The sequence below is a fragment of the Scyliorhinus torazame genome, chromosome 18, assembly GCF_047496885.1.
Source record: "Scyliorhinus torazame isolate Kashiwa2021f chromosome 18, sScyTor2.1, whole genome shotgun sequence".
Taxonomy (NCBI): Eukaryota; Metazoa; Chordata; class Chondrichthyes; order Carcharhiniformes; family Scyliorhinidae; genus Scyliorhinus; species Scyliorhinus torazame.
In genome coordinates this window covers 30,670,721-30,742,809 of record NC_092724.1, presented here as the reverse complement: position 1 = coordinate 30,742,809, position 72,089 = coordinate 30,670,721, and positions in this window count along the sequence as shown.

The window sequence follows — 72,089 nt, the reverse complement described above, 5'->3', positions numbered from 1 at the left end:
GCGAACGCGTACCACCTGACATCAACCCCCCCCCCCAGCCGTTAATGATTCACTTCCCCACAGTACCCAGAGCCCAGTCACAAGCGACACCACACCATCTTGGTGTGACAGGTTTATAACCTGGATCTCCCTGTCCTACTTGATAGAATCCTTCTTGGTTTGGCGATACTTTGCTGCATCGTGCAGACTATTTGTCTGAGAAAATGGAGAAGGAGAGCCTACCGCGCTCGCACCCCGGTATATAGAATAAGATCCCCTATTTTCGGATATGACAAGACCCCCGACCCCCGCAATCTATAATAAAGAGCATTCGTTTGCGATTTGTTGTAAATAAAGAAATGTTCAAGAGCAATTGTACAATCCTGAGCTTGACTGCCAAATCAGAAAATGTGTATAAAACTGCTATGATTTTGTTTGTATGGTTTAGGAAGTTAGTGTGATAAAATGTTTAAGTGAGTGTAGTTTATTAAGGATAGTTAGAGGTTCGGATTTTCTTGTTTTGTAATACATGTCCCTGTTTGACATAGCGCCCCTTAGAATTGTCAGTTAAAACTTTTTGCATAGTTATGGTCAGTGTAGAGGCCATAGAAGAGTGCTCGCTGGGTCAGGGAATGAAAAACAATGCAGTTATGTGATCCTTCACGCTTCGCGTTAGGATCACAAGGAGGGTGTGTAGCCACCTAAGTTGGCCAACTCCCGATTTAAAATGGAGAACAGCAAAGGCTGAAGGGAAATTCAGCCAACACAGGCAGAAACCAGCAGGTGCAGGTTTACTGTGTATTTAACTCTGCAAAAACCCAGACATCATCGATACCAGCGACCATCAGCATAATAATGTAGCAGCCATCAACATACTAATGAGCAATCCCCGGGAACAATCGCAACATTTAGGACAAACAAAGCTAAGCCAGACTCCCCGGCGCCAGCAGGAGCGAACACAAAAGAGGTTAACGGACACCTCAAGACCGCCCATCGATCAGGGAACCGCTCCAGTATTGGAGAAATCGAACCAAGCGATTGGAACAAAGTCCAATCACCTAGAGCCAGGCACAGGGTCCGCCCCGAAAGGCGGGAAGCCCCTGGGGACTATAAAAGTTAAGCCCCAAGTTCAAATTGTTCTCCTTGACTGGGTCACTCAGCAATGCGAAGCAACCCCTGAGTGTGAACGGTCCAAGCTGCCGCATCCCTGAAGTAAGTCTCAAGTCAACGCTCGCTACGAGATAGACGCTCCTAGCTACCAGTCCATACCGGCTTTGAATCCCACAGTTTCAGATTCCGAACGAAAGGCCATTTGTTCCCCTGACCTGGTGGGCCAGTCCGAAGCTAAGTACAGGCCTGTTAGTTGTAGAAGTAGCTTAGACGTAGAATTTGTGCATGAGTAACGATTACTGTGTATAATAAATGTGCTTTGATTTGAACCTTACTCATTGGTGTGTTGAGTTATTGATCATTACTTGAACTTGAACCTCGTGGCGGTATAACGTGCATGCCCTCTGGGCAGGGTCGTACCCTGGGCACCTTGGCAGTGCCAGCCTGGCCCCTGTCAGTACCACCTGGGTGCCAGCCTCGTGCTGACAGGAGCACTGCTAGGGTGCCAGGCTGGTATTACCAAGCCGGCATTTTTTGCATAGTGGTTGTAGATATTCAGATATCAATATACATGATCTCCTGCAATTGGCGGGGTGGCCCGTACCGGCGTCAAGAGCGGCCTGAACAACTCCGGCGTCGGGCTGCCCGGAAGTTGCGGAATCCTCCGCACTTTCGGGGGCTAGGCTGGCGCTGGAGGGGTTGGTGCCGCACCAAGCGATTGGAACAAAGTCCAATCACCTAGAACCAGGTACAGGGTCCACACAGGCAAATGGGGCATCAGTTTAACATTGTGTCTGAAGGATAAGCACCCCGATGGCACTGCTCTGGGGTGCCAACCTTGACTTTGTGCTCAATGCCCTTGAGTGGGACCTGAACCCAGAACTTTCTGACTCAAAGGCCAGAGTGTTGCCAACATAGACCCAGCTGACATACTAAATCAAACAGCATAAAAGGACATACAAGAGAAAGGTAGTGAGAGACAGAGAAGGCAAGTATTTACATTTAATATTCTATGGGTGCGATTGGATGGTGTCGTTGTGTCCGATATGGGATGCAACAAGGCCGTTAAATCTTGCCAGATGCCTCTCGCCTTGTGAAATCTAACGAGATCTTGTGAGAAGTCGCAATCTGGATCTCGCCTTCATTGGGCAGGATCCCAGGTCATCGGAGGCCTTCCAGGTGGTCAGGCTCTGCGCAGGGTGATACCCTGGCACGCCTACCATCTGGCATCTTGATACTCCTGCCCGGGCAGTCTGGCAGTGCCACCATGGCACCCTGGGAGGGGCACCCTGGAAGTCCCACCCGAGCACTGCCAGGATGCCTGGGTGACACTGCCAGGGTGCCAGGCTAGCAGTGCCAAGGTGCTTGGGTGGCAAGTTGACCATGCTGGGGATCAGGCCCGGAGGAGCCCTGCCCTTATGAGGTGGGGTGAGGGGGGGGGGCTCATGGAAAAGGAACAAAGCCCCGTTTGATAGCGGGGTCATCAGTGCCGCGAAGCGCCCCACTAAATGCGCCCAAAATGATACTCAGTTTTTTCCCCGTTAAATCGCACCCATACAGGTTTGATTCCCGACTTGGGTCACTGTCTGTGCGGAGTCTGCACGTTCTCCCCGTGTCTGCACGGGTTTCCTCTGGGTGCTCAGGTTTTCTCCCACAAGTCCTGAAAGATGTGCTGTTAGGTAATTTGGACATTCTAAATTCTCCCTCTGTGTACCCAAACAGGTGTCGGAATGTGGCAACTAGGGGCTTTTCAGTCACTTCAATGCAGTGTTAAGGTGAGCCTACGTGTGACAATGAAGATTATTATAAATTATATAGCTACATTTTAGTCATAAAGTGTTTAAAGAAAAAACTAGTCCTGGATATTTGAGCTGTTTTATTGCTGAAAACCTTAAGACAAAGAAGACCAACCCAGAGGCCTATTAAATTGCTGGACCCACTATCTCTGGTCTTGGCTACAGCTGAGAAATGAAAGGTACGTGACTGTAATAATCATCAAAATAATAAGCATTTACTGAGAGATAGGAGCTCTAATTTTGGAGCTGTTCATTTTGTGTAATGTTATGTATTGTACTTCATTGGCCTGTATTACTCTGCAATTGTCATTGCTGAAGCTCCTTGATGACTTACAATTCATGCTTTGTTGTGGTTCTTCATCTCTGAGTGCTTGAGATTATTAAATATACGTGTAGGGGACTTCCGGTGGCGGCTATGAGGGAGTACGTCGCGCATTTGGTGGCACCCCTCTGGCCGGACTTTTAGACCTTTCCCCCGACTTCTTTGCGTTTTTGAGCGCTGGCTTTGAAGTCAATCTGGCACTGGTTCCACACATTGGTGTATGGAACGAAGAACCCCAAGGGATCGAAAAGGGAGAATGAAGAAGACAAGCAAGGGCTGGGTGGAGGTTGCGGCAGAAGACAATATGGCTGATGTTCGGACCCCTGCTGTCACGGCCCAACCATCAACGGAGGAGTTGATGCGGGTCATTCAAGAGGGCTTCGCTAGGCAGAAACGGGACTGTCTCGATCCGATAAAGGAATTGATCGATCGGCTGGAGCGCAGGCTGGATGGCCAGGATCGGACGATTCAGACGCTGGAGAAAGCGCTGGCGGATCAGGAGGAGCACCAAACGGTGGTTGAGCTGGAGGTGCGGATACTGAAGGATCAGCAAAAAAGGCTGCTGGAGAAGGTGGAAGACCTGGAGAATAGAGCTCACCGGCAGAACTTAAGAATTGTCAGTCTCCTGGAGGGGGCTGATACTGGCGCATTTGTGGCGAGGAAGCCGCAGCCGGGGGACCCCCCAAGGTTGATGGTGGTTGGGTTCCACAGGTTCCTGGACAAGGAGTATGTTCTCCAGTGGGCCAAGCGTACGCGGAGCTGCAAATGGGACAACAGCATTTTGCGTGCTTACCAGGATCTGAGCGCGGAGGTGGCCAGAAGGAGGGCAGGGTTTGACCAAGTTAAGGTGATCCTGTTCAAGAGTGGGTGAAATTTGGACTGTTAAACCCGGCGCGTCTTTGAGTTACGCACGAGGACCAGCACCATTATTTTGAGTCGCCCGAAGACGCGATGGACTTTGCCAAGAGGAAAGGGCTGGTGCTGGACTGAGAACTTTTTGTTTTAAGTTGCAACTTTTTGAGTGATGTTTATATGTTTCTATTGTCGTTTCTCTTCTGTATTTGAGTTTGGTTGAAGAAGGGGATAGTAAAAGTTATTCCGTTTCTGCAGGTTTTCGGTGTTTTGGTGGGGGTGGCTGGTGGGGCTTTTTACTTTGTATTACTTTGATTTACACTATTGGGGGGGGCGGGGGGGTTCTGTGTGTTTTTCTTTTTGGGTTGTCTCTTATGTTAATTGGGCGATTGTTTGTGGTCGGTTTGATGAGGGAAGTGGTTTCGATGGGTGGGGGGGGAGGGGAGTGAGGGAACAATGGGTGGGAGACTTCTTGGCACCGGAGGCGAGGGGCACCAGGCTAGCTGGGTGAGCTGGTCTACGGAAGCAAAGTGGGGGATGTGCATATGATTAATTTATGGCAGGGGTTAGGTTACAAAGCGTTGTTGCTGGGGGGGGGGGGGAGGGGGGAGTTACTCTGCTGACGAGGGAGGAACTTAGGTTTTGGGACAGAGAGGAGGTCGGTGGTGGGGGCTGCCAGGAGGCGGGCCGATGGAGACGCGGCGCATGGGCTGGTGGTGGGCCCAGGAAAGGGGATAGTTGATCGGCGAAGGGGAGGGGGTGCATGGTGCCCCCCCAACTAGGCTGATCACCTGGAATGTTAGAGGGTTGAACGGGCCGGTCAAGAGGGCACGTGTGTTCGCGCATCTGAGGGCTCTGAAGGCGGACTTGGTAATGTTGAAGGAGACACACCTGAAAGTGGCGGATCAAGTCAGGCTAAGGAAGGGTTGGGTCAGTCAGGTCTTCCATTCGGGGCTGGACACCAAGACTAGAGGGGTTGCGATTTTGATCAACAAGCGGGTGCAATTTCAGGTGGGCAGTATAGTCTTGGACGGGGGGGCCGTTATGTCATGGTTAGCGGTAAGCTGGAGGGGAGGAAGGTAGTCTTGGTTAATGTGTACGCGCCAAATTGGGTTGACGTGGAATTTATAAAGAGGTTGCTGGGGAAGATACCTGACCCAGACTCGCACAAGCTGGTTATGGGAGGGGATTTTAATACAGTCATCGACCCCGACCTGGACTGGTCGTGTTCAAAAATGGGGAGGTGTGCCAGCAATGGCAAAGGAACTGATAGGGTTCATGGAGCAGATTGGGGGGGGGGGTCGACCCATGGAGGTTTAGGCAGCCGACGGGGAAGGAGTTTTCTTCTTATTCGCATGTTCACAAGGTTTATTCCCGGATAGACTTTTTCATTTTGAGCAAGGATTTACTGGCGGGGTGGTGGACACTGGGTATTCAGCCATCACTATTTCGGATCATGTCCCACACTGGCTGGAACTGCAGGTTAGTGAGGAGGGCCTCCAGCGCCCGCAATGGAGGTTAGAGGTGGGGTTGTTGGCGGACGAGGCGGTGTGCGAGAGGGTGAGGAAGTCTATGCAGAACTATCTGCAGGTTAATGACATGGGGGAAGTCTCAGCAGCGGTCGTCTGGAAGGCGCTGAAGGCAGTTGTGAGAGGGGAGCTGATTTTGATCCGAGCTCATAGTGAGAGGATGGAGAGGACAGAAACGGTCCGACTGGTTAAGGAGATCTTACAGATAGACAGGAGGTATGTGGTGACCCTGGGGGTGGAGCTCTTAAGGGAACGGTGGAGGCTGCAGGCTGAGTTCGGGGTGTTGTCCACAGATAAAGCAGTCGAGCAGCTTAGAAAGGCGAGGGGTGCGTTTTACGAACATGGGGAGAAGGCCAGCAGAATGCTTGCGCAGCAGCATAGGAAGAGGGAGGTGGCCAGGGAAATAGAGAGGGTGGTTGATGGGGATGGGAACTTGGTGGGGGAATCGGCAGGGCTAAACCGGGCGTTCAGCTACTTTTACAGTAGGCTCTATTGCTCGGAACCCCCTATGGGGCCGGAGGTGATGAGACGCTTTTTGGACAGACTGACCTTCCCAAGGGTGGGTAGGGAGCTGGTAGGTGGGTTGGGGCCCCGATTAGGGCCGAAGGAATAGTCGAGGGCTTGAAGGCAATGCAGTTGGGTAAAGCCCTGGGGCTGGACGGGTACCCGGTGGAGTTCTCTAAAAAGTTCTCGGGAATTTTAGGGCTGTTGCTGGTCAAGGTTTTCAATGAGGCAAGGGACAGAGGGGCGCTGCCCCCGACGATGTCGCAGGCCACTATTTTGTTGATATTGAAGCGGGGCAAGAACCCGGAGCTATGCGGGTCATATAGGCCGATCTCCCTGCTTAATGTGGATCCCAAGTTGCTGGCCAAAACTTTGGCCTCCAGGATTAAGGATTGTGTGCCGGATATGATTATGGAGGATCAAACCGGGTTTGTCAAGGGCAGGCAGTTGGTGGCCAATATAAGAAGGCTGCTTAATGTGATCATGGTGCCCCAGAGAGTAGGGAGGTTGAGGTAGTTGTGGCAATGGATGCGGTAAAGGCGTTCGACTGGGTGGAGTGGGACTATCTGTGGGAGGTGCTGGGACGATTTGGATTCGGTAAGGGCTTTATCGACTGGGTCAGGCTGTTGTACCAGACCCCGGAGGCTCGTGTAAAGACAAATAGGACGACCTCGGACTATTTTAGACTGTACCGGGGGACAAGACGGGTGCCCCCTCTCCCCACTGTTGTTTGCGTTAGCTATAGAGCCGCTGGCGATTGCTCTGAGAGCTTCAAGGGGCTGGTTGGGAGGGGGTGGGTCTCGCTGTATGCAGACGACCTGCTCTTATACGTATCGGATCCAAGGGCAGGGATGGGCGAAATTATGGCGATTTTGGGGGCGTTTTGCCGGTTTTCGGGATATAAACTGAATATGACAAATGTTTGTAGTCCAGGCGAGGGGTTAGGAGGGTCGGCTGAGGGAGCTGCCGTTTAGGTTAGATGGGGACAGTTTCAGGTACTTAGGGATACAAGCGGCGCGCGACTGGGGCCGGTTGCAAAAGTTGAACTTGTCCCTGTTGGTTGAACAGATGAGGGGCGAGTTCCGGAGATGGGATGCGCTCCCACTGTCGTTAGCTGGGAGAGTGCAGACGGTCGAAATGACGGTCCTACCGAGATTTCTGTTCGTATTTCAGTGTCTCCCAATTTTCATCCCGCGGTCCTTTTTTAAGAGGGTTAATAAAATCATCCTGGGCTTCGTGTGGGCGAGTAAGTCCCCGCGAGTGAAGAAGTTGATGCTCGAGCGGAATCAGGGGGGGAGGGGTGGCTTGCGCTGCCGAATTTTAGCAATTATTACTGGGTGGCTAACATAGCCATGATAAGGAAGTGGGTGGTAAGGCGGGGTCGGTTTGGGAGCAGATGGAGGCAGCTTCGTGTAGGGGCACCAGTCTGTGGGCGTTGATAACGGCACCTCTGCCGTTCCCGCCGGTGAGGTACTCCACCAGCCCAGTAGTGGTGGCAGCCCTGAGAATCTGGGGTCAGTGGAAGAGGTACGTTGGAGCAGTGGGAGCATCGGTCTGGTCCCCAATATGTGACCATCACCAGTTTGCCCCGGGGAGCTTGGATGGGGGGATCCGAGTATGGCAAGGGCGGGAATTGAGAGAATGGGGGACTTGTTTTTAGAGGGGAGCTTCCCGAGCTTGAGGGCGCTGGAGGAGAAGTTTGGGTTGGCAAGGGGGAACGCATTTAGATATTTGCAGGTACGGGACTTTCTGCGCAGGCAGGTATCATCCTTCCCACTCCTGCCACTAAGGGGGATCCAGGATAGGGTAGTGTCTGGGGGATGGGTGGGAGAGGGGTGCGTCTCGGACATCTACAAAGAACTCATGGGGGCGGAGCAGATGCAGACCGAGGAGCGAAAGCGTAAGTGGGAAGAGAAGCTTGGTGGTGAGATGGAGGATGGCTTATGGGCGGACGCGTTGAGCAGAGTCAACGCGACCGCGACATGCGCCAAGGCTCAGCTTGATCACATGACAGTGGCCCAGATGAGTAGATTCTTTGGGGTGGAGGACAGGTGTGTAAAGTGTGCGGGGGGACCAGCGAACCATGTTCACATGTTCTGGGCGTTTCCAAAACTTAGGGGATATTGGCAGGGGTTTGCGGACGTCATGTCTAGAGTATTGAAAACAAGGGTGGCAATGAGTCCAGAGGTGGCGATTTTTGGGGTGTCGGAAGACCCGGGAATCCAGGAGGAGAAAGAGGCAGATATTCTGACCTTTGCTTCCCTGGTAGCCCGGAGACTGATACTGCTAGCTTGGAGGGACTCAAAGCCCCCGAAGTCCGAGACCTGGCTATCGGACATGGCGAGCTTTCTCGGCCGAGAGAAGATTAAGATCGTCATGAGAGGGTCACTGTTAGGATTCGCCCAGAGGTGGCAACCATTCATCGACTTCTTCGCGGAGAATTAATCGTCAGCGGGGGTGGGGGGGGGGGGGGGAGTTAGGGTAGCGCAGAATAGGGAGTTAATTAGGCAGGGCTTGGCGGGATGGGAGTCGATTGCACTATGTCTATTGTTCTTTGTACATTGTTTTTATACTGTTGCTGTTTGTAATGCCAAAAATACCTCATTAAAATTGTTTATTGAAAAAAAAATATACGTGTCGGGCTCATTTAAAATAAAATTATTACACCTCCTCTGCTAGGAGAGATGTGAGCATTATTGTCACACCCATAGATGGTTATTCTTCAGCTGCTACGTATACACTCAGTTTTCATTTCCACAGACCGATTAAGAGGAAGTCAGGCAAGGTGTATTATCTGGTCTCCAGGATTATTTTTAAATCTGTGACTCACTTTAAAATTGTAATTCCATTCAACTGAATATTCAGGCCAAATCTTCCAGCCTCTGGATTGTTGGAGTCTGGATGTGCAACTGAAGATGTGTGCCGGGACCCAGAGGGAGTCCTATTGTGTGGATTTATGTGGGAAATGCCCAGGAAGTTAAAACTTCTGACGGGCAATTCCATTGCTTCCCGGAAACCTCCACAAATGTCTCCTAATCTGAGTTAAAATTTATTCTAACACTTGGGTAACTCCACAATTGACTGCCCCCCAAACCCCCCTGACATCCCCAGTTCCAACTAACCTCCCTTGACCAGCCTAACTATCCCCTGACCTGACTTGACTACTCTTCCGACCCAACTGTGCCCCCAGTAACCAGACTATCCCCTTAACCACTCGACCACCATCCCGATATGACAAGACTACTCCACAATCACCAGACTACCCACTCACCCACCTTCCCACCTCACCCACTCTACCCATCTACACATCTACTCATTCACCCCTCACCCACCTATCTACCTCATAAACCTACCCAGATGCACCTACTCACTCATCCACCTACCTACTCATTCACCCACTCTTCCATCTACTCATATTCAAAGATTGGACCTTTAAACTTATGACACCGAGTGCCTTTAAAGGGGTGCATGTCCTATCTTCCCCTGTCTTGGTTCCACTCTGACGGATTTCCTGAGGGACACTAGGCTCAGCACTTCTTTGAGAGTTGAAATTAGAAGATTCTGGAAGAATGCACAGCAACATCAATCCGGGGGCGAATCTTGGAGTGCAGTAGCAATCTGCTCATCACTTACACTGCTCAGAAGATCCGGACCAACATTTCAAAACCCATTGCATTGCATGTCCACCTTGAGGTAATTGTTTTAACAACTCAGTCGCTTCTCTGGCTACTATGGCGGGCTTTGCAAATCAACCACATTACACACGCAGGTGTGACATGAGTAGGAGCAGCAACTTCCCTTTCGAGAACTCATCGGCGTTTCGAACAATTAGATGTATGTTATTTTTCTAGACTCCCTGGGTTCATTCAATTCAGTTTCATAATATACAAGAGAGGAATTTGATCTCAGTATTTCTGATTTGCAATTCCAGCACCATAATGGTGTGATATGCTGGTAGGCATGAGTTATACTGGCAGCTGCATATCAAACTCTGCTCAGGAACAATGGAGCTCTGTTTCCCAAATGTCGGACGTCTATTGTGAAAAGAGAATTGATGGCAGTGAAAGTCCTCTAAGAGCATTTAAGACACTGAGATGTGAGTTTTACAAAGTACCTAAGGGATAACAGAACATTTTTCAGAATGTGACTTTGCAGTAGGCTTCAGTTATATCGCAGCAAATGGGAACTTGAGGAGGTAGGAGACTAGGGAATTCTCATTTCACTAGTAAGAGGAGTCAAATCACCAACCTGACTGCCAAGTTGTGCCACTTTGTCAATGTGCAATATTACAATGCAAAATATTGGCGCCGATTCTCTGGCCGTGCTGTGCCCTGCGCATGTCCCGCTATGTTGGGAGAATTGAGGGAGAGCCCGGAATTGTGCTGGGCGCAGAAGCTTTTCCGATTCTCCCGGCTCACTCCAACTGGCATGATTAGGGGCGGGATTCAGTGGCCTCGTCGCATCCAACTTGGTGTTGGGACGAGGCCAGTAAATCTCGTGTGAGACATCGCACTCACCCTCACTGGGCATGGTCCAGATCAGGCTCATTTAAATACCCGGACGCCGCCCAGGACTCAACAGCCAGGCCTGGTAAACCTTGCATGGGCGCCGGTTAGTACTGGTCCATACAAACGTGGACCAATCAAAATGGAACCTGGGTGGATTTCCCAGGCCACTGGAGATCCCCGTATGGGGGCAGGGCAGGGCGGCACCCTGGCTCTCCCTCTGGTACCTGACACCTTGGCATTGCCAGACTGGCACCATGGCATTGCCACCCATGCACCCTGGCAGTGCCAAGGTGCCTGGGTAACACTGCCAGACTGACAGAGGCAATACCAGGGTGCCAGGCTGGCAGTACCAGGGTGCCCAGGTGCCAGGTTGGCACTGACAGGGATCGGACCCAGTTAGGGGTGTCTTACTCTTCCTCTTTTGAGCAGTTGTGCTGTCTAACTAATTTTTTCAAAAGTGGACTTTTTTTCTACTCTGAAGTGCTCCTAGAAAGACTTTGGGTGTGATTCAGCAGAAAAAAGTTAAAGTCCGCTTTTGGGCGTGCTTGGTGAGGTGTTTCCCAGCAGTCTTGAGACTTTTGGAACCCTCCCTCACTCCCCCACTAATGGCCAATGCCCACCCAGGCTGGCAGTGCCAAGATGCCAGGAGAACAGTGCCAGGATGCCTATGTGCCAATGGCAGTGTCAGGGTACTACCCTGCTCTGTCCCCGACCACCCAAGTTCTCTAATAGCCTGCAAGGTCCCCCGAGGTGCTGTCACCCCGGTCCACGTTTATGGAAACCATGCTAAACGAGGTCTCGCAGGCATGGCCATTGACTTCCAGGCTCCGGAATGGGGGATTGCATGTCACACCGATTTTCCTGCCTGAAATTACACTTAGTAATCTTTTGGGAGAGTTCTGCCCATTGTTTGCATTAAGAAGAGGGGCAGGATTCAACATCAGCAGCTCGAATTGCGATCGGGCGGAGAATACCGGGTTATGCAAAAACCGCGATTTGCGCCTGGCGCCGATTGCGATGCCATGCTTCGGTCCCCCACTGGCGGCATGAGTGAGGTTTGCGCCCTGTGCCAGTAGGCCCATGAAAAACCATCATTTGCATGGATTTGAATGTCTTTAGTGGGTTGGACTTGGCATGCTCCACCCCTCAACGCTGCTCAACCCATTCAGGCGGGAGTCACGCCGGCGCAAAATGATGGAAGTATTTGCAATGAAAGTATTTACAAGTGGGGCCTGGGTACCACTGCTGTTGAGGGGAAGCGAGAAGGTAAGAAAACCCTCAAAACATGTCTGGCTTGCTGGGGGTGGCTGCTTGGGCTGCAATGAGAAGTGGGGAATGACTTGGTGCTAAGTCCCTACACTCGGGGCATCTCCCTTGGGATCGGGGTGGCTTGGCTCAGACTGCCATTGCTGCAACTTACAGGCCCATAGCTGTTCACACCTGACTGCTCACTGTGTCCTTAAATACTCTGAGAGCCTCTGGACATGCGGAAACCCACCCAGCCCACCTCTCTGGGTACCATCAGACCCTCAGCAGTATCATCAACGGGATGGCCATGGCCATGTTCAGTCGCTGGCCCGCTAGGTGTTGGCACTCCTCAAAACCGCAGTCCCACTGCAGAGGAAGCAGGGAATTAGCAGAACTCATCCCAACCCAAGGACACCCACACCCACAGAGTAGAGGCCTCATCAGTGACACTATCATTAGCTCAACCCTCAGAATCCTAAACTGTCTCCTCCTGGTGAGGCTGGCAGCGCACACTGCCTCTGCCACCTCTTCCCGGGCACTGTTCAGGAGGGGAGGGCTTGAGCCTGCGGCCCACCCTGGGGAACAGGGTGACCTCCAATCCTCAATGGCTTCGAGCAGTGGGTCCACTTCAGACTCCCGAAATCTGAGGGAAAAGGTCTTCTCTGAGCCATCCCCTTGGTTGGAGTGTGTGGTCAGTGGGGTGCTTATAAGCAGCTCCAGCTTGTTAGGTTCTTTAATGTGAATTCCGGCCCCAGCCAATCTGCCGCCAGCGGAGATGGAAATTGCTTCCAATTCACGTTGGCAGAGCGCTAGCCTATTTGCATGTCCTGAATCTCAGATCAACAGCAACGCAAATTACATGTGATTGAGTTATAGGGCGGGAGTCTCCATTGCTCGACGCCGATATAGTAATTGGCGATTGGGCGGAGAAACCCTTTTGACGCCGAAATCGGGGGCGGCGCCTGTTTTCAGATGCTCCACCCCCTCCAAAACAGTATCATCAGGGAGTACAAAGCACACAATTAGGACAGTCTCAGGACGTCACCTGAAGGCCCTTCCCGATGCTCCTACCAGATGGGCCGACTTCCCGATGGCGCAGGACACGTGTGCTCTGAGTTTTCGTCAACCTCACGTGGCGGCTGCAGACTGTGCCCAGCGCTGCCACAGTCGGGGGAGGGTGGAGCCGTTATGCTGGCTGGGGGGGGATTCGCCAGGGTCTGGGGGGTGCTGGTGGAGGGTGGTCCGGGGATGGCGAGGATGGTTACGGGGGGAATTATCTGGCAGGCCGGGTCCGCACGCGGCTAGTGCCATGTTGTACAGCGTGTCCGCTGCAGGTCGTCGCCGTGCGCATGCGCTTGCGCAGCCACGGATCCGGCCATTCTCTGGCCCTTTATATCGGGAAGCCGGGAGTTTTACATGGCGTGGCTGCTAGCCCACCACCGGGCAGAGCATCAGTGTGGGAGCGGTGCCGACGTGTTCATCGTAAAACTAGACACTTTCTTTGGACATACCCTCAAAATCGGAGAATCCCGCCCATAGCCTCCCAAATGGAGAATTCAGCCGAAGATCAGCACCTTCCATATACCCTACAATATCAGTTCTATAATATACAATCTAATTATTTGGTAGTACAGTAGTTGAGTTTTGCTGAAAAAATACATCTTGTTGAAGTTTTTTGTCTTGCGCTCATCAGGACAATCGGAAGAATATCAATGTCAGGGAAACAATAACTTTATACTGCATGAGAAAAGCTTGTTGATTCGTTGGCAAGTGGACTCTGAGTGGTAGAGATGTTGCCATGGTGAATGTACCTATTAATGGTGAGTGATTGTTAAATGCCAAACATTGTTTGAAAATGTAAACCAGGCAACTTGACTCTTATTTTTTGAGTCATTACCCTGAGGAATGAACCAGCGAATGGCTGTCACTTACTTTGTTTAGCTGAAACAGGCGCAATGCTCGCACATGTACTTTCTGTCTGTAAGAACAGTGCCCTGGGTATATGTGCTTTGACAAAATGTCTTTCTTCAGCAGTACTCGATATACAATCTTCTCTGCCAGATGCAACAACCAGTTGTTACTTTACAGACCAACAACTCAAAGGAGGTGGGCTGGTATCCTTTGTGTGGGACCCACTGGAAGCAGTTTCATCGAGTTCCTTCACGGAAGTGGCTTCAGCTGTAATTCCATGGACAGTTTTCCGACACCAATGCACCGTCCCGAAAAACAATGCTGCTTCTCGGGAAGATTTCCTCCGTGTGTATTTGTATTTGTAACAAATCCACAGGTTTGTTAATCGATGTTCCTTCGCTCGATATGCACGGAGAATCCCCTCCCCCGACGAAGCAAATAATTTTAATGCCATTTTGCTTGTTGGCTCTGCGTCCAACACAATGTGGAAAGAATCTTTTAAACGCGGTGTTGTACCTGCTGTCCAGCAGCAGCTTCCGAAATAGCTGCCTGTTTCAAACAAATGCCACGACTCAGAACAGCCAGATCATTTTAAAGAAATCAAAGCATGCTGGTTTTTACTGCAGGGCCTTGCGGTCTGCAGTGCAAACAGAAGCCATTATATTCCAGTTAACACTGGCACCATTCATGCTGCGCAGACCTTCCTCAGAAATAAATATTTTATTTTGTAAATGTTTACCTAATGATGAATAGCTCAATATGACATAAATGAAGGCAGCAAATGCATACAGAATGGCCCCCTTTTAAAAAAAATGTTCTTTGATGTAAAAAGAAAAGTAATCTTGTTTTATTTTTGGACGTGATGCTTCAGTCTTTTGCAGTCCACAGCGGGTTAAAGTTGAACTTGAAACCAGAAACGACATCAGAAGCACAGCTGATGTCTGCGATGTGTGAGTTCACTGTGTAAAAATGTCTGATGCACGCAGTATTTTCCAATCGATGGCTGTACAGTCGGGCAGATCTCCAGAGGAAAGGGAGTGAAGTTTCTTTTCATTTCTTTCTTCAGGGTGCCGATGTTGAGCAGGTCGCCCAGATATTAAGCTCTAATCAATCTGCCCAAATTGAATCTACTCCAAGACTTGATTTATTTCTGAAAACCTTTTGCCCGGGAGGATAACCGAAGGGCTTCTCTCTTTTGCCCTTTTCTTTTGAACATCTGAATGAGGTGCAATCTGATGGCTTTCCGTAATAAGTCCGGATGCTTTCCAGCTTTATCAACACATTTAACAGCCATTAAAAATCCTCACACGCAAAGAAATTAAGTAGTTGCTGGCGTTACTTCTAAGGTTTTGAGTCTGCAGATGTCTGGCAGTAATATATATATGATTTAAGGAAAGCAAATTGTACACCTGCACATAGACAAAGGGCAGAATGGCAATTAGTTCATTAAATTATTTCTTTGATTCAGGTTCTGTAACTATGCTCGGATACATCAGGCACGGTATTGAAGCAGCAAAGGGCTGGACCGACAGGAGGTAAGGTAAGTAATTAGATATAGCCTGCAAAGGGCCATAGGCATCCCACTCCATTGGAGAGAGAGACAATTGGTTATGTATAGCTTGAGGGACACCACTTCACATGTGTGCAACAAGGCGAGGAGGCAGGCAACCATGAACTACCGCAGCCGATACAGAGATCGAATCCATGCCGTTTATGTTATCCTGCATCACGTTCGTAGCCATCTAGCCAACTGAGTTAAACAGCCCGCAGAAGGAGGTGGTCCCATGGGAGGTGGTTCTTGCTAATCAAACAAGTCCCATTCGTTAGTGATAGAAGATATTTGATACCAACTGCGTTATTAACACAGTGTGAATAGTGTGAATGACCAATATGTTTCGGCCAACATTTCCCTCTCTGGCATGTGACAGGTATCTTGTATGGGAGCCGGTTTAGCTCAGTTGGCTGGGCAGCTGGTTTGTGATGCAGAACAAGGCCAACAGCATGGGTTCAATTCCCGTACCTGCCGAGGTTTTCATGAAGGCCCCGCCTTCTCAATTTTGCCCCTCGCTTGAGGTGTGGTGATCCTCAGGTTAAATCATCACCAATCATTTCTTCCCCTCAAAGGGGAAAGCAGCCGATGGTCATCTGGGACTATGGCGACTTTACTTTATAATAGAAATCCAGGAGCTTGAAAATGTAAAGGACTTATACAACCATTACAAACAGAGTAAATATGGTGGGTTAAGCTGAATACAGCTCCAGGCAGTTGAACATATTTTCTGCAGGCAATGTTCCATTACACCTTGCTTTCTGGGTCTAAAAGTGCAAATTTGCTCTTTTTCTTTTTCCTCTCCTTCTCAAAGATACAACAGTATTGTAGCAGGTAGGAACATCACTGGACTATGTTAATGAGGCCCTGTTACTTGGATTTTGGAAGCCATTTGAATTGAACCGCTTCAGGTCAGGTTTCCTACAACTTGGAAAACCTGGCAGCTTAAGGAAGATTGTGGCTTCCTGCTAGAACAGGCAAGTACATTTTCCAGCATTGTTTGTGGCCAGGAGAAGCAGGCATGCTTTCCCAAGCCCTCGTGATCTACCGTGACCTGCCAATCTTTCCGTAGTCTGCCGACTTCATCGTGATCTGCCTCCCTTTTGTAATCGTCCCCGCTGCCCTGCCCCCTGCGATTCGTGCCTCTCTCCATGATTAGCTTCCTCGTGTGATCAACTCCTTCTCACGATCAGCTGTGGGCAGCACAGTGGTTAGCACAGTTGCTTCCCAGCTCCCAGGTCCCAGGTTCGATTCCTGGCTTGGGTCACTGTCTGTGTGGAGTCTGCACGTTCTCTCCGTGGGTTTCCTCCGGGTGCTCCGGTTTCCTCCCACAGATGTGCAGGTTAGGTGGTTTGGCCATGATAAATTGCCCTCAGTGTCCAAAAAGGTTAGGTGGGGTTACTGGATTACGGGATAGGGTGGAGGCATGGGCTTAAGTAGGGTGTGATATACCCCGGTGATTTGCCGCTCTCCATCGCCATGTTGCTCCTTCCCTCCACCGTTGCTGCAGCAAACTGCAACAGGCACTCGCTGTTCAGGCTGGAAGATGAGAGCAGCCACTTGGCTTCGATGTCAAAGTGCAACTTCGATGTCAAAGTGCAGCTTGTAAAGGGCACAATGGCCTCATCCCACAATGACTCTCAATCCATGGTAAAATTTCAATGAAACATTACTGGGGCTGTTCACAGTCTTAAACAATTCTAAAGCTTGGGGCTCTCACCTCACATAATCCGGTTTCTCCTCCAGAAAAAGGAATTGGCACATCCTGCATTTGGCTGGTGAGGGGCACGTTGCAGGTGAGCTCCTGGCAGCTTCCATCTCCAGGTTAGAATGACTCTTCAGTAATCTTGTGTCGTCAGGCATTTTCCTTACAAAATCCATGTTTGTAACTATGGTAATGTGATGAATTACTTGCTGATGGCTGATGTCACCATGGTGATTTGTAGCTGGTCCAAAACTGCTCCCTCCGGGGAAGTTGAGGAATGGATGATGTCATCAGGATGAAATCATTACAAACAACCGACTTCATTTCAGACTTGGAAAACAAGGTTCTTTTTTTAAAGAAACGTCAACAAACATAAAAACAGATTATGCCGTTCAATGCAGTTCTTTACCTTTGTGTGCGATTTTCTTTCCCAAAGGGAGGAAATGGGTAATTTGTGAGGGGGAAAAAATAAGGGATTTTTCATTTTGTAAAAAGATATTCGTCCCACAGAGAAACATAGATGCATGTGAGTGTTGTAATGTTCCCTCCTATTTCACATAATTGGGGGTTCAATTAGATATCCCTAAAAACAGTCACGGGATCACAATGAGTGATTAACCTGTGCCATTCAATGAACTCAGGCAGCATGCAACCCCCTTGCAGCCAGTGCTAGCCATGCTGTTCATTGGCTGCAAGTATCAGCGGGGGATCCAAAATCGTAACTTCCTGTCACTACTTAACCTGTATTGTTTACACCTTTTAAAGAGGAGGTGCATTGTGACAAGAGCAGATGCTGGCAGCTATGCAGGAAGCAAATTCAGCTGGAGAAACAGTAAAGAATAGCACAACATGGGACACACAGTGTATCAGACACTGAAGACCTTGGTGAAAGTAAGAGGGGTACCTGGACCTTTAGGAGGCCAAGTGTCTCTCCAGGTACACACTTAAAAGGCAGCAGGAGAAGATAACCATGTAAATCATTGCCTGGATCAAATCCCAAGGAACTGGTTGCGGTATCACAAGAAGTTCAAAGACCCTACACGTGTGTCATAGAATTATCATGGAATTTACAGAGCAGAAGGAGGCCATTTGGCCCATCGATACTGCACCTGCCCTTGGAAAGAGCACCCTACTAAAGCCCACACCTCCACCTCATCCCAGTAACCCCACCTAACCTTTGAACACCAAGGGACAATTTAGCATGTGCAATCCACCTAACCTGCACATCTTTGGACTGTGGGAGGCAACCGGAGCACCACGCAGACACAGGGAGAAAGTGCAAACTCCACCAGACAGTCACCCGAGGTCGGAATTGAACCTGGGACCCTGGAGCTGTGGAGCAGCAGTGCTAACCACTGTGCCACCATCCCACCCCATGTCAATGGTCAATGAATGCATCTTCAGGTGCCATGTGCTACCAATTCTATCACTCACCTCAGACACTGCTCAAACCACCATAGCCCCATCAATCACCTGTCAGCAATCACAATCAATCACAATTTATATCTAACATTCATGTACTTCATCTCACACAGTTGCTGCAAGAATCCCACCCACATTACAGCTTGCATACATTGCCAGCTATTCAACCATGGCATTCACATCAGCCAAACAGATTGCAAGATAGACACTGATAATCCTTCCCTTCCCCCTTGCAAGACATAACCAGAGGCAGCAGGAACTATCTGGAGAGGACAGGCTTGCCTGCGTGAAGGAGATGGTGCTGGGAATAGTGGGTCATCCATTCCTAAGGCCTTGGCCATTGATGGGGCTGAAACCATTGAAAATGATGGGTGCCTCAATATCTAATCCCCCTTGTCACATCCCACTTGCACCTCTCCCAAGAAGACAGCATTTGTCTTCTCACCACTGCCATTCTGCTAGTGCCCTTGCTGTTGCCTGTTAGGCAGCCAGCCCAGACTGGCGCTGCCCATGCCACGATGGTGCAGTCAGAATCCAGGCCTTCTAGGCCCAGAGTTGTTCAATGTTCTCCTCCATTGATAGTCAGCAACTTACCACCAAGGCACCTCCGATGCTCCGGTACCTCCGGAGTGGCATCGAGGTTCGCGGCCCACACAAGTGGGAGGATGCGAATGGGTCATTTGAACCAATTTGCATCCTATTAATGGGCTGGACACCAAATTCTCCATTTCTCTGTGATGCTCCAGCACTCTCAGCCAGGATTCACGTGTTGTATTGGTGCAAGTATTTGCTAGCATGGCCCTGATGTGGTGGACCTTGCAGTATGCCAAAGGGGTAAGTATTTAAGGTAAGTGCCCAAAAAGTACATTGGCGGGCCCCCTCCCCCCACGGATATCCTGCCCACCCCACCACCCAGCCCCTCCATCAGAACTCCCCCCCCCCCCACCAGACCCCCCCATCAGAGACCCTTCCATCAGATGCCCCATCAGTTACCCCACCAGAGCCCCAACCACACCCCCATTTGAGACCCCCATCTGAGAACCACCCATATTAAAGGTCCCCTTATCAGAGAATCCCCCATATAAGAGACCCACCCATAAGAGAGACCCACCCATAACAGAGACCCCCCTGATCAGTCAATCCTGTCTGGAAACAAAAGAGCAGTCCTGACAGAAACAGTGAAAAAAATCACTGCTTTTTCGCTCACCTGTCCCTTACACTTGTTGCTTCAGACAGAGGTGTAGAAAGCAGCAGCTCTTAGAAAGTCAAAACATATCACAAGGATTTAAACCCCCTCAGATCCTTTGATCTGGATTGGATTGGATTGGATTTGTTTATTGTCACGCGTACCGAGGTACAGTGAAAAGTTTTTTTCTGCGAGCAGCTCAACAGATCATTAAGTACATGAGAAGAAAAGGGAATAAAAGAAAATACATAATAGGGCAACACAACGTATACAATGTAACTACAAAAGCACTGGCATCGGATGAAGCATACAGGGTGTAGTGTTAATGAAATCAGTCCATAAGAGGGTCATTTAGGAGTCTGGTGACAGTGGGGAAGAAGCTGTTTTTGAGTCTGTTCGTGTGTGTTCTCAGACTTCTGTATCTCCTGCCCGATGGAAGAAGTTGGAAGAGTGAGTAAGCCGGGTGGGAGGGATCTTTGATTATACTGCCCGCTTTCCCCAGGCAGCGGGAGGTGTAGATGGAGTCAATGGATGGGAGGCAGGTTCGTGTGATGGACTGGGCGGTGTTCACGACTCTCTGAAGTTTCTTGCGGTCCTGGGCCGAGCAGTTGCCATACCAGGCTGTGATGCAGCCTGATAGGATGCTTTCTATGGTGCATCTGTAAAAGTTGGTAAGTGTCAATGTGGACATGCCGAATTTCCTTAGTTTCCTGAGGAAGTATAGGCGCTGTTGTGCTTTCTTGGTGGTAGCGTCGACGTGGGTGGACCAGGACAGATTTTTGGAGATGTGCACCCCTAGGAATTTGAAACTGCTAACCATCTCCACCTCGGCCCCATTGATGCTGACAGAGGTGTGTACAGTACTTTGCTTCCTGAAGTCAATTACCAGCTCTTTAGTTTTGCTGGCATTGAGGGAGAGATTGTTGTCGCTACACCACTCCACTAGGTTCTCTATCTCCCTCCTGTATTCGGACTCATTGTTATTCGAGATCCGGCCCACTATGGTCGTATCGTCAGCAAACTTGCAGATGGAGTTGGAACCAAGTTTTACCACGCAGTCGTGTGTGTACAGGGAGTAGAGTAGGGGGCTACGTACGCAGCCTTGCGGGGCGCCGGTGTTGAGGACTATTGTGGAGGAGGTGTTGTTGTTCATTCTTACTGATTGTGGTCTGTTGGTCAGAAAATCGAGGATCCAGTTGCAGAGTGGGGAGCCAAGTCCTAGGTTTTGGAGCTTTGATATGAGCTTGGCTGGGATTATGGTGTTGAAGGCGGAGCTGTAGTCAATAAATGGGAGTCTAATGTAGGAGTCCTTGCTTTCGAGATGCTCTAGGGATGAGTGTAGGGCCAGGGAAATGGTGTCTGATGTGGACCGGTTGCAGCGGTATGCGAATTGCAGTGGATCAAGGCGTTCTGGGAGTATGGAGGTGATGCGCTTCATGATCAACCTCTCGAAGCACTTCATTACGACTGAAGTCAGGGCCACTGGTCGGTAGTCATTGAGGCACGTTGCCTGGTTCTTCTTTGGTACCGGTATGATGGTGGTCTTCTTGAAGCAGGTGGGGACCTCGGAGTGGAGTAGGGACAGGTTAAAGATGTCCGTGAATACCTCTGCCAGCTGGTCCATGCAGGCTCTGAATGCACGACCAGGGATCCCGTCTGGGCCCGTCGCCTTCCGAGGATTCACTTTCAGGAAGGCCGATCTGACTTCGGAAGCTGTGATGGTGGGTATGGGTGAATTATGGGCTGCTGGGGCACTCGCCAGCGGATTGTTGGTTACCTGCTCGAACCGAGCATAGAATGCATTGAGTTCATCGGGGAGGGGTGCGCTGCTGCCAGAGATACTGTTCGGCTTCGCTTTGTAGCCCGTTATGTTGTTTAGTCCTTGCCACAACCGCCGAGAGTCTGTCTGTGACTCTAGCTTGGTCTGATATTCTCTCTTGGCATTCCAGATGGCTTTGCGGAGGTCGTACCTAGATTTCTTGTATAGGTCAGGGTCGTCTGCCTTGTACGCCTCATATCTGTCCTTCAGTAGGTAGTCAATCTTGTGATTGAGCCATGGTTTCCGGTTGGGGAACGCACGTACTGCTTTCTTCGGCACGCAGTCGTCCACACATTTGCTGATGAAGTCTGTGACGGTGGTGGCATACTCATTTAAGTTGGTCGCTGAGTTCTTAAATATGGACCAGTCCACTGTCTCTAAGCAGTCACGTCAGAGCTCTTCTGTCTCCTCGGACCAACACTGCACGACCTTCTTAGCTGGATTCTCCCGCTTGAGTTTCTGCTTGTATGCCGGGAGAAGGAGCACCATCTTATGGTCTGATTTCTGAAAGTGCGGTCGGGGGATGGAACGGTAGGCGCCCTTGATTTTTGAGTAGCAGTGATCAAGAGTGTTGTCGCCCCTGGTGGGACAGGAGATGTGCTGGTGGAACTTTGGCAGTACACTCTTGTTGAAGTCTCCAGCCACGATGAACAAGGCCTCCGGGTGTTCTGTTTCGTAGTTGTTTATTACTGTGTATAGTTCGTTCAGCGCCTTCCTCACTACTGCCTGGGATGGGATGTAGACCGCTGTGATAATGGCTGAAGTGAACTCACGTGGAAGATAATATGGGCGGCACTTCACGGTCAGGTATTCCAGGTCTGGGGAGAAGTAGGTCGCCAGAGTCGCCACATCCAAGCACCAGGAGGAGTTGATGAGGAGGCAAACCCCTCCACCCTTCGCTTTGCCCGATGATGCCGTGCAGTCCGCCCGGTGAATTGAGAAGCCTTCAGGTTGTATGGCACAGTCCAGTGAGGCAGGGGTGAGCCATGTCTCTGTGAAACAGAGCACACAGCAGTCTCTTACTTCCCTCTGAGAGGTAAGTCTGGCGTTATGTTCAACCAGCTTCTTTTCGATCGCTTGGACGTTTGCCAGGAGTATGCTGGGGAGAGGGGTCTTGAAACCGTGTTGCTTCAGTCTAACCTGCAAACCGCCATGTTTCCCTCGCTTCCTCGGTCGGCGGCTGCTGCTGGATGATCCTGGGATCTGATGGCCGATGTCAGCTCTTGTGGAAGGTAGGTGGTTGCGTCTGGTGGGATCCAGGGTGCTTGCGGGGACCAGGACGCTGGGTACGTTCCCGGGGTTGCGTCTGGCAGGGTCCCGGGCGCTGGTTGAGGTAGAGGGGTTGCTAGGGGGGCATGTTTGCGATCCTGATGGGTCCTGGCGTTCTGCGGGCGCGGGAATACCTTGCAGCACGTTCGGGTCCTCGCGCGGGGTCTCCGCCGTTTTGGGGGTCCTGGGTCGTGGGCAGGGGCTTCCTGAGGCAGGTTGGGCTGGGTCCCGTGGTCTGTTCCCTCCCTGGGCGCTCCTGGGGTCGGATCTTGAAGTAGGCCCGGTCGAGCCTCCACGTGGATTTTTCTTTCTTCCATCACCAGGTAGGTCGGGTCGCTGGACGGGCCTCTCCGGGTCGGGTTGCTGGGCGGGTCTCTGGGGGTCGCGTTGGGCCAGATCTTGCCATCGGGGGTCGGGTCGGGAGCTCCGGGGACTGGGCAAGGCAATCCGGTGGCTGGCGTCGGTAGTTAGGCCGGGTTTGGTGCTCCGAGGTCCGGGTCAGCTCCAAATCAAGGTCGGCGCTTCACTTCCGGTTTGGGCCCGATCTTCTTCTAGGTCGCGGAGGTCAGGTCGGGTCGGGTCAAAAGGTCTCCAAGGGCCTCGGAGGATGTTCAAGCCTACAAGGGAAGATAAAAGATAAAAGGCTTCTATTCACTTTCAAAAAGAAATGAATTTTAGTAGACTTAATTAATAGTTTACAGGCAGCCAGATGCCTCATTTGTTTATTTTCATTTTCATTCATGCTCAAATGCATCTCAGGCACTCTGCTGTGAACTTAAGCGCAATGTTTCCAAACATCTACCTATGATTGACAGCTTCTGACCACAGCAAATGCAGTTAAGTACTTTCTGTTGAGAAAACAAGGAAGTGAAAGCACTTAACTCCTCGGTATTTCTAATCGTTGCTGTTAGGTTCAAAGTATGGTACTTAAGGTGCATTCAAGCATGAAGGGAAATAACAATAAACAATCCAGCTATCTGGCTGTCTGGAAGCTATTACCCTGCCAATTACAGCCTACTAAAAGCTATTTCTATTTGAAAGTGAACAGAAGCCTTGCTGATCAATGGATCTGCTGGGGTTTAATGTCTAGTGATGTGTTTTGACTTTCAAACAGCTGCTGCTTTTTAGACATCTGTCTGAGGCAGCAGGTATAAGGGGTAGGTAAGTGAAAAAGCAGTGATTTTTCACTGTTTCTGCCTGGACTGCTCTTTAGCTCTGTTATGGGGTGTTTCTGATGGGGGCATCTAGTGGAGGGTTCTGATGGGGAGGTCTGGAATGGGGGGTCTCTGATGACAGTTGGTGGGAGGGGGGTTGGGTCACCCTCATGCGTGCATGCTGTGGAGGGGTGGTGATGACCCAGCAATTCCTGTGGTGGGGTGGTGATGGATGCAGGGGCGGGGTGTAGGATTAGCATTGTGGAGGGGAAGGGAACCATTTTGAGCGGGTGGCCCGACAGCAGGATTTGGAACGGAATCCCTTGCACTCTCCGCCATGCATAAATTTGCGTGGCTGGGGACAATGAATAATTTCCGGGCACTGTTCCTCGTGCTAGGCCAAACCAGAAATGATTCAGCTCTGGTGGGAGAACATGCGCTGGATTCTCCAATTTGAAGACGAAGCGCTGACACTGGCGCGGGAACAGTGGCGTTCTACGCCTGAGAAAATGGCACAAAAGCTGCACCGATCCTCCTCTGACTGGTGTGGGGCTAGCAGGCATGCAGCGTAGAGCCCCTGGCTTTAGCTGCGGATGAGGACGGATAATTGCCGGGTCCGTGGCCACGCATGCGCACGGCGGCGACCTGCAGCGGCCGCATTGTGCAACAAGGTGCCGGCCGAGCATGGACCCAGCTTGCCAAATAATGTCCCCTTTTGACCAGGCTTGCCACCCCCGGACCACCCCCACCAATGCCCCAGCCCCCGCCAAAGCAGCCCCTGCTCCCAGAACAGCTCCCACCCGACTATGGCGGCGCTGGATTCAGTCCGCAGCCACCACGTCAGGTTCCTAAAAAGAAATAGCACACGTGTCCTACGCCGTCGGGAACTTGGTCCATCGGGGGCGGAGCATCGGGGGAGGGCCTCAGGTGACGTCCCGACGGCGTGTGTCGTACTCACCGATGATGCCTTTTTGGGGGGGCGGAGCATCGCAAAAGCGGCGCCGCCCCAGATTCCGGCGCTAACGGGGATTCTCCGGCCAATTGCCGAACGTGGGGCGTCATTCTCCGCCGGCGGGAGTCTCCGTTTTGCCGGCGCCCGGGGGTTTCCCGACAGCGTGGGGCTGCCCCACAATGGGAAACCCCATTGACCGGCCGTTGTTACGGAGACTGCCGCTGGCCGGTCGGGGCAGAAATGTGGCGGGGCGGGATGGAGAATTTCGCCCCTGATTTCAGCGTCGGAGACTGGAGAATCCTGCCCCATGGGCGTCATTCTCCGACCCCCTGCCGGGTTGGAGAATCGCCGGGGGCTGCCGTGAATCCCGCCCCCGCCGGTTGCCGAAGTCTCCGGTACCGGATATTCGGCGGGGGCGGGAATCGAGCCCCCCCCGCTCGATTCTCCGGCCCGGATGGGCCGAAGTCCCACCGATAAATTGCCTGTCCCGCCGGCGTGGATTAAACCACCTTTTGAACGGCGGGACAAGGCGGCGTGGGCGGGCTCCGGGGTCCTGGGGGGGGGGGGAGGGCGCGGGGCGATCTGGCCCCGGGGGGGTGCCCCCACGGTGGCCTGACCCGCGATCAGGGCCCACCGATCCGCGGGCGGGCCTGTGCCGTGGGGGCACTCTTTCCCTTCCGCCTCCGCCACGGTCTCCACCATGGCGGAGGCGGAAGAGACTCCCTCCACTGCGCATGCTTGGGAAACTGTCAGCGGCCGCTGACGCTCCCGCGCATGCGCCGCCCCGAGATGTCATTTCCGCGCCAGCTGGCGGGGCAACAAAGGCCGTTTCCGCCAGCTGGCGGGGTGGAAATTCCTCCAGCGTCGGCCTAGCCCCTCAATGTTGGGGCTCGGCCCCCAAAGATGCGGAGCATTCCGCACCTTTGGGGCGGCGTGATGCCCATCTGATTGGCGCCGTTTTGGGCGCCAGTCGGCGGACATCGCGCCGTTTCGGGAGAATTTAGCCCCATAAGTCTCCGAAACGGAGAATCCAGCCCACAATACTCGTGGTGGCATGGCTTTCATAATATATGGGCTGCAAACGTGCCCTTGGGTTGCACACCAGATCCACCAGTCATGTCATCAATGAATAGCCCTTGTTGCCCGGTCTCCACACTCTAATTCGTCATGGTGGTTAAATGCAGCTGGCACAGTGGACTGCCACGCAATGAAGGCATCATGACTGCTGCCTCCCTTTTGATTTCAGTTTAGGGTAGAGTTGACATATGCCACCTGCAAAGTGAGCTGCGTGCTGTCAATAGCATCCTGCATCATGGGGAAACCTGCAATATTAGTGAAGCTGCGTGCTCACTCCACCTGCTTGTCTTTGGCAACAGTGATTAAATGCAGTTTAATGTGATTAAATGTAGTTAGTCTCATTAAATAGAGAGCCTCAATGACAAGCTCACACAATAGTGGGCTGCCAACTGCAAAATGTTGGAAAATGCTGCTTTGGATTGACCCCCTGCTCTGCCTGGTATGCATATTACTGGCAGAAATTCATTGTGCGAAGGTACTAAAGACCCCCGCCAATCTGATGTCCGGCGGGACTCAGCAATGTCATGAATGCCATTTTGGAGCTCTAAGGGCATTTGTAGCACATCAAGAAAGTGGGCGCTAATGAACCCAAATTCCTGCCTAATGTATTGACTGAAACCTTAAGGGAACCACTGTCACTTCAGCCAGTTAGTTTTGGTTTTGTGTTCAGCCCGCTGAGCTGAAAAGCTGTGAACATTGGAAGTCCAATTGCAGCAAACTGTCTGCCAATAATGTGTGGAATAAGTAATTGTTACTCCTGTGGTACAAGGTCCAAACACACTCAGTATGATATCTTAAACCAAAACGGTCCAGCTTGTCTGCTTCACATAATCATTTGGGCCGGGCTTTTCTGCCCACCGTGCCGCAACCACCGCCCCACCCCCCCCACTTCCCCGCACCACCCAGCTTCCCATCTCCCGCCATGGCCCATTTTCCAGCAGCTGGGGGGGGGGCTTGTCATCGGCCGTCGATGGGATCTTCTGGTCCTGCCAAAGTCTACGGCATATTGTATGGATCCCCTGTCGTATCGCCGGGGAACCAGCTGCGGGAGTTCATCTTTGGTGGGACCGGAAGTTTCTGCGGCAGGTAAGGGCTGGAAAATCCCTCCCTTGGGTGGCACGGTAGCACAGTGGTTAGCACTGTTGCTTCACAGCGCCAGGGTCTTGGGTTCGATTCCCGGCTTAGGTCACTCTCTGTGCAGAGTCTGCACGTTCTCCCCGTACCTGCGTGGGTTTCCTCCGGATGCTCCGGTTTCCTCCCACAAGTCCCGAAAGACGTGCTGTTAGGTGAATTGGACATTCTGAATTCTCCCTCTGTGCACCCGAACAGGTGCCGGAATGTGGTGACTTGGGCTTTTCACAGTAACTTCATTGCAGTGTTAATGTAAGTCTACTTGTGACACTAATAAAGTATAAGATTATTATAAGATTATAAGATTGACTCAAGGGGTGCGCTCTTGTCTTGAAAACATCTTGATCAGTGAAGATATGTCTTCACTTTCAAGGTAATTGAAATGCTTGTTTAACATGGATAGTGTCCGGAAGAATTTAAAGTTCATGTGGAAAAGCCGCCTATGTACAAGGAGCTGAGGGTCGAAGGACGGGCAATTTTGAAATGTGGAATAGGATAAAAGTGAGAGATGACCATTGTAATAACTCCAGCGGATGCCAGGCTTGGCAAAACAGAGGTTTAATTCTCAACAGAAAAATAGCAATGGCCGTGGCAGACAACGCTCTTATCCCAGCATGGGACCATTGTGAACCGCAGGTTTGTGTCTGGGTCACGGTATTTAAGCTCCCACTAGCGAGCCCCCCCCCCCCCCCCGCCCACTCAATGTGGAAACTCGTACTCCACCAACCCCACGGGGAAAGCAATCGATGATCCACCGTGGTCTTCGTGGGGGGTTATAACCACCGCGGATAAATTCCCCATAGTGATTGTATGCATTAATCCAAAGCTGATTTCACACCTATTGTTCCACAGGAGACATCAAACACATTCAAAATGATACATCTTGCAGATGGGCCGGAGCTTTCATAAGAGTGGCCACTATTATTCCTCAGATGAATTGGCTGCTTTGTGCTTTTGAATCCAGGTACACTAAATCTGACAATAATGACACATTGAAGTCATTCCCATGCCTTTCAGTGTATCAGTTGAACACAGGAACACCTCCCATTTATCACCATTATAATCACTATGGCTGTACCAGTTGCGTTGGCCATGTCACCAGGAAGCTACTCTCAATTCACCCAAAAGCAAAAGCACTACTTCTTAAATCCCAACTGTGAAAAATACCTCCGGCTTACTAAAAATAGCAAGAATGTGCTTCGACTTGTAAATCTTTTGTTCTCAATACTGCCAGCTGACAGTAACAGCTGTCAAATTGGTGGATGAATTTGTGTGCTTTGAAGATGAAACACTCAGACTAAGGATAACCTTATGTGACCCGCAAGGAAAAAGTTGTTATGCTGTTCATTTATTCTCCCAACCTGTACAGACTCAAGTTACCCTCAGGCCCAAGAATGCAAACGTTTTTGAAATAGGGAAAACTGAATATGTGCACCGACATCAGCAACATATCAGTGTGAGAATCAGGGCAGGAAAATATTCAGAGCGGCTCAAAATATCTTACCTTTGCTGGAAAGTATTTGGAAAACAGTGGCTACATCCACACTGAGGCCTTTGTAAGTTGATTTAATTAAACTAAAACCAAAATTCATTGCTTAAAATTAGAAAAAGGCCCCGTGATAAAAGTTTCAAATACTGCTTGCAGCCAAAGGCTGTGTTTCTTTGCCCGAGTTATTTTTACAGAAGTTATTGTTAGATCCTGGCCAATTTTCCAAATGTGCATTACAGGTGAGGAGACTCCCGTGCTGGGTCAGTGTAATGGGAAAAACATGTGGCTGTCCATGATTTTCCATCCATTCTTTTTAACCTGTCCATTCCTGTTTCCCAAAACTTCAGGATAGTAATATTCACTGTGGGCTGAGTTTTCCGCCCCACCGCGCCACATTTCTGTTTTACTCCGCCGGCGGGATGCTCCGTTACGCCGGCTGGTCAATGGGGTTTCCCATTGTGGGGCAGCCCCGTGCCATCGGCAATCCACCGGGCTGCCGGCAAAACGGAGCACCCTGCTAGCAGAGAATCCAGCCCAATGTCTTTCTCCTGGTTGGCAAGTATGATTCAACATGCATGTTCAGAATTAATTTCAGGGCACTGAAAATCAATGCAAATTAACCGCATGGTCATACCTGCTGTTATGTATTTGTTAATAAAAAGGTTAGAAATTATTGGCCTACATCTTATACTCTCCGGATTGGCCGGGGCCGGACATACTCCCCAAGATGTACTTTGGGACCCTGTGGAATGACTCCATGGGAATTGCCCAGGAAGCCTGAATGTCCATTACGCAAATCCCTTACTCATCTGGTTAGTTGCCCAAGACATGCTTGACAAAAAGATCCTAATCTAACTTCTGGGTAATTATTAATTAACAGTCCAACTCCCATCGACTATCCCCCTGATTCCCAACACCGCCTGACACCCTTATCCACTGACACAACCGGATTAGCCCCTAACTACATGACAACCTCCAACCTGACATGACTAGCTCCCACCAGCTGACTCCCTTCCCTGACCCCCAGACTCCCCCTGACCTGAACTGTCGAGCCCACCATCCAACTTCACTCCCTGACCCTCTGACACCCCTGATCTGACTTGGCTAGACCCCCTCACTCGACTCCAACCCCACCCAACCCCAACGCCCCCCTGACAGTCCCCTCACGACCCGACCCACTTACCCACTCACACTTAAGACCATAGGACCAAAAGATATAGGTGCAGAATTAGGCCATTCAGCCCATCGGGTTTACTCCGCCATTCAATCATGGCTAATATGTTTCTCATCCCCATTATCCTTCCTTCTACCCTTAACCCCTGATCCCCTGAATCTATCTATCTCTGTCTTAAAGATACTCAGTGACTTGGCCTCCACAGCTGTTATATCCCGACAGAAGGCCCAGGGATCTGCATCCTCAGAGTCCTGTGGCCTCACCTGAGTATGATTTACTCAGATGAGGGAGGAAGGACTCCCGTCCTCCCTTTTCCGAGGACTGCTGGGACATATTCTGGCCTGGGTGTGGGCTGGGCACGGAGACCCTTCGGGGAGTAGGAGGTGTAAATTGTAAGGAGAATAAGTCTTTTCTACAGTCATTGCCTCCGAGTGGTCGCCTGCCTGAGACTTTACAACAGCTTTCTGCGGCATTGAGTTCCACAGATCCACCACCCTCTGGCTGAAAAAACCCCTCCTCAACTCAGTTTTATAAGATCATCGCTTCAGTCTGAGGCTGTGCCCTCAGGTTCTAGTATCTCCTTCTCATGGAAACATTCTCTCCATGTCCACCCTATCTAGGCCTCTCAGCATTCTGTAAGTTTCAATGAGATCCCCCCTCATCCCTCGAAACCCCATCGAGTACAGACCCAGAGTCCTCAACCGCTTCTCAAATGACAAGCCGTTCATTCCCAGGATCATTCTTGTGAACCTCCTCTGGGCCCATGCAAGGCCAGCACATCCTTCCTTAGATACGGGGCCCAACACTGCTCACAATACTCCCAATGGGGTCTGACCAGAGCCTTGTACAACCACAGCAGTACATCCCTGCTCTTGTATTCTAACCCTTTCGATATGAATGCTAACATTGCATTTGCCTTCCTAACTGCCAACTGAACCTGCATTGAAGAGAATCCTGAGCTAGAACTCCAGTGTCCCTTTGGGCTTCAGATTTCCGAAGCTTTTCCCCATTTAGAAAATAGTCTGTGCCTCTATTCTTCCTACCAAAGTGCATAACCTCACAGATTTCTACATTGTATTCCATCTGCCATTTCTTTGCCCAGTCTCCTAGGCTGTCCAGGTCCTTCTGCAGCCTCCCCACTTCTGCAACACAACCTGTCCCTGTACATATCTTTGTATCATCTGCAAACTTAGCAACAATGCCCTCAGTTATTTCTTCCAGAACATTAATGTATATCATAAATACATGTGGTACCAATACTGACCCCTGTGGAACACCACTAGTCAGCCGCTACCATCCTGAAAAAGGCCCCTTTATCCCCAATCTCTGCCTTCTGCCAGTCTGCCAATCCTCTAATCATGCCAGTATCTTGTCCCTAACACCATGGACTCTTATCTTATTTAACAGTGTCTTGTATGGCGTCATGTCAAAGGTCTTTTGGAAATCCAAATAGATCACGTCCACTGGCTCTCCCTTGTCTAACTTCCTTGTTATCTCCTCAAAGAATTCCAACAGATTTTCTAGGCATGACCTCCCGTGCCACCTCCAGCACATCGCCCCGCTGCTGTGCAAGGTTTTTGGAGGGCACAGAGACCACTATGAAGCGGGTGATCCTCTGGGGGGGGTGTTCTTCAGTCCACCATCAGAGCAATCGAGGTATAGGAACCGCATTTTGTGGAGTCCGATGTATTGCTCAATGGCAACCCGGTGGCCGCATGGGCCTTGTTGTATAAGGTCTCCATATTGGTCACTGGCCTCCTTTTGTGAGGGGCAGGAGAAATCCAGCACGAGTTTGTCGCTTCAAGCAGAAAGTAACTTTATTTACAACAATATGCACACAGGGCCAGTAGTTCACGACTGGTTCCCTTTCCACCCGGCACCACACTCGCCAGCTCTATTTATACAGCTGTACTGCGCCTGATTGCCAAGCAGCTCTCATTGGGGGAGTTATTTTCCTCAAGTAACATGCCCCAGCCAATAGGATCCGGGCAGAGGTTGTAACACCTCCGTAATGGCATCATTAGCCTGGTCCTCAGCAGATACCCCTTTTCCCCCAAGAGCCAACCGACCATCCTGGGGTAGTCCGCGAAAAGGCCAGGGATGTCGGACTGCCCCAGGTTGTAGCTGTCGTGCACACTCCCTGGGAAGTGTGCGCACGTGCATGACCTTCATGTGCTGGTCGCACATGAGCTGGACGTTGAAGGAGTGGAACACCTTCCTGTTGATGTAGGGCACTCCGTGATGGTTCAGTGAGCGCAAGGTAACATGCGTGCCATCTATTACTCTCTGGACCTAGGGCATACCGGTGATGGGGGCGAATCCTGCTGCCCAGGCATCTTGTTGGATCTGGTCCAGGTCAAAGTTTACATAGTTTGCTGCTTAGGCAAACAGGGCATCCGTGACCTGACGGATGCACTTGGTGGCTGTAGCTGGTGAAATGCCAAACAAGTCCCCGCTCGGGCTCTGGAATGACCCTGAGGCGTAGAGATTCAGGGCAGCTGTGACCTTGATGGGCACTTGGAGCAGGTGTCCTCCTCTTCTACATGGTGCCATGTCCACTGCCTCCTTGTTGAGGCGGAACCTCCTGCAGCACACGATGTCCGTCATCTGTTCAAAAGACCAGCGGCACCTGTACACCTTGGGCCGTCGCAGGCCTCCCCCTCTGGGTCCCTCCCTGCTTGATGGACAGCCGGGTCCTCAGGGTGTGGGGTGAGCCCCTGCACATGGGCCACCGCCTCGAGCCCCTGTCGATGCTGTTGCCGCTGCCTCCTCGGTGTCTGGCCGCCTGACCAGCCGGCACCACTGTGAGGGCAGCCTCCGCGGGGCCCATCCATCTCGTGTGCAATATCTGTAAGGAATTGGAGAGGGAGAGAGACTGATAAACAGCGGTGTCTTCCACCCTAGGAGACTCCATTCCCCCATTGCTTCTCCCTCCCCCCTCCACATCCCCTGCCATCTGACATGACCTGTCCATGTCGTGTTGTTCACCCTGGGGTAACACGGATTGCACACGATGCAGTTAACTGATCAAGTATACACCAAATGTGGGGGTTGGTTCAATATAAGGTTTATTGAACTTCAGTAATGAAACACACAGCTGCCTGTGGGTTGACTCTCTACTACTCTAAGTAAACTAACATTAACTATCTAGGCCAGGCTAGCTCTGATCCACGTGTAGAAGGTGTTGAATGATTTGTACACCCTGACTGTCACTACAGTTGTCACCAGTGGAAAGAGGCAGAGTGCTCCTGCCTCTTGTGTTTTATAGTTGGAAGCCCCCTTTGGTGTCCTGTCTTGTGATTGGTCATGTTCTGTTCTGTACATTGATTGGCTCACCTGGGTGTCTGTCACTGCCTGCTTTTACCTCATGATGTGCATGGGTGCATATTATGACATCCCCCTTTTAAAAAAAAAAATTTTGTCGGCTGCTTAGAACATTAACGACATATTTACAAAAGTATCTATATACAGCAATTGGTGAGTGAATGGATATGTACATGTAAGGTGTCTAGCGTGCAGAAACATAACAGTATATATACAAAGAAACTATTCATAAGTCCAGTCGTTGAGGCTGTCGTCGGATTCTTGTGGACCGCCTGAGAGGAGAGGCGGGGATGACGGTGTCTTGACCGGTTGGCTTGCAGCCAGATTGGAGGCCTCGTTGAGCGAGATGTCCGGATAAGGCAGAAGGGCATCTGGGAAAGTGAGTTCCGGTGGTGCGCAGGCAAGTTTGCGTAGTGCCCTTCTGTTGCAGGATTGCGCTAGAATGCGAAGCTGAGTGAGAAAAGACTGAAAAGGCTCATCCTTACCCTGAAGGTGCTACTGGAATACGTAACGCTCGAAGCTTTCATTTGTCTCGACCTCGCAGTGACTGTCGAATTTGGCGAGGACGGTCTGGAACTTAGTCTTGTCCTCACCATCGGCAAGTGTGAGCGAATTGAAGATTTGGATGGCCTGGTCCCCCGCAGTAGACAGCAGCAGCGCGATTTTTCGGGCATCGGAGGCACTTTCGAGGCCCGAGGCCTCAATGTATAGACTGAATTTCTGCTTGAAGACCTGCCAGTTGGTGCCAAGGTTTCCGGAGATGCAGAGCTGTGGAGGTGCCTGGGTCTTTTCCATGCAACTGTAAGGCATGGTCGTCAGTGAATTTTCGAAGGTAAATTACTTAGAAGCAGTAGCCACTTCTGGTATCATGTCGTGTTGTTCACCCTGGGATACACGATGCAGTTAACTAGTATACACCAAACGTGGGCGTTGGTTCAAAATAAGGTTTATTGAATTTCAGTAACGAAACACACAGCTGCCTGTCGGTTGACTCTCTACTACTCTAAGTAAACTAACATTAACTATCTAGACCAGGCTAGCTCTGATCCACGTGTAGAAGGTGTTGAATGATTTGTACACCTGACTGTCACTATAGCTATCACCAGTGGAAAGAGGCAGAGTGCTCCTGCCTCTTGTGTTTTATAGTTGGAAGCCCCCCTCTGGTGTCCTGTCTTGTGATTGGTCATGTTCTGTTCTGTACATTGATTGGCTCAACTGGGTGCCTGTCACTGCCTGCTTTTACCTAATGATGTGCATGGGTGCATATTATGACAGTCCACACATCCACGGCCGCAGCGGGGGGGGGGGGGTCACAGGGCCCCAGACCCTGTAACCCGGACAGCTGCACATAACATTACCTGGACCGAGCGTTAATCCCCTCCCCGATGCACAAATCCAACCTCTGGTCACAGAGGTGTCCCCAGTGCTGGGGCTCAACTCCTGGGTGTTCGGCTGCTGCGTTGGTGGTGTTGCTTTCTTCAGTGTTCAGGCACAGTGTCCAGGTCTCACGGTCTATTTCTAGGCTAAATCTGCCACATGTTACAAGGCACACCTAACCACGGGAATCCACTTGGGAGCTGTGAAGTGATCACTTAACTATGATTGCCAATTCCCTATTGGCAATAGTGTTCAGCTGCACGGCCTGTGGCCTCCACGTTCATTGGGAGTTTTGGGTATTTGGTGGGACCGATAGGCGGGGCTGGGGTTGCTCCCATAACGGATACTCATGATCCAGGGGTGGCATGGCAGATCCCAGGGTGCTGAGATATCCATCTCCCATCCCCCAGCCCAGGGGCGACCCCCCCCCCAACTGGTAGACCCCCTTCTGACCAAGGCCACCCCCCATGAGGGCTCCCCCACCACCACCTCAAGCACTGGGGCAGAAATCCCAGTGCCCCCGGGCCCATTGTCCCGGAGCGAAGATGGCTCTTCATGCCCTCGTATCCCCACAGCAGCCATTCCGCCCGCTTGACATTTAAAAAAATGTGTAGAATAAAGAACAGAGAACAAAGAAAATTACAGCACAGGAACAGGCCCTTCGGCCCTCCCAGCCTGCGCCGACCCAGATCCTTTATCTAAACCTGTCTTCTATTTTCCAAGGATCTACTTCCCTCTGTTCCCCGCCCGTTCATATATCTGTCTAGATGCATCTTAAATGATGCTATCGTGCCCGCCTCTACCACCTCCACTGGCAAAGCGTTCCAGGCGCCCACCACCCTCTGCATAAAAAACTTTCCACGCACATCTCCCTTAAACTTTCCTCCTCTCACCTTGAAATCGTGAACCCTTGTAATTGACACCCCCACTCTTGGAAAAAGCTTGTTGCTATCCACCCTGTCCATACCTCTCATAATTTTGTAGACCTCAATCAGGTGCCCCCTCAACCTCATTCTTTCCAACGAAAACAATCCTAATCTACTCAACCTTTCTTCATAGCTAGCACCCTCCATACCAGGCAACATCCTGGTGAACCTCCTCTGCACCCTCTCTACAGCATCCACATCCTTCTGGTAATGTGGCGAGCAGAACTGCACGCAGTATTCCAAATGTGGCCTAACCAAAGTCCTATACAACTGTAACATGACCTGCCGACTCTTGTACTCAATACCTCGTCTGATGAAGGCAAGCATGCTGTATGCCTTCTTGACCACTCTATCGACCTGCGTTGCCACCTTCAGGGTACAATGAACCTGAACTCCCAGATCTCTCCGTACATTAATTTTCTCCAGGACTCTTCCATTGACCGTATAGTTCGCTCTTGAATTGGATCTTCCAAAATGCATCACCTCGCATTTGCCTGGATTGAACTCCATCTGCCATTTCTCTGCCCAAATCTCCAATCTATCTATATTTTGCTGTATTCTCTGACAGTCCTCGCTATCTGCAACTCCACCAATCTTATATCATCTGCAAACTTGCTTATCAGACCGCCTATACCTTCGTCCAAATCATTTATGTATATCACAAACAACAGTGGTCCGAGCACGGATCCCTGTGGAACACCACTAGCCACCTTTCTCCATTTTGAGACACTCCCTTCCACCACTACTCTCTGTCTCCTGTTGCCCAGCTAGTTCTTTATCCATCTAGCTAGCACACCCTGAACCCCATACGACTTCACTTTTTCTGTTTAGCTGCCGTGGGAAACTTTATCAAACGCCTTACTGAAATCCATGTATATGACATCTACAGCCCTTCCCTCATCAATTAACTTTGTCACTTCCTCAAAGAATTCTATTAGGTTTATAAGACATGACTTTCCCTGCACAAAACCATGCTGCCTATCACTGATAAGTCTATTTTCTTCCAAATGTGAATAGATCCTATCCCTCAGTATCTTCTCCAACGGTTTGCCTATCACTGACGTCAAGCTCACAGATCTATAATTCCCTGGATTATCCCTGCCACCCTTCTTAAACAAAGGGACAACATGAGCAATTCTCCAGTCCTCCGGGACCTCACCCATGCTCAAGGATGGTGCAAAAATATCTGCTAAGGCCCCAGCTATTTCGTCCCTCGCTTCCCTCAGTAACCTGGGATAGATCCCATCCGGACCTGGGGACTTAATGTCCACCTTAATGCCTTTTGGAATACCTAAAACTTCCTCCTTCCTTATGCCAACTTGACCTAGAGTATTTAAACATCAACATCCGTCATGTCCCTCTCCTCAGTGAATACCGATGCAAAGTACTCATTAAGAATCTCACCGATTTCCTCTGACTCCACGCATAAATTCCCTCTTTTGTCTTTGAGTGGGCCAATCCTTTCTCTAGTTACCCTCTTGCTCCTTATATACGAATAAAAGGCTTTGGAATTTTCCTTAACCCTGTTAGCCAAAGATATTTCATGACCCCTTTTAGCCCTCTTTATTGCGTGTTGGAGATTTGTCCTACTTTCCCGATATTCCTCCAAAGCGTCATCAGTTTTAAGTCGCCTAGATCTTATGGATGCTTTCTTTTTGATCTTAGCTAGTCTCACAATTCCACCCGTCATCCATGGTTCCCTAATCTTGCCATTTCTATCCCTCATTTTCACAGGGACATGTCTGTCCTGCACTCTAATCAACCTTTCCTTAAAAGACTCCCACATTTCAAATGTGGATTTACCCTTAAACAGCTGCTCCCAATCCACATTCCCTAGCTCCTGCCGAATTTTGTTATATTTGGCCTTTCCCCAATTTAGCACTCTTCCTTTAGGTCCACTCTCGTCTTTGTCCATGAGTATTCTAAAACTTACGGAATTGTGATCGCTATTCCCAAAGTAATCACCGACTGAAACTTCAACCACCTGGCAGGGATCATTCCCCAATACCAGGTCCAGTATGGCCTCTTCCCGAGTTGGAATATTTACATACTGCTCTAAAAAACTCTCCTGGATGCTCCTTACAAGTTCTGCTCCATCTACGCCTCCAACACTACATGAGTCCCATTCAATGTTGGGGAAGTTAAAATCTCCCATCACAACCACCCTATTGCTTCTACATTTTTCTATAATCTGTCTACATATTTGTATCTCTACTTCACGCTCGCTTTTGGGAGGCCTGTAGTAAAGTCCCAACAATGTTACTGCACCCTTCCTATTTCTTAGTTCTCCCCATATTGTCTCAGTGCTCGAATCCTCCATCGTGCCCTCTTGAATCACAGCTGTGATATCATCTCTGAACAGTAATCCAAATCCTCCATCCCTTTTACCTCCCTCTCTATCCCTCCTGAAGCATCTAGACCCTGGGATATTTAGTTTGCCAGTCTTGCCCTTCCCTCAACCAAGCCTCCGTAATACCAATAACATCATATTCCCAGGAACTAATCCAAGCCCTAAGTTCATCTGCCTTACCTGCTACACTTCTCGCATTGAACCAAATGTACCTCAGACCACCTGTCCCTTTGCGTTCATCATCTCTTCCCTGTCTACTCTGCCCCTTAGTCACATTGAGTTTATTATCTAGTACCTTACTGGCTTTAGTTGCTGCCTCTTTACTGACCTCTAACTTCCTAATCTGGTTCCCATCCCCCTGCCACATGTACTAGCAAGTGTACTAATCCACTTGCTGGGCAGGCGGTTAGATCACGGGAGACCGTTAGATAGGGAGTCGTTCCATTAATTGTATGGAGATTGGCTTGAAGTGATCATTATAAGTGATCATTATTGGTTTCTCGCCGTGCCCTGGCAGGATGCTGATTACGCCAACGGGAGCGGGCCGATTAAGTCGCAAACCGATCGGTTCCCGGCGCAATTCTCGATTTTGACCTCTCACCTAATCTAAAGGCTGCGCGCGCTTGAGCGAGAGCGTGACGCGGCCGTAAAATCGCACCCACGGGTTTTTTAAGTAAGGAAGGCCGAAGTCAAGTCAAAGAATATGACAGTTCTACTTTACCAGTATTAATGTTGTATTGAATGAAATACCTTTCCTGGAAAGTAAGCCTTCATTGAGAAAGGCCCAAATGAAGTAGGACATGGGACATGAACGTTAAAGAGGTATAGGTGGCAGCTGGAGATAGGGATTTAAAGAAGAAGAAGCAACTACATTGACAACCTGCACAGTGCTCTGGCCACAGGTTGAAGATTCTGTTAAAGGGTGCAGGGGTACTGGATGAGGAATATACTAGACTTGTTAGGGATTTCAGTGAAAAAATGCGTTATTTGTAAAAAGTACAGAAGAACACCATCACGACGAGTCGTAAGTCTACCGTTGGTGAGCGACTTTATGAAATTGTAGAGATGGACCTCAAAGTATGTGATAAAGAAACAAATATTTTTATTCTATATTTTATGGACGTGGGGCTGGATTCTCTGGTCCCCCAGCGGTGTGTTTCTTGGCGGTGCACCATTTGACGGCAGCAGGATTCTCTCTTCCCGCTGCTTGTCAATGGAATTTCCCATTGAAGACACCCCACGCTGCCGGGAAACTCATGGGTGGGCATTGCGTTGCCGGTGCAAACAGAGAATCCCAATGGCCGGAAAATTTCAACTCGATTGTCAATGGCAATATTCAGTAAGAACAAAAAAGTAATTATCAATGAGTTAATGGAAATACGAATAGGAACGGGGCTGGGAGCACCAGCTAAATTCTTAATGGACAATGGAGGAGAATTTGCCAATGATGAATCCAGGAGTACGTGTGAAAATTTGAAAGCTGCAGCAATACATACAGCAGCAGAAAATCCTTTCAGCAATGGGATATGTGAGAGAAATCACACTGTGATTGCCGAAAGGTTTTAACTGACTAACTGAATTGTAAATTGACAATTACTCGAACACGGGCAGCGTGGTTGGAGGCTACAGCCCCCAGGTTTAAGCCAGGAACCCAAACAAACCTTCAATAACGTGAGACTATCTCTCGACTTTGGAAGGGACTACCATTAGTTTAATTTTTGTTGAACATTTGAGTGCGACGCATGACGGGAGGAAAGATTTTATTAACATGGAAGTTTCAGAAAAAAGATCAGGAGAGCTTTGAAGTATCGGATTAGGCCATCAGAAGTGAATTTCTAGCCCTCGACATGAAGTATGATAAAAGCGGAGGATGGAAAGAATGGAGAGGCCCAGGAAATGTTCCAGGCACTGATGGCAAAATGACAGTCTTACCACATAATAATCAAACTGTTAAGAGTCTGTTCACGTGACTTATTGGCATTGATTACACATTGATGGAACCTGAATAGATAATGGAAACTGAAGGTGCATCATGCACTTTGCACACATATATGCCAGACCTGAACAAACAACAGGTTGTGACAGATAACCGGCTCAGTGCAAGGAGACAAAGTGGTAGTGAAAATCAGGATAGGGCCATTTATGACAAAGATCAACTACCGAAAGTTGGAACTAGGATGGCATATATTCCAGAAGGGGCTAGTGAGTGGAGTGAAGCTGCCACAGCAGGATGTGCAGGAAAGGCCACATAGAAATACAAAAACTGGTTGAATGTGCAAGGCAAGAAGCAGAATATCAGATCTAGGGATTGGCAGAAGGAAGTCAAAATGTGGAAAGCCAGGAAACGTGGGCGGTGGTCAAGAACTTGCGAGAGGAGATCTAGCTGTAGGAGGGGCAGGTCGAGTTGTAATCGACAGAGGGACAGGAGATCTAGTTTATGGGATGTAGTTTAACAAGAGCAAGGACCAAAGAACAAGCGAGAAGTGAAACAAAAAATAGGAACCGCTCTGATAGAGAAGATTCAGTGACTATCAACAAATTAGATGGTAAATTAGTAAAGGGGGAAAACCAAAACTAAACTTGACAGATGGAGAGAGTTTGGCGATTACAGAGGTGCCAGACGAAGGATAGCCAGCATTGTCCCATTGATGGATCTGCACCGAAAAAGTACTTCCCAATTGTACGTATAAAGCTCAGGCCAGACTGGAAGCTTGGGGATTTGAGGAACAGCGAGGCAGCCAGGAAGTTAGAGTGAATTCCCCAACAGCAGGAGAGGTAAGTTTGAGGATTGCCCTAGCACTCATGCTCAAGGAAATGCAAATCCATTCATGACAAAGCAGCATTTTTGAAAAGGGAACAATTTCAACGAGAAGTATTTTAATGCCTCCGAAAGAAACGGGGGATATAGAGGGGAAATTATGGAGGCTACATAAGTGTGTTTACTGATAAACGATGCACCCAGGATAGTTGTCAGTTTGGTCTGTCCTACTCAAAGCTGCTTGCTTTCAGCTAAAAGGGATGCCCGGTGTTAGAACATATAGTACATAGAACATTACAGCGCAGTACAGGCCCTTCGGCCCTCGATGTTGCGCCGACCTGTGAAACCAATCTAAAGCCCATCTACACTATTCCATTATCATCCATATGTTTATCCAATGACCATTTAAATACCCTTAATGTTGGCGAGTCCACTACTGTTGCAGGCAGGGCATTCCACGCCATTACTACTCTCTGAGTAAAGAACCTACCTCTGACATCTGTCCTATATCTATCTCCCCTCAATTTAAAGCTATGTCCCCTCATGCTAGCCATCACCATCCGAGGAAAAAGGCTCTCACTGTCCACCCTATCTAATCTTCTGATCATCTTGTATGCCTCAATTAAGTCACCTCTTAACCTTCTTCTCTCTAACGAAAACAGCCTTAAGTCCCTCAGCCTTTCCTCATATGATCTTCCCTCCATACCAGGCAACATCCTGGTAAATCTCCAATGCACCCTTTCCAATGCTTCCACATCCTTCCTATAATGCGGCGACCAGAATTGCACGCAATACTCCAAATGCGGCCGTACAGCTGCAACATGACCACATGGCTCCGAAACTCAATCCCTCTACCAATAAAAGCTAATACACTGTACGCCTTCTTAACAACCCTCTCAACCTGGGTGGCAAGTTTCAGGGATTTATGTACATGGACACCGAGATATCTCTGCTCATCCACACTACCAAGAATCTTACCATTAGCCCAGTACTCTGTATTCCTGTTACTCCTTCCAAAATGAATCACCTCACACTTTTCTGCATTAAACTCCATTTGCCACCTCTCAGCCCAGCTCTGCAGCTTATCTATGTCCCTCTGTAACCTGCAACATCCTTCCGCACTGTCCACAACTCCACCGACTTTAGTGTCATCTGCAAATTTACTCACCCATCCTTCTACGCCCTCCTCCAGGTCATTTATAACAATGACAAACAGCAGTGGCCCCAAAACAGATCCTTGTGGTACACCACTAGTAACTGAACTCTAGTCTGAACATTTCCCATCAACCACCACCCTCTGCCTTCTTCCAGCTAGCCAATTTCTGATCCAAACTGCTAAATCACCCTGAATCCCATGCCTCCGTATTTTCTGCAATAGCCTACCATGGGGAACCTTATCAAATGCTTTACTGAAATCCATATACACCACATCAACTGCTTTACCCTCTTACCCTCGTCCACCTCTTTGGTCACCTTCTCAAAGAACTCAGTAAGGTTTGTGAGGCACGACCTACCCTTCACAAAACCGTGTTGACTATCCCTAATCAAATTATTCCTTTCTAGATGATTATAAATCCTATCTCTTATAAACCTTTCCAAGACTTTGCCCACAACAGAAGTAAGGCTCACTGGTCTATAGTTACCGGGGTTGTGTTATAATGGATTATGACAACAGGGAAATGTTCTTGGTGTAATCTTATTAATTTTTTTGTTTTCGAGACTGGGGGGAATAATGAATATGTTAAAGGTTGTTTGCACAAAATGATAACAGGTGTTACCATTTTCGTGTTTTTTCTTACTGAGAACTTTGTGAAAAAACGGGGAATCTGTTAGTACTTGTTCATGGATGTTAATCACTTGGTACTTTAAGGAGATATGGTTAACAGGTATTGGGTATAGATGATACTTGTACTCGGATGTGTGTATAAAGAAGAGTCAATTAGCGCTGGGGATAAGGTGTTTGAGTGGAAGCGTAGGGTGGATTTTACTAAATGGGCAGAAAGTCCCATAGTGAACGTGTTTCGCCACGTGTTTCCCGGTGCTCGCAGCGCTGAGAAACACGAGGCTATAAAACACCACTCACGTTTGATAAGGGGCCTCAGTGGGGGTGGGGGGCGCACAGCCAAGGCCACACACAGCCCCGCTTTGTGCACTGAGGAGCTCCGCTCGCTGGAACCCAGTCAGTGTACCAAGAAATTGGGACGTCATCTCCGAGCTATCTCGCGAGGCGGTGCAAGCTGGGTAGATTCCAGGAGCAGGGTCTCCCGGCTTCTATCGGCCATACTGCGCCACGCTGAGCTCCTTTTCTGGTGCAACGTGGCCATAAAATCGTACCTATAAACTCATAATAAATGGTCTCTACCAAAAGTAGCCTCGTCTCTTTACAACTAGGCTTGGGGGTTTGAATAACATTCCTCTGTGGCAGCAGCTGTGGTGGCAGGGGAGCATTTAATCAGTCAGGGTGATGACGGGGTGCAAGGTGGGAACCCTGCCACCTTCCCACCACCATCCCAATTAAGGCTTGTGGCGGGAAGGCCCGAGGAAGGCCTTTGAACTTTGCTGCCTATTGAGGCCTTTAAGTGGGCAATTAATACCCTCTTAATGGCCTTATCCTGCCACTGGGTGAGCACCAGCAGTGGCAGGCAAGTACGACAAGCAAACCAAAGCAGCATTGCTTGCAGGCTCTTAGGGAGAGTCCCTTGTTCAAGGACCCTCAGTGCCTGATCAAATGACCCCTCATAGGAAAAGGGGGACCCATTGAGAGCCATTCACATCATCTTCCCCCTGCAATCCCTACCCCATGACCCCCTTCCCACTCATTTGTGTCCTGGGAACCCACGACGGTACCAGGCCTCATGAGCACGCACACGAACACAAGCATTAGGAGTCCCTTACAGCTGCACCGCATATTTGGTGTGATAATGACTGATCTGCTCCACCTTTTTGTCTGCACCCCCCCCCCCTCCCCATAATCCTTGACTCCTGCGTAAATAAAAACTGTCTGACTCAGCCTTGAAGATATTAAATGACTCAGCCTCCACTGCTTTCTGAGGAAGAGATATCCACAGACTAACTCTCTGAGAGAAAAAACTCTTCTCATTACAGTCTTCGATAGGGGGCCCCTAATTATTGAAAATTCATCATCTTTTTACGCTGTGGCCGGCAGCAGATGATTCCAATGATGCCGATGGATTCTGTAGATGTTTACTATTTGCTACTTGACCTTCCTGTTCAAACATCTTTTGCAATTACTTTTAATCTTCATTTTGTTCACTGGATGTTTCTCTGTGGCCAGCTAAATTTTCCATATGGGACAATTGTACCACAGTAAACCTACCCGCTGTGCTTTAACAACGCTAACTGAGATCTTAATTATGAAAGATAATAACCTTGAATGCACTGCATGTGCAGTTCCACCAAGCAAAACAAAATCTAATATTATCCATTTTTGGAACAACATGCCTCAATGTTAATAACAATGCATCTCTATAAAAGCACAACCAAATCTGCAGTAAACACAGACCGTGGCAATAGCTGAAGGAGAAATTATATGTAGCCCTTGAAAATAGCAAGATTCAAGTGCAGAAGCTGTTGTCCTTCTATAGATCGAAACCTCGCTGTGTGATACCGATAGCAAAATTAAAGCATTCATAGGAAGTTATTTTATCAGGAATTAGATGATTTATTTTAAATAGGATAAAATGCTTGTTAAAACCTAGCAGGCAAAGTAACTTCAGGTGAGTGTGTTAATCATCTCAGTATCAATATTGCACAGTGTGATCTCAAGCCATGAATGAACACCAGTGCGTTTCCTATGGTTCAGCTCATAATGAGTCAGGGATTGCACTTGTTTGAAATTGGGGAAGGACAAACCTCAAGGCCCATATCTGGAAAATCCAGTAGCAAAAAGAGCTCTTTCCCAGGTGGGAATAAATGCACTGAGTGCCGGGTATAATCTGTTGCCTTGGTTATTTCGTCCAATCTTTGCTTAAAGTTTTAGCAGACAAATTAGGCTAAAATTATTCCAATGGAAAACTGAGGTTGAACTAATTATCAGAAGGGCAGTCATTTGGAAGAAATGCTGAACTCAGTTCCCTGTAACCACTGAACAGCTTTAGGTAAGTGTTCCATGGCACAATTAAAAAAACATATATTTGCGGGATGTGGGCATTGCTTTCTGGGCCAACATTTATTGCCCAATCCTGATTGCCCTTGAGAAGGTGGTGGTGAGCTGCCTTCTTGAACTGCTGCAGTCCATGTGGTGTACAGATACACCCACAGTGCTGTTAGGGAGGAAGTTCCAGGATTTTGACCCAGCGACAGTGAAGGAACAGCCAATATATTTCCAGATCAGGATGGTGAGTGGCTTGGAGGTTAACTCCCACTTGGTGATGTTCCCATGTGTCCACCGCCTTGTCCTTTTCAATGGTAGTGTTTGTGTGCTTGGAAGGTGCTGCCTAATGACACTTGGTGAGTTTCTGCAGTGCATCTTGTAGATGTTACACACCCTGCTACTGTTTGTAGATAGGGTGTCAATCAAGCAGCTGCTTTGTCCTGGATGATGTCGAGCTTCTTGAGTGTTGTTGGAGCTTCACCCATCCAGACAAGTGGAGAGTATTCCATTGCACTCCTGACTAATGCCTTGCAGTTGGTGGACAGGCTTTGGGGAGTCAGGAGGGGAAGATTCCTAGCCTCTGATCTGACTGGCACTTGTGTGATGCAAATGTTACTTGCCACTTGTCAGCCCAAATCTTGACATTGTCCAGGTCTTACTGCATTTAGACATAGACTGCATCAGAATCTGAGGAGTCACGAATGGTGCTGAACAGTATGCAATCATCTGTAAACATCACCACTTCAGACATTATGATGGAAGGAAGGTCATTGATGAAGCAGCTGAAGATGGTTAGGCCGAGGATACTACCTGAGGAACTCCTGATGCCTGGAACTGAGGTGATGGACCTCCCACAACCACCTTCCTTTGTGCTAAGCATGACTCCAACCAATAGAGAATTTGCCCCCTGATTCCCATCAGCTCCAGTTTTGCTTGGGCTCCTTGATGCCACATTCAGTCAAATGCTGCCTTGATGTCAAGAGCAGTCACTCTCACCTCACCTCTAGAATTAAGCTCCTTTATCCATGATTGAACCATGGCTGTAAAGAAGAATTCAAGAATAATGCATGAAATACCACCAAAGACATTTATCTCATTACTACATGTGGAATCATACTGTATAATTTGTTGGTCACTGCTAAGCATGTGACTGACAATACCTTACGATTAGCACTGACTAATTGGGAAATCAGGAGGAACTCCAACTGCAGTCAATACAGGCATAACATTTTTAATATTGGCAGTATTAGTTGCTGCAGTAGTTTCTGGCTTTGGCAACCAGTGCCTCGGGCATGTTTAGCTCAGCAGTTCCTATAACAGATGCCTGCCGTGAAGTGTAATAGTGTTTATAGTCAGACTACATTTTATTCTGCCTCACAAAAAGCAGTAACACCATATAGCCCACTCAACATCTATTCTGCTGGTTAGTTCTGTTCCCATGCCTGATTTAATGATTTTGTCAGTCAGTATGCATTTGAATTAGAACCACGCCATCTGTGTTGCTGAAGAGGGTACACCGAAACCCATGTTTCTTTAAATCCACAACAAGGATTCTACAACTTAACTGAATCCTGTATTTTGGAGGACATGGATTGTCCTCTGAATTCCCGCCTTTGTGCCTTTTGCATGTGGCCTTTTTCTAGGTCAGTAATTCCTAGTACGCAAAACGCAAGTGTCCCCCCCCCCCCCCCGCCGGCTAATGTTGGGTTTCCAATTTTTAATGGGGAGGGGCTAAAATTGGATTTCTTCCATCACACCATTTTGTTTAGTCTGATGGGCCGGTGTTTTGGAAACCCATTAAAAGCATGCCAGGGTTTGAGAGCTGATGAAGAAATGTGTGAAAAGATGAAAATCCCTCACAAAGTCACACCAGGGTCAGGTTATACTGAGCAAACTGTGAAAGTTCTCAGGTCAGGTTTTTCCAAGACCACATGAAAATTCAGCCTGGTATCTTCCTGAATTTCATTAGGAAGGATGTTTCTTGGAATCAAGTCTTATGAAGAGAGGTTGAGCAGGTCGGGCCTATACTCAATGGAATTTAGACGAATGAGACTTTTTCTTATTCAGACCAGTAAGCCTCTAAGGGGGCTCAACAATGCAGATGCTGAGAGGATGTTTCCCTCATGGGGATCTAGAACCAGAGGACACAGTTTCAAAATAAGGGTTCTCCTATTTAAGACTGGGATGAGGACGAATTTCTTCTCTCACATGGTTGTTGATCTTTAGAATTCGCTACCTCAGAAAGCAGTGGAGGCTGCGTCATTGACTAACTTCAATGCTGATTAAGACAGATTCTTGATCTACAAGTGAGTCAAAGGTTATGGGGGGGCAGCAGGATACTGGATTCAAGGTGACCCTGAAGCCCAAAGTCAATTCCCTCTATTTCAATGAACTCATCACTAGAATATTTGAGAGAAATCTCAGGTAGTTTGAAGTAGATATTGTTCATTTGAATACATCAAATTGCTATTATTTTGTTGTAAAGTCTAGGTAATAATATTTTTGTTTCCTTTAAGAGACGACATTAAATAGTATTAATAGTGATTACAACACAGCCCATATTTAAGAACTCAGCGACCAACCTAAACGAGTAGGCCACCACTGTCACAGATTTTATCAGCAAATGGGTAGACGACTGCGTGTCAAAGAAAGTAGTACGTACGTTCCCCAACCAGAAACCATGGTTAATCAGGAGATTGACTCCCTACTGAAGGCCAGGTCCGAGGCGTTCAAATCAGGCGACCTTGACCTATACAAGAAATTCAGGTACGACCTCTGCAAAGTCATCAGGGATGCCAAGGGACAATATCAGACCAAACTAGAGTAGCGTCACGGACTCTCATCACTTGTGGCAAGGCTTAAGCAACATAACGGGCTACAACCGAAGCTGAGCAGAATCTCCGGCAGCAGCACACCCCTCCCCGATGAACTCAATGCATTCTATGCTCAGTTTGAGCAGGAGGCCATCAAACTGCTGTCAACTGCCACAGTAGCCCACAACACAACCATATCTACTGTCACAGCTTCCAAAGTCAGATCTGCCTTCTTGAAAGTGAACCTCTGAAGGCGACTGGTCCTGATGGGGTCCCTGATCATGCACTCAGATCCTGCGCGGACCAGCTGGCAGATGTGTTCGCGGCCATCTTCAACCTCTCCCTAATCTGTTCTGAGGTCCCCCACCTGCTTCAAGAAGACAACCATCATACCGGTGCCAAAGAAGAACCAGGCAATGTGCCTCAACGACTATCGTCCGGTGGCCTTGACATTGGTCATAATGAAGTGCTTCGAGAGGTTGATCATGAGGCACATCAATTCCAATTACTACAATGCCTAGATACACTTCAATTCGCATACCGCCTCAACCGGTCCACAGCAGACGCCATCCCTCTGGCCCTACACTCATCCCTGGAGCATCTTGACAACAAGGACTCCTACATCAGGCTCCTATTTATTGACTATATCTCCGCCTTCAACACCATAATCCCAGCCAAGCTCATAGCAAAGCTTCAAAACCTAGGACTTGGCTCCTCACTCTGCAACTGGATCCTCGACTTTCTGACGCATAGACCACAATCAGTAAGGATAAACAGCAACACCTCCTACACAATAGTCCTCAATACCGGGGCCCCACAAGGCTGTGTACTTAGCCCCCTATTATACTCCCTATACACACATGACTGCGAGGCAAACTTTGGCTCCAACTCCATCTACAAGTTTGCTGACAACACAACCGTAGGGGGTCAGATCTCGAACAATGATGAGTCAAAATACAGGAGGGAGATAGAGAACCTAGTGGGGTGGTGTAACAAGAACAATGTCTCCCTCAATGTTAGCAAAACTAAAGACCTGGTCATTAACTTCAGGAAGCAAAATATCGTACACACCACTGTCTGCATCAACAGGACCAAGGTGGAGATGGTTGACAGCTTCAAATTCCTAGGTGTGCAGATCACCAAAAATTTGTCCTGGTCACCAAAGTCGAAGCTACGACCAAGAAAGCACAACAGCGCCTGTACTTCCTCAGGAAACTAAGAAGATTCGGCATGTCCACATTGATTCTTACCAACGTTTACAGATGCACCATAGAAAACATCCTAGCACTGCTGCCTCATGGCGCCGAGGTCCCAGGTTCGATCCCAGCCCTGGGTCACTGTCCTTATGGAGTTTGCACATTCTCCCCGTGTTTGCGTGGATTTTGCCCCCACAACCAAAGATGTGCAGAGTAGGTGGATTGGCATGCCAATTGCCCCTTAATTGGAAAAAATGAATTGGGTATTCAAAATTTATAACAAAAAAAAAATAGAAAGCATCCTATCTGGCTGCATTACAGCCTGGGATGGCAACTGCTCGGTCCAAGACTGTGAGAAACAACAGAGAGTCGTGAACACCGCCCAGTCCATCACACTAATACGCCTCCCATCTATTGACTCTGTCTACACCTCCTGCTGCCTTGGGAAAGTGGGCAGCATAATCAAAGACCCCTCCCACCTGGCTTATACACTCTTCCAACTTCTTCCATCGGGCAGGAGATACAAAAGCCTGAGAACACGCACGAACAGACTCAAAAACAGCTTCTTCCCCGCTGTTACCAGACTCCTAAACAACTCTCTTATGGATGATCTGATCTCTTCACACATCTCCTTTACTGAGTAGTACTACACTCCCGTATACTTCACCCGATGCCTGTGTCTACGTATTTACATTGTGTATTTTATGTTTGCCCTATGCATTTTCTTTTCATGTATGGAATGATCTGTCTGAGCTGTACGCAGAACAATATCTTTCACTGTACCTCGATTCACGTGACAATAAACAATTCCAGTCCAATCCAAAATAGGCCATTCAGCCTAATGGGTCCATGCCAATACATGAATCTCCTCCTTCCCTCTCCTCACCCCATTAATATTGGTCACAGCACCTTCTTTTAAACCCAGAGACAAATGTTTACTAGGGGTTAGGTGGATGCTAAAGGTACCTCAGCACGACTTGAAGGAGAGAAGAGAATTCTGCTGGTGGCCTAACCAATGTGCCTCCCTTAACTAATATCAGAAAGATAAATTAACTGGTCAATCAGCTCCTTTGTTTTTTTGGGATCTTTATCTGTACACATTTTAAGGATGGAAAATCCATCCAAGTGTCCAAATTCCCGGTACATACTTTTGGCTGACAATGCTCCTTTCAAGGAGTCCAAACAAGTTAAATTACCAACTGAATGAGCCCAACAGCTCCCTTATGGGGCTACATTAGCCTAGTGCCATAACCTGGTTCCATCTATCATAGCCAGAGGATCACCTGCACTGTCTTTTCTCTCTCTGCTCTTGAACTGTGACCTCTGGTGTCCCTCAAGGATATATTCTGTGTCCCTTCATATTTCTTATCCACATGTTGCCTCTTGGCGATTTAGCCAAATTACAGACTGTAATTTTGCGCCTGCTTTTGCCAGGAGTACAAACAGCGACGTGGGCGCAAAATATTCTGAGTTGGAAAACGAGAATCTCGCCGGCGAAGTTTCATTTTCCAATTCTCCCCCCGCCACTGCCCGGTGATGTAACAAGGTTCCCGTCCAGAAATACATTTAAATAAATCAGAATCTAATTAAAGGGCTTCCCTGCAGTATCTTCAACCCACATTTGGAATTACAGTGAGGCTTACGACAAATTTATTAAAAGGGGAGCCAGGCAGAGGGAACCCGCAGGGGATGCACAAGTACGTATACCCCCCCCCCCCCCCTCGAGGGGGAAAGAGACATGGCTGGGCAGTGCCCTGGCACAGTCCACTGGCATCCTGGAACTTTCCCTGCACCCTGGCACTGTCCCCTGACCTGCTCCCTGGAACCCTGGCAGTACCAGGACAAGTGCCAGGGATAGAGCCAGGGAGCAGTGCTGGGGCATACCTTAGGGGAGCTTCATTGGGGGAGTTCCCTGGGGAAGTCTGTGGGGGGGGGGGGGTCTCCTGTGTTCGTGGGAGGTATGGTTCCCTGTGTGTGTGGGGAGGAGTTCCCCATGTACGTATGGTGTGTGTGTGGGTCGGGGAGTGTCCTGTTTTATTGAGCGGAGATTGGGGTGCCCTTTTCAAAGGGCAAGTTGTTGGGATTTTTTTCTGCCTCACTCCGCCAGCGTGACGACTCCAGATGTTTTCTGCACAGAGTTGGGGATTATCTGAGAAAAGGCAGCTGCGCAGCCGGCGAGCTGCACCCCGGTTTTCTCAGCTGGGCAGCCAGCACTCTGTGTAGAGAATGGAAAATTCCGCCCACAGTGTCAGTTTCATATTTACTGCTCTCCCTCACCACCAGCTCTCATGACCCCTCTACTGCCTCTACGTTGTCAGAATGCTTGCCTGGCATTCAGTACAGAATGAGCAGAAATTTCCTCCAGTTAAATATTGGGAAGACCAAAGCTATTGCCTCTGCTCCCCGGTCATTGGCTCGATCCCTCTCCCTGGGAACTGCCTCATGCTAAACCAGACACTTTACAACCTTGCTGTCATATTTGATACTGAAATGAGCATCCGAACCACACAGTCCACCAGCTCTAACATCACCTATTTGCACCTCCCAAACATCACTTTATCCTGCCCCTGTCTCAGCTCAGCTTCTGAAACCCTCATCCACGGCTTGGTTACTGTTATGACGCCCACGAAGACCATGGGCGATCATCGATTGATCTCACCCTGGAGTTCGAGGAGTACGAGTTCCCATATTGGCTTGCCCAATAGGGACTCAGTGGTGCGACTTTGAAACGTGTAACCCAGACCGGGGTTGTCGATGGTCCTGGGCTGGGATGCTAGCATTGTACTCCTTGCCTGTGGCTTCTTTTTGGTTAAGGAATAAACCCGAGTTGTGTGTTAGCCTGGCCTCGGCTCGAGTTATCACAGTTACCTACAGACCTGATTATTCCAATGCAGTCCCGACTAGTCGCTCACATTCTACCCTTCATAAACCTCAACATGTCAAAACTTATAAGCTGAAGAGAAAAAATGAAATTACTAATACATTTACTTTTAAAATACTTTTCTAATTCACTAAGTCTTAGATCTTGAGAATGAGTTCAGAATAACAGATGCCGAGAAATTCGATTGGACCAGGGCTGCCTGTTCAGGTGTTAAAGGGGCAGATAGCTTCCAATGTGGCAGGTAGGGAGTTTATGTGTAATCTGAGCCATGCATTGCCTGCCATAATGGAGCATGCACTTCCATTTTTGATTTTGGTATGTTCTTGCGACTGACTTACCACATGTTAAATTGACACTCCAATTTCTGGTTCTCAAAAGCAGGATCGATCCGTTGCCAGCTGCGTTTAAAGAGACCATGCCAGACTTACAAGTCAGTTGTTTCAGGCTGCAGGCCAACTCCTGGGAATTTCTGAGCTGTTTCCGGACTCTGGAAAGTCCGTTGGATTTCTGTTGCTGCTGTTCCACTACTTTTGACTGACAGTCTGGCTGCAGATGTGAATAGTGTGGGAGGACTTTTCTACAGGTTGAGGAGAGTGAGCCGTAAGGAAAGCAGTGGAGTGCAGGTAGCAGTGGTGCCGAGAGAGGGGGGGAGGTACACTACAGTAGGCCATACCCGCAGAGGTTATATAGAAAGAGGAATACATGAGGTGCCTTTGTTTCATTATGGCCCAAGTGGTTGAGCTATGTTACCTACTGCCAACACAACCCCAGCCATACATCACACCAAGGACGGCATTGCCTGGTGGTAAAACCACTGGACTATTAATCCAGAGGCCCAAACTAATGCTCCGGGGACAAGGGTTCAAATCTCACCATGGCAGCTGGCATAGATAATTAATTAGCTGGAAAGCCATGCCACTGTAAGAAAATTGATCAAATAGACCAGGCATTGTCAAACTCGGGGGCGCAATCGGTGGGTCGCGGGTGGATGCCGGGAGGGTCGTGGAACCGTCCGTCACGGTGCACCCGATCGCACAAATCCGTGCGCAACAGCCGGCTTTTAACTATGCTGGCTGCAAGCGGCCTTTAAAATGGCCATGAACATATTTTTAAAATTTGGCCGCACTGCGCATGCGTGCCCGATCATCGGTGCGCATGCGCATGCGCACGCGATGATCGGGCACGCATGCGCAGTGCGGCCGCATTTTGTTTCTACGGTCGCAGCCTTTTTTTTTTACAAGTCCGGGGAGCCAAAGGGACCAAAGGGACAAAGGGACCATTGGGGCCAAAGGGACCCAAAACCATTTCCTCCATTTTTGTCAGCAACAATCAAGGTAAGAGAAAATGGTGGGTAGTGCAGGTCAGCCGGCACGGGCTGCGAAGGTCGGCCGGCGTGGGTCGCGAAGGTCGGCCGGGTTGGATCCCGAAGGTTGGTGGGATGGTAAAAATGGATCCCCGGAAAAAAAGTTTGAAAAACACTGAACTAGACAACCGGTGCTCTAAAGCATTGCTGCCACAGGCTAGGCCATTCCAGAGGAGCTTTGCAGTCCTTCTACGCGTACATTCAGATTGTGGTTGACTGCTGCACACCTCATCACTTTGCCATTGTGAAGGATGAGCACTTACTACCACCCAGGCAACAAGAGGTGGACACGGAGCTGGAGCAAGAAGAGCAGGAGATGCATTTTGCAACACTGCCCCCATCATTGCCACTATCTCTTGCCCCAACTACACAAAAGTAAAATCTGCAATGGAACTCAGGAGAAAAGTCACCTTTCCACAAATAAGCTAAAGAATAAATAGACTACGAGGCAGTTCAATCCCCTGTTGTATAAATCTCATAAATAGCATGTAAGTGATCAAGAAATAAAGGAACTCAACCTGACAATATAAGATCAATGGATTTTTAATGTAAACTGCAGAGTGCAGTAGAGCCTTCATTCTTATTCTGTAAACTAAGGCGTGCATTTTGCCACATTTGTAATTACTTGTGTTCTTAAATGTTCATAATTGTGCAACTCTTCTATTTTCTACTTTATTTTTGTTTTAATACTTGTCCATAACCATGTTATGAAATATGATTACCTATTTTATTTGCATCGCCATCACAATTCGACACCTGCCGCCATGATGATGTTTCAATAAACTAATTATCGGTCTTACAGAGCTCTCAGTGGGTTGAGCTGGTCACACACCTGATTTACGATCATGAACAAGCAAGATGAGAATATTGTCTGCTGCCAGGGACAGCACATGGCCAGTGTGTAACCCACCCCCGAATACCCATTTTTTTGGACACAGTTGAGTTTGTAAGATGACATGCCGGATGCCCAACAATATGTTGTGGTGAAATGGGGAAGATGCTTGCCTGCTCCTAGGGCTTTACCAATCCATTCCTGTTGGGTCGTAGGTACATAACAGTAGTTTAGCATCTCTTCACAATGAACTCCACTTGGAACACTTACCTCGTTTCACGGGTGTCGATGCTCCAACCCTCACTATTGTGGTGCTGTGTTGTACTTCCATTTCACTGTACTGTCTAATATTGAAAATGCCTGCAACAGTTGCACAGACACCGGCCGCAATCTACCATCCTCGTCGTGCCCGAGTTGGGGTGTGACAAGGCCACCAAATCTCGTGAGCGGTCTTTGGGTGGGATCCAGATTTGCATATTCAAATGTGCGGTCAGGCTCACTTGAATCTGTTCACGCCGGAGTTGCGCAAGGAGTGGGTCGTAGGCCCGCGCCTCGGAGAACCCGAGTGAGCGCCGTTTAGCACTGGTCTCCACCAATGTGGACCAGGCATATTGGAACTTGGGGGGTCTTCCAGGTGATCAGGGGCCCCTGGGTGAATGAGCTCTGAGCAGGATGGTATGCTGGCACCCCTGATGCCACTTGGGCACTGTGGCATTGCCAGCCTGGCTCCCTGGCTGTGCCACATGGGCACCCTAGCAATGACAGTGAGTACCAATCTGGCACCGCCAGGGCGCCCAGATGGCACTACCAGGCTGCAAGAGGCACTGCCAGGATGCCAGGCTGGCAATGCCAAGGTGTCCAGGTGGTATCGTGCCTGTGCTGGGGATTGGACCCGGAGGTGCACTGCCCTTATGAGGTGGGGTGCAGGGGGCTCAATGACCCCCTTTTCGGTGAGTTGAGGTGTTGGGGTCCAGGCGCCGTGGTGGGGGGCTCGTTAGTGAGGGAGTGAGCCTAAGTGCGGCGTTGGCGGGTCGTTCCAGAAATGAAGCCGAGTCCCATTAAATCGCGGGGCCTTTCTCGGCGCTGCACCCGGCTATACGCGCCCAACATGGGACACTGCTTCATTTCCGTTAAATCGCACAGTCTGAAAAACATTTAGACCAAACTATTACTGGAATATCCCATTTTAAGTAATATTAATAATCTTTTTATTGTCAAAAGTAGGCTTAAATCAAAACTACTTATATTGAAGCAAATTTTCCATTTTAAATGTACGTAATACCAGGAGATTCACCAGGATGTTGCTGGGAATGGAAAGTCTCAGCTATGAAGAGAGGCTGGATAGGCTCGGGTTCTCTTCCTTGGAGCAGAGAAGGCTGAGGGGGGACCTGATTGAGATGCACAAAATTATGAGGGACATCATAGGGTGGATAGGAAGAAATTTTACCCCTTTGTAGAGGGGCCAACAACCAGGGGCATAGATTTAAGGTAAGGGACAGGAGATTTAGAGGGGATTTGAGGGAAAACTTTTTTACTCAGAGGCTGGTGTGAATCTAGAACTCACTGCCTGAAAGGGTGATGGAGGCAGAGACCCTCAATATTTAAGGAACATTTAGATGTGCACTTGACACGCCATAGCACACAAGGCTGTGGACCAAGTACAGGAAAATGGGATGAGTAGATAGGTGCTTGATGGCCGGTGCAGAGTTGATGGGCCGAAGGACATGTGCTGTAAAACTCCATGGATGCGATTCAGCAGACCTCAAACTAAGTCCACTTTCGGGCGTGTTCGGCAGGGTGATTCTTGGTGGCTGCGGCGCCGAAAATCACCCCGCTATTCAATGACACTTTGCCCTTTTTTGGCCTTGGGGAGCTTTTCACTGCCGAGGTCGCACTTAGAGGGATTTCCTGCTGGGGAACTGGTCTAGCCAGTAGGAATGGCTGCCCAAAGGTCGGGGTGCCATTTTGATCGGCAGCCCCGATCACCCTCACCCCTACCCCCCCCCCCAACCCTTGTTGAGGCCTCACCGCTTTCTGCCCCCACCCCTCACCGTCCCACTTTAAGAACCTCCCCTCACCCCCTCTCCAATTGGCAAGCCCCCCCTGGGCCCGGCCCCTGGCAGTGCCAACTTGGAACCTGGGCTCCCTGGCAGCCTGGAAGTGCCACCTGGCCACCCTGACAGGGTCAGGCTGGCAGTGCTTGGGTATCCGGGTGCCAGGGGGTGTGCCAGAGTACCACCCTGCCCTGTCCTCAAATATCCGGGGACTCCCAATGGCCCACGATACACCCTGAGGCGCCATTATGCCTGGTCCACGTTTGTATGGACAAGTTCTAAATGGCGGCCTGAAGAGGCCTCGCAGGCCAGTCGTTGCATCCCGGGCACCCGATTCACCCATTATTTAAATAAGCAGATCTGGATCCCTTGTGTGATTCACTGTTGCATCCAGTTCTGCAATTGTGCTCTAAGCCTCTACGTTTTCCCAATTTAAGATTTTAGGCCCCGCTATGTAACAAACATGAAATAAACAAACCACAAAGTAAATCTTCTACAGTCCCAGCGATGTGGCAAGAGGCCAAAGAGAAGCGGTTTTGTTTCCCCCTCGTTGTTCTAAAACAAAGCTACAAATTACATCCCCAAGATATAGTCAGCATATTTTTGCAAGGTCAGTTCCCCCTACACTCATTCATGTTAATTCGTTGTCGTGGAACATGCCCTTGGCGTGGATCCAGAGCAATGTGGTCTTGGCCATTGGTGGGAGGAGCATGATCCAAGGTGTTAGGGAGAGGGGGGAGGCCAAACACAAGCAAAATGTTCGAGAGAATGAAGAAAGTCCTCTCATTGATTCACTCAGCTGGTTACTCTGCAGACAGTTACGATTGGTTCCCAATTACTTTATAATGGGGAAGGCAGTACATAAATCGAATAAAAGGGTAGTAGTTTTTCAACAACTTAATAATGAACCACTTTATTGGGGACTGCTTAAAACAGGGTATGGCTGCATTTGGAAATAAATCTTTCATTGCGAAAGCAATCAATAGATTGTAAGCACCCGGTTCTCCATTTGTTTAAAGATGGGAGTCACGTTCCTGATTTCTTCAGTTTAACTTTCAAAATACCAACCTTGGGAGTTTTGTGTCCTCTATCAAATAAAATTTTATTTCAACCTACGAATGTTGTTTGAGCTCTCTGCTATGCTTTTTTATCTGCAGACATAACAGGCTGTGAGTGCGACTGCTCTGTTAGTGGGCCCAACAGTGATTGTTGCTGTCACATTCTGCTCGTTTATTGATGGAGTTACTACAGGCTGTGTTTGTGTTTATGAATAAGGTTGCGGAGCTGCTATTGTATGATTTTGAAATGATATATGATGCCCTGTATTCTCATTTATTTCTCGCCATTACCTCAGTATAGGTTTGCAAATTCTTCATCCAGAGGGCCACCTATCTGTGACTCTGGTGACACTTGCCGGTTTTACTGTAGAAAATCACAGCTTTATATGGATGTTTTATTGGCGACCAGAAACTTAAGGGCTGATTTTGCGATGCCAATGAAGTGAAGCTGTGCGCTCACCACTGACTAAAAGCAGCAAACTCTGACCTTGTTCTATTTTATGAGGTTGGAAAATTCATCTCGGGTGCAAATGCCCGACACATTTTTCACCTGGGACGGGATGCTGGCCAAATGCCGCTGTCAAGCTGTAGCCATCAAAAGTCTACTGGGAAATGTAAATGGGTGTGGCCATTTAATGGTAAGTGGGAACATGCTTGGACAAGAATTCAAGTAACCGTTGACATGCGCCCGAGTCTCCTGGTCTCTAAAGATGGGCTCAAGTTTCGTTCCATGAGACCCGAGGCCAAGATCTAGGCCTCTTTCCAACGGGACATTAAATTGAGGCTTTATCTGTTCTCTTAGGTGGATGTAAAAAATTCTGTGGTTCTATTTTCAGGTCACCGTGGCCTTATCCCTCAACCACCATTACAAAACCAGGTTATTGGGTCATCAGCACATGGTTGTTTGTGGGAACTTGCTGTGGACAACATGGCTGTCACAGTTCCTTCTATTCCAACAGTGACTAGATTTCCAAAAATCTCGTCATTGGCTGTAAAGCCTATTGGGACATCCTGAGGCAGTGAAAGGTGCTATTTCATTGCGATTTGAATAAGGCCAAATGCCAATATCTATATTTCCTGCAATCTATTAACTTTACACGTTTATTAACTTACCTGATGAAAAAGCCTCTTGCTTTCCTCGATCAATGAGGAGGGGGGTAAAATAGGGTGGCTGCCCACCCCACCGCCTTCTCGCCCACCCCTGCAGCCTGCCCGCCATATTTAGTAGATAATCAAGGATCACGTGACCTGACTTCCCACGCCGTAAAATGGTTGACATGGGGATTGGGCAGCCCAATTTATAAAACATTCTTCAAAGAACAGGAAGGAGGGAGGGGGATGCTCTATCTTTGGGGCTGCCCTTTTTGGTTTGGGGGGGGTGTTGGGTGGGTAGATAGGTGTGGTAGTGGGTTGGGTGGCAGGTGGATAGGGTGGAAGGTGGTAGGTGAGTGGGTCGGGTCGGTAGTCAGGTCAGCGGCTAGTCAGTCATCAGGGATTAGTGTGGTCGGTGTGGGTAGTTGTGATGGGTTGGTGGTTTGGTAGGCTGTTCAGTGGGTGTAGTCAGAGGGTTTGATGGGGGTCAGGGTGAGTGAAGGGGGGTTGGTTCTGTAGTTATCCAGGAGCTTGACTCGGATTTTTCTGTCTAACATTTCCTGAGTAACTATCCAGGTAAGTAAATCGGAATTGACTGAAGTCTCTGACTCTAACTCAATTGGAGACCTTTGCAAAGGATCCCAGGGAGCAGGGAGGGGAAATTGTCCCTTGGAATTTCAAGATTGCCCAGCAATTCCCATGGACATCAATGCATTAGGACTTCTGCAGGATCCCAACACACATCTTGGCTCGTACGTCCAGTCCCTGACAATCCAGAGACCAAAATATCTGGGCCCATGTGACAGAGGATGGTACCACTGTCGTGATACCAAGAAATGGAGGAATGGAATTGGATAGCACTGGCCTACAATGGCCTCCAATGGGGGTAGGGTAGGCCCCAGGCTGAGGCATGCTGCATTCAGCCAGACAACGCACCAATGAAGCAAATGTAAATTTTGAGACACAGTGTTGCCAACCTCAGAGGGGAAGAAGGGAACTGACTGAGAGCGAGGGAGGCAGTCTAGGGTTAGTTTACAAATGTCTGGAGTGATTTTGGCGCACAAACTGGTAAACTGCCAATCTGTTTCACATCAAATTTTGGATGAGGCAGAATTTTTGGCACCTCAACATTGGCAAGATCGAAGATCGAATTTGCATTTATATAGCAACTAGCACAAACTCAGGATGCCTTAAAGCGCAGTGTGGGCAACAAAATATCTTGATGGATTGCAGCCATTTCTGTAATATCGGAAATGTACTTGTGCAGAGCAAACTACTACTATAAACAGCAACATGAAAACGACCAGTTAATTGTTCTTCGAGATTGGGGTTGCGGATATGTATTGGCTGGGACACCGGAAAAAAATTATTTTTCTCTTCTTTAGTGCTCCAGGAACTTTTACATTAACTTGAGAAGTCAGATGGCACATCTGAACGATGGCACTTATGATATTGGAGTGCTCTCTCAGCAGTGCCAGTCCAGAATATATGTTCTTGTCTCTTGAATGGAGCCCATCTTTGGGCTGAATTTTTGGGGCCTTTTGAAGGCAGGAACAGAGGCCCGCGGCCCTGGAAGTACCAACTCCAGGCGGGTGGCAATTTCAAGTTGCTGGTATTGGTGTCAGCAATAAGCATCGGGACAGGGAGGAAGGTGGAACAGCAATCCTCCTCTCCTCCCAATGAATGCGAATTAATACTGTTGACAGGATTGTTAACAGCTTGTTAGGGGTTCTATTTAGATTTTTAAAGAGCTGTTCACGTTACCCAAGGCTTCAGAAGCAGATCATCAACTGGGTTCCAGTCATGGCTACCCCAGGGAATTAGTCCTGTCCTATAAATAGTCAGTCGGGAAAAGGGGGACTGGGATCTTGGCACTGCACTCGGGAGAGTGAGCCCTCAGCGCCCAGGTTTTGAAAGGGATTGGCACTCCACTGGCATCATGGAGGCAGAAGAGCAAGGGTGGGCGCAAGGCTATCAATGACAACTGGCAGATGGAAGGCATCAGCCAGTAAATGGGGGCACGACCGTCAGACCTTAGGCCCGGTGGCAGTGAGGGGCAACACTCGTTCACAGAAGGAGCAAACCATGAACATCAGGAGGGTTTGGGAGAGGAAAGAGGGGCAGGAGGGCATTAGAGGTCAAACCCCTCAACAGAGTGTTGACTGCTGAAGATGGAGCTAGTCTGAGATGACCAATAACCAGTGCAACAAGAGACTACGGGCCGGATTCTCCATTTTAGGGACTATGGCCCCACGCCGTCGCGGAAACTGTGGCCTTTTACGCCAGAAACATTGGCGCCAAAAGGCCACATATTCACAGCCATGCAGGGGGCTAGCAGGCAACTGTCGGGACGCTCACAGCTCCAGCTGCAGTTATGGTATCCCCGTACCTCCGGGTCAGAAGCCGCACATGCGCATGGCGGGGGCCTCCAGGGGCTGCGTCGTGCCCATGGCGGACTCAGACCGCGGAGCTGGACCGCGCAAATAGTGCCCCCGACCTGGACCGCCTGCTCAAAAATACCCCGATTCCATATGAGGCCCCCCCCCTGCCCTCCGATCGGCCCACCCCGACCATGGCAGCCGCGGATTGAGTCCGCAGCCGCCACGTGAGTATCCCGAACGGCAGGACCATGAGCAGTCCACGCCACTGGGACTACTGCCGGTCGGGGGCGGAGAATAGCAGGGCAGGACTCTGGCAATGGCTGCAGGTAAGGGATACGCAGCGCGGTGTACTCTCCGAATACGCCACTTTTCGGGGGCCGGAGAATCGAGGAACTGCCACCTGTCCCGTTTACATGCGTGGAACTGGATTCTCCGCCCTGGCGCTGGACGCGATTCCGGCGTCAGGGTACGGAGAATCCAGCCCCGCGACTCTCCAAGCCGGTGGTCACAGATATCTGTGCCCTTGATGCTGAAGAACTTGCACCTTACAGCACGGGTTGCTCTGCCAGCCATAGTCAATGTGGCTTTGAGCATCTTCACTTCTGCTTCCTTCCAAGGGTCAGCTGTGGACCTTACTGTCATCTCACAAATGGCTGCACAGCATTGCTTTCCATTGGTCACTGATGCTCTTTTTGACGGAGCTTGGATAGTATATTCAGTTAATGACTAAAAATTGTTTGTAAATGAGGAGATGTCCCCATAATACAATATCTACACCTGAGCAATGCATCTTTAGTGAAGTGCCCATGTGATACACACGCTGCAAGGGAGGCCTGTTTTCTTTAGTTGGGCACTAGTTGTTGAAGGTTTTTTTTTCTCTATGACTCTTCTAGCAGCTCTTAGTTCCTGCACTATTTTGCTGTGTGTTTTCCACCTCCTCTCTCGTTGCTCACCTAAGTGGGAGGAGGAAGTGAGGTGGATGGCTGCTGAGTATTATGTCTTGCCTCTAGAAAGGGAGATTGCCCTGTACTTCTCTCGTGCTGTGTCAGAAGATGGCCCCAGCCTCTTCAGGTGGTGGCTTCCTGGGCCTGTAGTCTCAGTGACTCATATCTTAACTATCTGAGTGGGATGGTGGGGAAGTGGTATCACCCGAGACACATCTTGATCATCCGGCATGGCTGCTATTATTTTTCTGCTGCTGGGAACTTTCTCAGCGTAGCTCCCCAGTCTGTGTGAAAACAGACTATTGTGAATTAATGAGGTGTTGGCGCATGGTTGCTATCTCAAGCTGACTCTTCAACATGGTGAATCCAGACAAGTCAGATTGCTGTAGATTGGTGACCGCCATGGTTACATATCTCGTTGTAGAATGTGTCATGATTGTTTGTGCTTGCAACTTGGGTCAATAGGGGTTCCACTGCAGAGGGCCCAGAAATGGTCATGTCCTGCCCTGTGATCAAGTGGCTATCCACATAAGTGGGTTGTGAACTCTTCCTCTCGTGCTCAGGCCTGTTGTCTCACTCTGACATTGCACCACGAAGAGCTACTGAAGTACATTTGTGCACAGGCCCAATGAGGCCCAAATCCCTCAGTGAAGGGGCTGAAAGAACTCTGAACCTGGCCACCAGCCAAACGTCACATGACATGGAGTTCCACCTGCACTTGATCCTCCTTCTATTTAGTGTTCAACTCTGGGAAGCGAACATATACTCCCTATACATCTGAGATTGCTCTGAATTCTGCTGAATGCGGCCTAATTCAGTAGGTGGCATGATGGTTTGCACTGTTACCTCACACCGCCAGAGACCCAGGTTCAATTCCGACCCCGGGTGGCTGTCTATGTGGAGTTTGCACATCCTCCCCGTGTCTGCGTGGGTTTCCTCCCACAGTCCAAACATATGCAGGTTAGGTGGATTGGCCATGCTAAATTGCCCCTAGGTGAGGTTAAGGGGATAGGGTGGGGGATTGAGCCTCGCTAGGGTGCTCTTTCAGGGGGCCAGTGCAGACTTGATGGGCCGAATGGCCTCCTTCTGCTCTGCAGGCATTTTAAGTGGCTGGTGCAGGGTACTGCTCAGCTGAAATTGTATACTGCACCAGGTCACCTCCTCCCCTTGGATGCCTAGAGGAACATACTTCATGAACATATGGGGCGGGATTCTCCAATAATGGTGCTATTTCCCCACGCCAGCGTGAAAAGCGACGCCAACCACTCTGGCGAACGGTCCCCGATAATGGGAAATGCGCCCCTTCCTCGGGGGCTAGGTCGGCGCCGGAGTGGTCCCGGCAGATCCAGCCGGCGCGGAACAGCCGGAGCGTGTTCACGCATGCGCGGAATGGCCGACGTGATTCCGCGCATGTGCGGGGGTTCCCTTCTCCGCGCCGGCCCCCGGGCAATATGCCGGAGCCCTACAGGGGCCTGGCGTGGAGTAAAATAGGCCCCCATGGAACCAGACCACCCGCCGATTGTTTGGCCCCGATCGCGGGCCAGGCCACCGTGGGGGCCCCTCCCAGGGTCGGATCCCCCCCGCCCCCCCCTCCAGGACGGCCCCCGCAGACTCACCTTCAAGGCCCCGCCGTGTGGGACCCGAGCAACCCACGCCGGCGGGACTCGGCCAAACCTGTCGGCCACTCGGCCCATCGGGACCCAGAGAATCGCCGGGGGGGCGCTTTCAACTGCCCCCGACCGGCGCGGCGGAAACCCCGCGGGCGCCCGAGAATCGGGGGGGGGGGTGGGGGGAGAATGGGGAAGCCGGCGCCGGGTCGGAGAATCCCGGCCACGAATTAGGAGCAGGAGTGAGCCATTCGGCCCCTTGAGCCTGCTCCACCATTCAATAAGATCATGGCTGACCTGATTGTGGCCTCAACCCCACATTTCTACCTGTCCCTGGTAACCATTGACTCCCCTGTTAGTCAAGAATCTATCTACCTTGCCCTAAAAAGATTAATTGACCCTCTCTCTTTGGTCCTGGTGGAAGAGAATTCCAAAGATTCATGACCTCTGAGAGAGGGAATTTCTTCTCATCTCCATCTGAAACGAGAGACCCTTATTTCTAAAATGTGTCCCCTGGTTCTAGTCGCTCCCCAAGGGGGGGGGATCCTCCTTTCAGCATCCACCCTGGCAAGTCCCCACAGGATCTTATACGTTTCAATAAGATCACGGGCGGGATTCTCCGGTTCTCCAGCTGCGTGCGTCTCGGTGGCACGCCATTCGCTGGCAGCGGGATTCCCTCTTCCCGCCTCTTGCCAATGGGATTTCCAATTGAACCCAGCCACGCCACCAGGAAACCCACGGGCGAGGATGCGCTGTCAGTGAGAAGAGAGAATCGTGACTACCGGAGAATTCCGGCCCACCTCTCAATCATCTGAACTCTCATGGGTACAGGTCCAGCCTGCTCAGCCTTTTCTCATAAGATAACGCCTCCCTATCACAGATATAAGTTGAGTACAATGTAAAATAAGACACCTATTGGATCATTACTCCATACAACAGGGCGTTTCTCTTATCCAAATAGGGCCTCCATTCATGCAGCTGGACCTTGTGCAGCTGCTCCTCATTGACTGGGGCTATGCTACCTCCAATTCTTCCCACATCAATCAGAAGCTCAGTGGAAACCACAACTAGGTGAGGTTAGCTGACCACATGCAATGGTTTGAGGCCAACCACTTCCCCTTGTGCTGGGCAGCACCAAAGATGTAATGACCCCAGTGTGCAGCGATCACACTGTGTGTCAGTCCCGGTGTGTATGCGCCCCAGTGTATAGCAGCCCCGCTATATAGTGGCCCCCAATGCCAGTACACCAGGACTACATTTTTGGTCCCACTATTTCCACAGCATATTTGTTTTATGTATTTGACCATGGCTGCAGAGCATTCATAATCCTGGCATGCTCATATTGTGGAAGCATGAAGCATCACTCAGGACATAAAATGGGTGGGCTTGGGTGGGGAGAGAAGTTGAAAAAGACAAATCTGAATCTAAGACTCCTCAAATCTGCCCAGTACTTTCAAAGGTGGAGTGAAGTGTGTTTAACCAGTTTTTTGCCCTAGGAGGCCTGGGGGGCGGGGGGGGGGGAGCAGAGGGGTGAGGGGGTGGGGGGGGGGGGGGGGGAGTTGATGGGCACGATTAAAACTCTTTGAGGAGGCTTTTTATAAAAGTCTCTATTTTTAACTCCAACGGCCAATGTCTCTGGCCTCAGGAAACCCAGAAAATAAAAAGAGATGACATAGGCTGGAAGTGCCTTTACAGCACTGCCTGTGGGCGAAGAGGTGCAGGAAAGTTACTCTGCACCTCTTACTGGTCTCGGTACAGTAAGCTAATTCTGTAAACCCCCTCACCATTCTCTTGATCTGTCCATCTCTCCCCTGCTCTATGATCTCCTTGTAACACCTTTTGTGATCACTGATAACCCCCACTCTACTTCCAATCTTCCTTCACCGCAATATCTCCCCTCTAAACATACCTGCTGTCTTTCCAATCTGTCAATTAGGTTGGTCATTTTGAAGAAAACCTGGCTAGAAGCATTCAAACACGCGTGAGAATCTTAACTTCCAGGTTTTCCAACCATATCTCTTACCCCAGTTCTGAAATTGTGGCCCAATAAATATTGAGGCCAATGATTTTGAAATATTTATGCTTAATAAACAGATGATTTAAGTCTTGACAATATTGTTTACAACTTGGGGTGGCATTTTCCAGCCCTTCTCAACAGTGGGATCTTCCGGCCCCGTCAAAGGCAGGTTCCCCCCATGGCAGGTTCCCCAGTAGGCGGACGTTTGAGCCATGCAAATTTGACATAGATGTTGGCGGGACCAGGTCAGCTGATGGCCAATGGCAAATGGCAAGCGGCCTCTGTCGCCAGAAAGTTCACTGCGGGGGCACTGGAAGATCCCACCCTTGAGGTCAAGAACAGGAATCTTTATGGTCGCCCTTTTTTTAAATCAATAATGGATCCCAAATGGAACAATCGTTAGTTAAATTACAAAGATAGATTACATAAAGTACTATCCTTCTGGAACTTAGAGGGTTAGGAGTTGATTTCATAGAATGTCTCCAGATCTCAGGGAAACTTTTCGTGTAGCGAGTATTGCTGTTGTGTTTTTAGAATAAAGGATATAGCCTCAAAAAAATGTAAGCAATTCCTTTCAGGGTGAAATTAGGAAGCACTTGTGAATGCGAAGAGTGGCAGAAGTTTGGAACTCTCTTGATTTGATTTGATTTATTGTCACGTGTATCGAGGTACAGTGGAAAGTATTGTTCTGCGCACAGCCCAAACAGATCATTCCATACATGAAAACCAGAGGACACAATGTAAATACATAGGCTCAGGCATCAGGTGCAGCATACGGAGTGTAGTGCTGCTCAGTTGAGAAGGTGTGTGAAGAGATCAGTTCAGTCCATAAGAGGGTCATTCAGGAGTCTGGTAACAGCGGGGAAGAAGCTGTTTTTGAACCTGTTAGTGTGTGTTCGCAGACTTTTGTATCTCCTGCCTGAAGAAAGAGGTTGGAATAGAGAATAACCTGGATGGGAGGGGTCTTTGATTATGATGTCTGCTTTCCCAAGGCAGTGGGAAGTGTACACAGAGTCAATGGATGGGGGGCGGTTTCACGTGATGGACTGGGCTGTGTTCACGACTTTATATAGATTCTTACGGTTTTGGGCTGAGCAGTTGACATACCAGGCTGTGAAGCAGCCAGGTACGATGTATTCTATGGTGCATCTGTAAAAATTGGTAAGAGTCAATGTGGACATGCCGAATTTCCTTAGTTTTCTGAGGACATATAGGTGCTGTTGTGCTTTCTTGGTCGTAGAGACGATGTGGGTGGACCAGGACAGATTGTCGGTAATGTGCACAGCTCGGAATTTGAAGCTGTCAACCATCTCCACTTCGGCCCCATTGGCGTGTACGATACTTCGCTTCCTTAGATTACATAGAACATAGAACAGTACAGCACAGTACAGGCCCTTCGGCCCACAATGTAGTGCCAACCATTTATCCTAACCTAAGATCAACCTAACCTACACCCGTTCAATTTACTGCTGTCCATGTGCCTGTCTAAGAGTCACTTAAATGTCCCTAATGACTCTGACTCCGCCACCTCCACTGGCAGTGCATTCCACACACCCACCACTTTCCGTGTAAAGAACTAACTCTGACATCTCCCCTATACCTTCCTCCAATCACCTTAAAATTATGTCCCCTCGTGATAGACATTTCCGCCCTGGGGAAAAGTCTCTGGCTATCCACTCTATCCATGCCTCTCATCACCTTGTACACCTCTATCAAGTTACCTGTCTTCCTTTCTTGCTCCAATGAGAAAAGCCCTAGCTCCCTCAACCTTTCTTCATAAGACATGCCCTCCAGTCCAGGCAACATCCTGGTAAATCTCCTCTGCACCCTCTCCAAAGCATCCACATCCTTCCTGTGATGGTGCGACCAGAACTCGACACAATATTCCAAGTGTGGTCCAACCAGGTTTTTATAAAGCTGCAGCAAAACCTCGCGGCTCTAAAACTCAATCCCCCTGTTAATGAAAGCCAACACACCATACGCCTTTTTTAACAACCCTGTCATCCTGGGTGGCAACTTTGAGGGATCTATGTACGTGGACCCCAAGATCGCTCCACACTTCCAAGAATCCTGCCTTTAACCCTGTATTCAGCATGCAAATTCGACCTTCCAAAATGAATCACTTCACATTTATCTAGGTTGAACTCCATCTGCCACTTCTCAGCCCAGCTCTGCATCCTGTCAATGTCCTGTTGTAACCTGCAACAGCCCTTGACACTATCTACAACTCCACCAACCTTCGTGTCATCGGCAAACTTACTAACCCAACCTTCCACTTCCTCATCCAATTCATTTATAAAAACCACAAAAAGCAGAGGTCCCAGAACAGGTCCCTGCGGGACACCACTGGTCATCAACCTCCAGGCGGAATACTTTCCATCCACTATCACTCGCTGTCTTCTTTCGGCCAGCCAATTCTGTATCCAGACAGCCAAATTTCCCTGTATCCCTGTAACTTCCCTGTAACTTTCTGAATGAGCCTAACCGTATTAGGATAAATGGTCGGCACAACATTGTGGCCCAAAGGGCCTGTACTGTGCTGTACTGATCGATGTTCTATGTAATGCTGCATTCTGTGAATAAACCCAGTATCAAGAAATGTATAATTCACCAGCTGGCTTGGAATCGATACACCTTGTTCTGCAATCTTTTTATGCTTTGTCTTTATTTTTTCATGATGTGGAGATGCCGGCGTTGGACTGGGGTGAGCACAGTACGAAGTCTTACAACACCAGGTTAAAGTCCAACAGGTTTGTTTCAATGTCACTAGCTTTCGGAGCGCTGCTCCTTCCTCAGGTGAATGGAGCAGCGCTCCGAAAGCTAGTGACATCGAAACAAACCTGTTGGACTTTAACCTGGTGTTGTAAGACTTCGTACTTTATTTTTTCAGGAATGCAACTTCATTGCTAAACAAAATACTGCAAATGCAAAATGAGAACCAAATATATTTTGACAAAGATAATCATTTAATGCAGTTGTGGCATTTTTAACTTGAAGTTTGTGTGTTTCAATTTCAGACAAGGCACCTCATCAAAAAGCCCAAAGACATAAATACATGGGGAATTTACACCCTTTCTTTGTCAGCTTTCACTTTATACAAACAATTTATTTTTGCCCATTTGTTTCAGGTCATTTTATTCTTTATGAACTCAAGACGTCAGAGCCAGAATACAACATATCTGGGAAACTTTTTAAAAGTCCCCTCAACTTTAACTTTAGAATATCTCTGATAAGTGTTGTTTAAAGCCCCAACTGCAATAAACTCCAACCTGGAAACATGAAAGCAACTTTTGTGTTTTCTCAATTATAATGAAGTGTTATTTTCATCCTGTTTACATGTTAGATATGATGAGGAGGCAGAGAGACGCATCAATAAAACGCACTCCAAGCTGGCAAATAAAGTGCCAGAGATGTGTCAGCATGTGTTTAAAATGTGCAGTTACATAAATCTGCTCAGGGTGGCTTATACACATTTGGTACATATAAACCAACAAGACAATACGGTGAGAGCAATTTTCATGTGAGGTGGAATAGGGTGGGTGCTGAGTGACCAGGGCAAGTGTGGTGCCCACCTGGATGTGTGAGCATTGTACATTGCAGTGCCATTCATTAGCCCGTGTGTACCCTTGACACTACTGTCATGATATTCAGATAAACATCATGGTGCAAACATACATACACACTGATGGACAGATCAACGGACCAATCAATACACACACAACATCACAGCCAATCACAGGCAAGAGCATACACACTATAAAATGGGGAACACGACACTTCCCGCTCATTCCAGCAGGAGACAGCTCAGGGCACAGAGCTCACAGCAAGCGACTCAGACATTCACCATGTGCTGAGTGCTTCTCCAAGATAGTGTTAGGGCTAGGTCCACAGGTTAGAGGGTAATGAACGAACCACAGTAACCAGTTTACAGATGTTGTTATTGTTAGCAATAAAACTGAGTTGTACCATCCACAACCGTGTTGGTTCGTCTATGTAGCAGAGCACCCAACACGATAACTACCTGCACTCCCTTTTATTTTCCAGAACTTACAGAAGATTGAAGCATTTAGTCTCACATGGAGGAGGAAAGTCCTTCAAAAAAAAGGCACAGTCAATTATTCTTACCTTTCCAACCATCAGATAATTAATCTTTAAGATTTTGTGGAGTAAGATCATAATGGAGACAATTTTCACCAGATACTTTAAGCATTAACAGGCCTCCAATTTCAGCTGCAATACTGGTTTAGCCTATGTTTGGCACAACAAGACATCTTGGTAAAGGAGTTGAAGCATGTACTAGGAACGGCTGCCCGGAGGATCATTAAGGGGCTGATTAACAGTTACATTGTTTGCAAGTGCTTGTTAAAGAGAGCTGCCTGGCTTTTTTGGTGGGTAACACTTCATTTAATGATACCTCTTTAACAGCGACCAGCTGAACAGGAATAAACAAGCTGTTGCTAAGGATTTTGAACGTTACTTAAAGTCATGCTCAGCTTTCAATGTTCACTTGAGATTGAGATTGACTATACTGCATTGGAAGAGGACTTTTGAGACATGCCAGATGACTTTCTGGGACTTGTCAAGAATTCACCAACACATGTTCAACATTTTCCTCCGAAAGTCTCTCAAACATTCACCCAAAAAGGGTAAGGGCTGCACTACTCTATAATGTTGGACATTTTGGAGGAGTCACCAGGAGAAAGTGATTGCTAAGTAATGGGCTTTTTGCTGTGGACCCTTCTTGGTCTGCATGAGGCAGAGCAGCACCAACTGGGACACGAGGGTGAGGAGTGCTTTCAGCAGGAGGCCTTATCTATTCCAAAGTATTGAGGGAGCAAAACACCTAAATTCACATGGACCAGGAGTCCAGCATATGAAAAGGCTGTGCCTTAACAAGGACGTCATCACAGAGCTCTGTAGCCTTGTGGAAAGTAGTCTCCGATATCACAGCACAACCTGGAGTACATTGTTTATGGTGGTCAAAAGTCAAATCACAGTAGCACTTAACTTTTATGTAACTAAACTCTTCCAGTCTTCCACAGGTGATATAAGTTAAATATCACAATCCTAGGGAGGTCTCTGTATCTCCATAATTAGGTAATTAGTAGTTCACACAGGCATATTTCTCCATTAGTGAGAGATATTTGGTTATATATAGCATGGGGGCACCACTCTGCAAGCATAAGGCAAGCTGAGCAGGCAGTCTCCATGAACTACCCTCTGAGAATGACTACATAATATTTTCTATTGTCAGAGAAGACCAGAGCTCTTGAATTTAACAGGATTGAGGGATTGGTCATGGTGGAGAGAGACATTGGCTGCAGTCATATGCTCATATGAGTCCCTCTGTTAAACTCAGAGATGGTCATGAACAGGAAGGAATCCCATTCCCTCAATGCTGTGACTACCAACAATGCTTCATGCAGGTGATCGCCTATTATCCAGGGAGCTACTACAGTTCATTTACAGTTAGACATTCAATCGCCCCACAGGTCCATGAGCCCCAATCTGATGTGTATGGCTGGCTCTTAGGCAAGGTGGGATACCCTCTGATGCCATATGGCCCATGAACCCCACCCGTGAGAAACTCTCAGACACCGTTGTGCACTCAGATAATGAGAAGCATTTGGACAACCTGTAGCAGCGGTTTTTATGCCTCAAACAGTTAGGAAATGCCCTTAGAGAATTTATTAGTCAAATGTGCAGAGAAGCAAATTGTCTCCAAGCAGTCAACCTTTCACTTGCAAGGGCAAAGCCAAGAGAAATGGAGGCTTGTAACAACATGAATGCCTCACAGCACCTGTGACTAAAGTGGGCACAGCCCTCCATATTATAACCATGCACCAATCGCATATTAATGGAGTGGAAGCTGTTGCAATACATGAAGGCGGTAAGGATGAGTGAAGGAACCTGGAGAGTGACAAGGGTGCAAAGGTCAAGACTTGAAGGAATCTTTCATTTTTACACGAAGCCCAGAGCCCTATACTGCAGCTTTCGATTGTACAGGAGAAAAGTGATCACAGAATGAAAGTATTTGCTCATGGAAACAAGGCATTGATCACCTGATTAATATAACTGTTAGCTGATTAATGCTACTCGCATTCCTCGTTGCAACTTCAAAGGAGCCAGAAGAAAGTATTAGTACAGATTCAGGAAGCTGCCACTTTTCTCGGTGGGAACTTGTTATAACCTGCCTGCTTACCACTGGCTGGGGGCTAATGACAATCCCACAATCCTTTGGGAGTATGAGCTTCCCCAATGAGGGGGGGTGGAGAAATCATTAGCAGATTCCCTGCATAAATAAAGCTGGCCAGTTTGGAACCAGCCAGAGGAGAGTGAGCAGCGAGAGTGAGCAGCAAGGAGTTGCTGCTGTATATATACATATATATATATATATATATATATATATATATATGTTACTGTATATAAATGTTATTTCTTTCTATCCTTCAACTCGTGCTGGACTCTTCGTGGCCCTCACAAAACTGGCAACGAGGGTTAAAGTGAATAGCTGTCTACACTGTTGAAGCCACCTCCCTGGATTTTTGTTGGATACAGGTTGGAAGTTGTTTTCTATTATACCATGTCTCTGTATGGACGTTTGGATATTTTTGACGCTGCGCTGGAAAGCTGGAACCCGTACGCACAACGGATGCACTACTATTTCCGGGCAAACAACGTCACCGGAAGTGAGCGCCAGGTGGTCATATTGCTCACCCCCTGCGGCCCGCATACATTTGGGGTGATTAGGAGCCTTACGTACCCAGCTGCGCCGGACACCAAAACGTTTGATGAACTTGTGAAATTAATGGGGCAACATTTTAACCCAATCCCGTCCACGATAGTCCAGCGTCACCGGTTTAATACCGCTGAGAGGACCCCAGGAGAATCCCTTGCCGATTTTTTTATCCAGGCTATGCAGAATTGGGGAGTACTGTGACTATGGTGAGACCTTGTCAGAAATGTTACGTGACCGTTTGGTTTGCGGTATTAACAATGCAACCACCCAGAGAAAGTTGTTAGCTGAACCAACATTGACTTTTCAGCAGGCTATTCAAATAGTATTGTGCCGAGAGAGCGCAGAATGGGGAGTGCAGGAGCTACAGGGAATGGAGGTGCATGCCTTGGGGTGCAACCCCTTCCATCCGAAAGTGTCCCCCCGTACCCCTGCGGTACCTTGGGCGAGTCGACGTCTGGATCGACGCCAGTGGCCGTCGGACATTCGTCCCCGAAGGGAGCCTTCTCCAGAACCAATGGCCGAGGAGCCATGTCCGTGTCAGACTTGTGGGCGCCGACCCCGTCGCGGACGCCGGTCC